At 47.6% G+C, this 72,089-nt stretch overlaps 1 protein-coding gene across 1 annotated transcript; it reads right to left on the reverse strand.

Annotated features, from left to right (window-relative positions):
• Window positions 1-4,270: 4,270 nt before the first annotated feature.
• On the reverse strand, window positions 4,271-33,209 carry HMGN5 (high mobility group nucleosome binding domain 5). Its single transcript, XM_029606545.1, has 6 exons — window positions 32,992-33,209; window positions 31,368-31,391; window positions 7,812-7,841; window positions 7,292-7,342; window positions 6,650-6,787; window positions 4,271-4,962 (listed from the first exon to the last, which is right to left on the reverse strand). Exons 1-6 carry the CDS (start codon window positions 33,004-33,006, stop codon window positions 4,915-4,917), a joined length of 306 nt encoding a protein of 101 aa, XP_029462405.1. The 5' UTR covers window positions 33,007-33,209; the 3' UTR covers window positions 4,271-4,914.
• Window positions 33,210-72,089: the final 38,880 nt, after the last annotated feature.

Below are 72,089 nucleotides of genomic sequence, written 5' to 3' on the forward strand. Positions count from 1 at the left end.
TTGATATAAAATATGGCCACTTGATTGTCCGTGTAAACCATAACCCTGTGGCCTTGGAGATGAGACACAAAGGTACGCAGGGCGTATCGGCTGGCTCTCAAGTCCAAGAGATTGTGAAGAGACTGTTCCCGTTGCGATCAGAGGCCTTGCGTCTGGAAGTTGTTGAGGTGGGCCCCCAACCCTTGTGGGAGGCATCCGTGGTAAGGACTGCATTGTGCGGTAGGAGAGTGAAAGGAGCTCCCTTGGTGAGTGTCGGTTTTCGTAACCACCATTCTAAATCTGCGATCATGGTTTTTGTCAAGGACACTTTACAATGTAGTGGCTGAGAATGTTGTTTCCACTGTCGTTTGAGACCCCATTGGAGGTGTCACATGCGAAGTCTCATGTTGGAGACCACGTGGATCGAGGCCGCCATGTGTCCCAATACATGTAAGACTTGATGCGCCGTCAGCGACATGGTCGACTTCAGGCGGCGAAAAAGGAGTCACATGTTTCGTTTTCTGTCGGCTAGCAGAAAAACTCGGTATTTGATTGTATCCAAATGAGCTCCTATAAACTGTATTTTTTGTGCAGGATGCAAGTTGGACTTCTGATAGTTGATGATCAAGCCCAACTTGTCCAGGCACTGACTTGTATGCCGGAGATGCTGCCAAAGAGTGTCTGGACTGGCAGCTACCAACAGCCAGTTGTCGAGGTAAGGAAAAATCATGATCCCCCGTTGATGGAGGAATGCCACCACCACTGCCATATACTTGGTGAACACCCTGGGGGCTGTTGCCAGGCCGAAGGGAAGGACTTTGTACTGGAAGTATTGGCCATGCACTTGGAAAGACAGGTATCGCCAGCAGGAAGGATGCATAGGAATGTGAGTGTATGCATCCTTGAGGTCTATGGAGCACATCCAGGCCTGGAGCTGGATCAAGGGTAGCAGAGATTTGAGAAAGATCATTTTGAACTTTTCCTTGACGATGAACTTGGACCTCAGAGAACTGAATGTCCAAGATTGGACGAAGGTCCCCGGATTTCTTTGGAATTAGGAAGTAGGGGGGAGTGGAATACCACGAGATGTTCTGTTGGAGGGATGCGGCGAATCGCCTGCTGTTGTAATAACGCCTTAACCTCCTGTTCCAAGCGGTTTTGGTGGGGTCTGGACCCTCCTGGCACTCAATGAGGGAGCGGGGGGGGGGGGGGGGGAGTGGAAGCGAATTCTGTACCCGTGTCGAACAATGTCTAGTACAGATTGGTCATTGGTGATTTTCTCTCATTCCCGGATGTGTGCCGTGATTCCTCCCGTTAGCACCCGTTGGGGACGATCCCGGGGCAGCAGGTTGTTGTGTTTGTGGGCGCTGGACCCGTGGTCGTCCCAGTTTGTTTGGTTTTGTTGATTCTGCGGACAGGAAGTCTGCTAATAAGCTGGGGGACGGTACGAAGCATGTGGCCGATAAGGTCGGCATTGGAAGATTTGTCTGCGATGTAGCGTGGAGTACCGGCGTGCCGCAGCGTAAGTTTGAGGGGTAGCTAGAGACTGTACGGCCACTGACTGCTCCTTTAGTTGGGCCACGGTTTCCTGGAAATGGGTCCCAAACAAATTGTCCCCTTTACACGGTAAACTGGCCAATTTTTCGTGGACGTCTTCTCTAATGGTGCTGGCCCTCAGCCTCGCCATCCGTTGTGCCACAATGGCAGCTGCTGACGCACGCAAGGTCTCAAATCCTTTGTAGACCATGCACAACAGATGGCATATGCCCTCCTCCAGGTCTTGTAAGTGGTTAGTGTCCACAATTGGCTGGACAAGGTCCGAGCTTTCTTTCATCCGTTGCACACACTCATAAAGGAATTGAATGATGTAGAATTGGTGATGGTTAATGCGGGCGGCCAGCATAGATGCCTGGAATATGCGCGTCGCAAATTCATCCAGGGAAAGAAGATCTCTGCCCTCACCATTGCCGATTCAACTACCAGGGATGCATGAGGTAGTTGTGGTGTTGAGTAATAGGGCGATTTTTGCATTTTATATATAAGATTGGTTTTCCTGGAAACCGCTGGAAGTTGGAAGGGGGTATTCCAGGAGTGTTCCAGAACAGTCTAGTACTGCATGTGGAGGTAGAGAGGTAGGCTCTGCCGGAAGATCAAAGATCTTGAGTAGATCAAAAGTTGTCGATCTTGGATCCGGTACCTTTTGAATGTTAAGGTGGAGGACTGAACCCATCTTTTCTAAGAACTTTGGATAGGTGAGGTCTTCTGGAGGAGAGTATGGTTTCGCCGGTTCGTCCCCTGGTTCCGAGGGATACCCTGTGGAGCTATCCGGTGATGTGGGTTGACGGTCCGGCGACACTGAGGTAAGTGGCCGTTGAGGTTGCTGTGCTAGTGTCAGGGCTGGAGAGGACGCCCGTGGGGATGGGGCCTTATGTCTTGTGGAGATGGACGCCACTCCAGGGGTTCCTGTAGGACGTCACCCCTGGAGTGACATTTAGAAGCTAAGGAGAAGTCCGAGAACACAGGAGCCGAGGAGGCAGAAGATACTGAAGACGTAGAGCGTCGAATTTGACCCTCGTCTCTTTCTGATCTGGACGAGGAGGCTGGTGAAGAGGGCGTTAGGTTCAATGGTGCATCCCTGGAAGCCTTTGATACAGTAGCCAGTGGTATGAAATGGGATTTCTTCCATATCCCAGTAGGTTCTGGGGTATGTGGACGAGTTTTGGCCGTTTTCTGTTTTCGGGTGTCGGTGCAGTCTCGTGCTCAGATGGCACCATGGTGTTAGTCTGCTCGCTTCGGTGCGTCGGCGCAGTTCCTTCGTGCCGCAATGGCGCCTTTCCGTGCGTCGGCTGACACACCTGCGTCGCAGTCGGCGGCGACTCTGAAGATCTTGACTGATGCGTTGGACCTTCTGTCGCCGGAGCCTTAGAAGACTGCATCGCGTACACACGGCGCTGCATCGACTGGTTGTGCGCCGATGATGTCGACGCATGGGTCGCTTCCCGGGTATGTTCCCACTACCTGCCCCGGCGCATGCGACTCCGGTCGGCGTCTGCTTTTGCCACGGGAGGGCCCTCGACTCCCGGAGGCTAGATCTTTATCTCCCATGCGATCTCTCGCAGTTGGAGGTTCCATGGAGGTGCCTCGATGCTGTGGGGGCGGGCAGTCGTAGTAGGCCCCGGGGAAGAGTGGGCTTCCGACGGTGGGGCGTAGATCTGGTCCTCGATGTTTGAAGGCGTTCCATCTTCTCCCTCCTCTGGCGGCGTGCCCTCGGTGACATCCGACCACGAGGGCACGACGCAAGCGGGTAGTCTGGTCCCAGACAACGATAGCAGCGGTCATGTCCATCTGTGATGGACATGACCTTCCCGCAGGGGCAGGGTTTGAACCCCAAGGGTAGGGGAGCGTCCTTCTTGCCATGGTCCTTCATTTTTCGCTTTTTCCTTTTCAAATTTTTAGAATTGTCTGAGGTTCCGCATGCGATCCCGTGCGTCGAAAAACAGACTGAGGAGAGTCATTATCAGCGCGGGAAACCACACGCAGCCTCAGAGCAAAGCTCCGATATCACTTAGGAACCTCCGCCTCCCGGGCCTGACAGTTCCCATGACAGTATGGCTAATTCAGCCCTGCTATCGACGGGAAACCCAAAATATTTTATTATATAAAAATATTAGTTACTATTGCATGAAATGTTCCCAAAAAGAAAATCTAAATTTACATGTACTATCTGCCTTCTGAAAAGAAATTCATGTTTAATCATTAAAATACAATACAACTTGAAGTAATTAATATATTTCTTAAATATTAAAACATTCACTGAATTTATTACCGTCTGAAGATGAAGCCTAAGTCACCTTATGTGTAAAAAAAAAAAAAAGTCTAGTTTAGAGTACATGTATTTTATCTTTACAACGGGAGGTGGGGGCTGTCTTTTTCCATACATTGCATGCAGTGAAGCACAGAATTCTGTTATCAAAAAGAATTCCTACTCTGTTTTGACCTTGGAAGGAAGTGTATATACATTCAAAATAGCTGTCTTTTGTAGATTATATTAAAAGGCTGCTTTCAAGCTCTCATCTATAATGGGAGAGAGTGTCAGATTTGTTTATAATGCAAACTTATGTTGTACAGCAATTAGGAGCATACACCTGAAGGGGCCTATATAGTTTCCAAAGCTCATGTACTACAACATCTCTGTTGCTGGCCCTTTAAAAAGGTATCACAGTTTACAAAGACTCAGACTTTCTCCAGAACCAAAAACTACTAGAACACCAACACATGCAACAAATCACAATCAGCTTTTGAGGAGTCTTTTTATTAAGATAAATCCAGTAAAATTCCTAACAGTGGGTACATACAACCAATTTGCCCCCTTTTTTTTTAAACAAATGTTTGTATTTCATTTAAAAACATGATTCACACTTTTTTTCTCTTTTTTTTTTTAAACTGGTAAAATAATAAAATAACATTTGGGAAACAAATTTCCAGCTCATAGGATTTCATGAAAATATTCACCTTCTTTATAAAAACAACCCACAGAATCACTGGAATGTTTGACAGTTTTTTCGTTTTGAGATCTCCCCACTTTAAGAAACCATACAATACATACAAGGGTAAAATTAAAATCCAACATCTGTAAGCATGACTTACACAAGAAGGGACACACCGACAGAAGTCAAAAGCTACCACCACTTATTCTTTCCAGGTACCATACAAACTAGTACAATCACAAAATTTATAAACAATGATTTTTTTCTTGTTGGGGGAGGGGGCAGGGATACTTCCTTCCCAAGTAACCGAGATGTAGATGTTCCATAATTAAATTCATGCTAAAAAAACCTGCTTTTATAAAATAGTTGATAAAAATATTCCTCTCTGTTAACAATACAGCATGGAGGTACGGAGACCAAATGATGGAGATATAGGGCAGAGCTGACATTACTCGGACTTGGTTTCTTTCTCTTCAGATGCTTCAGCAGCTGGCGCCTAGATAGCAAGGAAAAAAAAAGGATGGAGAAAGGACACAGGGAAGTCACAAGAGTAAACTTTCAGCTTAACTGACCACTCAAGTGAAAAAAAATCATAATTTCATCATCAAGACAATGCAACAAGTCTTTAGCAGCATAATATACCAGACTGAAGAGATGGCTCTGTCGCGCAAGACACCTGTCAGTAACATCTGTGTAGACGTGCTTTTCACAGGCTCAAATTGCGGCTTGGCAGCCTGAGCCATTCATGCCTTCCAAGGTAGATAAATGACAACCAATTATAACTAGGTAACAATAATTGAGCTCTACATATCGTATGTTAATAAAGTGCTTTAAGCGAAGCGAAAGTCAACCAAACACTATTCACTTTCACAATTCAAAGAAAAAGAATCTTCAGTAATTCAGTTACATCCAGTGATGTGCTGTAGATTATCTCGAGGTACAGAAAATGGCAAATCAGACTTAGCTTGAGCTTTAGTTTAGCCATCAGTCCACTGATGGATACATGCTAAGCAGGAGCAAATATTCTGTCAATTCTTTAACAATTGTGGCTGCAAGAAAAAGCATTATTGCAGAAGATCGAGTGCAGCTTACAACATTTGTACCAAAACAAGGACAATGTTTATGTAGAATCAGCTGTCCGTGCCCACCTGGCTAGACAGTATGTTCCAGATGGAAATGTTCATCAATGAGCTTCCCTTGAATGTAAGGTCTATTGCTGCTACAAGAATCCAGTCTGCATAAAACAACACTAAAAGCAGTTGGTGATATCCAGTCCTTCCTGCAGCAACAGGAGCCTCACATTCAAGACAAGATTAATGAAGAACTACCTGTGAATACAAAATACAATCTATCGTTCTAAAGGGTTTCTCCCCCATTTTGAGTCAATAGGAAAAATGTTTAGTTAAGCAGGCCTTAATATCTCATCAAGTGGGCACTTTCATGTATCTAGCTAATCAGCCCTTTTTCTGCATGGGAATTGTCCTTTAAAAGTGGGTCCTGGTTATAAAAGCACTCATTTAGTAAAAATTAGGTCTTCACAATGTCTATATTAGGTTGGGCTGCATCTGTTCAGATTACTAGGTAAGAATTACTGTTTTCAGTGTTACTGCAGAGTAAAACTATATCTGGTTTTAGGGCTATTCTTCCTGTCGGCTGTTAATGTCAGTTCCTGGACTAGAGTCATCATGAGCTATGCATTCTGTTCCAGTTGCATTTTTCAGCGGAGGACCATACTAAGTTTTGAGAAAGCTGCAATCACAGAATATTTGCTGTGTTTTTCTAAATCAAAACTGATTTCTTGGCTTACTGAAAAATTACTACCATTCATTAGCAAGGCCATGTGGCCCCACACACCGTATTACCAAATTGTGCTTTCCCACCCAAGAACCTGAGTACAACTGTTGACAGCATGTTAGCTTCCATTTTTGCAATTTACACCACGTCCTCCCTACAAATCTGTAAGTGCCAGTGTATTTTTGGTGCAATTTTATGACTCTGTGGCATTTATACATAAAGCTTAGATTCTGTAGGAAATGAAATACAGAAATAATATTGAGGAAATGTGAGTTTACTGTATGTTAAAGCCACTGGTACAGCTGGTTCCTTTACTTATGAACAGCTCAAGGCCTCATGTAGGGCTAAGAAAAATGTGTGCATTTTATCCCAAAACTTGTAAATGGTACCTCATTAGTTTTGGTATCCCCATTTTCAGAGTGGTTTTCTTCGTTAGCATCTTGCTTATTTTCATCTTTACCTTTGGCTCCCTTCTTCCCCTTTGCTGTTTTCTTGTCGTCCTTTTTATCATTTGATGCTTTTTCTTTCTGTTAGGTAAGAATTTATAACAACAAAAATTTATAAAACACCACATTCATGTTTCCAGCATAGTACTGTAATCAAGGTTTCTATTGCAGAAACAGTTCTAATTACTCAGCTATTAGATTTAAGACATGTCTATGAAATACACACGCAAGCATATTTGTTTCTGATCATTCTAATAAAAAAAAAAAAAGTCAGTTTGAGATGTTTTGCTAGATTTTAAAGCAATTCAAACATTGCCAAAAAAATCTGGGCTAAAAGAAACTCCTCGCCTGCACATGTATGAAGCTACCAGCTACACATCCTAAGGTGCTACACCTTTAGAAATAGTATCCTGCTGAGGACTGTTTCTGAACCAGACCTCTCTTTCTCTGGTACTCACTGGGTCCAATCACTGTCAGTATTACATATTTATGTGATTCGATCCTTCAGGCATCAGTCAGCAGTCCTGAACACAGAAATCAAAAGGGAAGCTATTTTGCCTATTTTTATTTTTTTTTAAGACTTACCTTAGCGGCTGCCTTTTTGGGTTTGGGCTCTGGCTTTGGAGGAGCTGGTTTCTATAATTAAATCACAAAATAAGATAAGAATAGTGAAACCAGACAGGACAGCTTAGAAAAAAAGTGTTTTATGTACGAAGAGATTGTAATGCTCATGTAAAGTTACTGCTAAGATGTACATGGTTTTAGGTTATGAAACAGCAGTGGTTTACATACCTAACCCAGTTAAGGTAGAACAGCCCTCACTTTAACTTTCAGCAGTAATAACTGGATAGTTTAGAAGTTATTTTTAAAACTGATGCATGTGATACTTTGTATAAAGAGGATGCACATATACAGAACACCTGCATAGTCCTACAACTGCTAATAGAAGGGCCCAACACATTTCAGAGGTCCAAGTAAAACCACTTAACATGCTATTTATAATCAAATCCTTCACGAACCATATTGCCACTATTATATGAAATTGTGCCACCACCCATAAATATGTAATATAAATCACCACAACTTAACATTTTCAAATACTTACAGCAGACAATCTAGCCGACCTCCTCTTTGGCTATACCAACAAAGGAAACAGAGAGCAAAGAGGAAAAAAAGATAACATTACTATAATGCCATATGTAATCACTTGGGGCCTGAATTACTAAACATTTTTCCCCATTCTGTGCTGAATACACAGAGTATGTAAAAGTCTCAGCACTTTACCTTTAAAAGGTACTTTGAGTCTGTTATGGGTTGCTATAATTAGCAAGCAAGAAAGGAAATAGACAAAAGGAGAATAAATTTTGTGAGAGAGTAAGCCATCCATGCAAAGCACGGACAAAAAACAGACTGAGGAGAATCTGAGACAACGCCTGCACATACTCAGCAGAGCTTAAAGCTCTACTACAGCGGTTCTCAACCTGTGGGTCGCGACCAAAACACAGGGGTCGCCTGTGTTTTGGTCGAACGACCTGTGTTTTGGTCGTTCGACCAAAACACAGGTCGTTCGACCAAAACTGATCTGCGGACCGACCCCAACGGCCTGGTCCGCAGACCAGTACCGGGCCGTTGGGGTTTTTTGCCAGTCTGTGGCGCCGCGGCTGCTGCGGGGAGGCGGGGCGAAGCTGGAGACCTGCCTCCTCCAACCCCAAAAGGGAGCGCGTCGCGGTGCTCCTCCTACTTACTTCCTGCCCGCCCTGCCCCGGAAGACAAATGTTGCCGGAGCCGCACGGGCAGGAAGGAGGAGGCGCGTCAGCCACGTGCAGAAGAGGAGCAGCGGGGCCAGGAAGACTAGGGCCGCTGCAGAGCCCATCCTGTGGTAACCCGTAAAGAAGAGGCCCAGAGGTGAGAGAGAGGTGTGTGCGAGTATGAGATGAGTTGAGAGATTGTGTGTGAGAGTGAATTGAGAGACTGTGTGTGTTTGCAGAGACAGCATGTGAGAGCCTCTGTGTGTGTGTGAAAGAGACAGCATGAGACAGTGAGAGCCTGTGCTTGAGCAAGGCAGCATGTGGGGGTGTGAGAGCCTGTGTGTGAGACTCAGACAGCCTGTGCCAGTGAGAGACTGTGTGTATGAATGATTGCATGACAGAAAGAGCATGTGACAGTGAGATCCTGTGTGTGTATGTGTGTTTGAGAGAGAAATGCATGTGAGAATGAGAACCTGACTGTGTGTTTGAGGGAAGACGACAGGTGGAGAGAAAAGAAACAGAAAAAAAGGCAATAACAGTAAAAAAAAATAAATTACTTTTTACTGATTGGCACATGTAATCTTTGGGAATGTGCAAGAGTAGCACTTTCTCTATGGCGGATCTCACAATGTACGAGATCAACATGGAGGAAGTGGAAACCCAGGGGGCCTGCACAGAGGAGGCAGCAGAATGGGCTTCAGTGCCAATAGCAGCAATCAGCGCCTCCCCAATAGCCACGTGGCAGCAGTGGCAGTAATCAGATTAATTGTTTGACTCAGCTGGAGGTGACAAAGTATGAAGTGGGATGTGAAATCACCTTGATCTGGTGGAGAATTAGGATTGCTGTTACACATGAACTGTATTTGGCAAACATAAAGGGAGCCAGGATAATCAATTGAAGCCTGCAGCTGAGGACTGATTCATTATGACTCATGTAGAAATTAGTGCATTTTCCAGATTAGTCTGCATAACACAATTCTCAACATTCAGCATTATTTCTGCTGCATAGAGTTTTATCTGAGAGGCTCTGAGGTTGTGAGGGAGCCAGTAAGAGTGAGAGCATGAGTGTGTATGAGAAAATCCAGGGGAGTAAGAGTGTGTGTGAGTGGGGGGGGGGGGGGGGGGGGGGGGGGGAGAGAGTGTATCAGTGTCTGTGAGAGCGAGAGGTTATGGTGGGTATAAGAGCATGAATGTGTATGTATGTGACAGTGTATGTGTGAGAGAGAATGGACATGTGAGAGTATGTGTGAGAGAGAGAGGATAACCTCCTAATCCTCGACAATATCAGGGTGACTGGAAATCAAGAGCTCCCATGTATGGACAGCAGGGGCTTTTTAAAATCCTTATTAGTTTTAATTATTGTGTGTTATTTGATATATGTGCTGTTTTGAAATATTTTATTGTGTTTGGGAAATTATAAAAATGTATATGATTTTAATTAATAGAAATTCTATTTATCAGTAATTTTAAAATATTCTTTTATTAGTATGGTTTTACTATTATAACTGATGCTTTATGTTTCTTAATTTTATTGTTTTATGAGGAATGGTGGTTCTGTTTATAAATGTCATAATAAATAAGTATGCACTAAAATCCAACCCCATCCATAACCCCGCCCCATATGACCAAAGCCCTGCCCTCGCAAGGGTGGGGCGAGGGGTCACCGCAACATGAGGAACTGTATTACGGGGTCACGGCATTAGAAAGGTTGAGAACCACTGCTCTACTAGGTTGGAGAGGGAGTTCCATTCAGTGTCACCAGATGACATCACCACAAATAATGGCTAATTTAAACTTGTTTATAGACAGGAAAAGGGCCATCCTTGGGGTGAGGGGAGGAGGCCAAATGGGGCAACTACTCTCGGCCCTCAATACTATAATTTCCTGTCAGCCTGGAGATGGACTCATACATGTCAGCATTCCAGGGCTCCACCGTGGTTGATTTGCCCTGGGCTCTGCACCCTCCTAAAGTCAACCGGGATAGGGAAAAAAGCTTAGCAAACCAGACCCTTAATAGTCTATATTTATTTATTTATTTTAAGGTAGACTGTTTTATGAAAGTCAATAACTTAAGATTAACCACATTCCATATGTGAGGATGTAGTCCTCACATATGGGTGACGTCACTGGATGGAGCCCTATCATGAAAAACGTTTCTGTCAAAGTTTCTAGAACTTTCGACTGGCATACTGAGCATGCCCAGCATGCCATGATCCCTGTAGCCACAGGGGTCTCCCTTCAGTCTCGTTTGTAGCAAAAGGTGCGAGCGAAAAATAAAATAAAACGTTTCGGACCCAATTCCGCGGGGTGGCGGGTGGGTTCCGTGAGGACTGCATCCTGCTATCCTGTGAGATCACCTGTTACAGGTAAGCAACTCTGCGTTCTCCCAGGACAAGCAGGGTGGTAGTCCTCACATATGGGTGATTAGCAAGCTGCAGGCTGAGTCATATTTAATTTGGACCAACAGCGAACAACTTGTGCATCAGGCACAACAACTGGTGTACTCTTGGTAAAAATGAGGCAGCCTGAAAATCACAGCAGGTGGATGTGGAAGGAGCTGGGATTATACTGGAAATAAGTTCTTCAAGACGGATTGGCCAAAAGGCAGTCTTGACGTCCTTTCTTGTCCAGGCGGTAATATGCTGCAAATCTGTGAAGAGGGCTCCATGTTGCACCTTTGCAGATGTCAGCAATCGGTACTGAACGATAGTGTGCTACTGAGGTTGGCATGGCTCTTACTGAGTGTGCCTTCACTCGTCCCTGAAGAGGAAGGCCTGCTTTTACATAGCAGAATTCGATACAATCTGCTAGCCAGTTGGAGAGAGTTTGTTTGCCCACTGCAACTCCTAGTCTGTTTTCATCAAAAGAAACAAAACGTTGGGTGGATTTCCTATGGATTGCTGTGCGGTCTAGGTAAAATGCAAGTGCACGTTTACAAACTCTCTCAACTTGGTGAGAGTGAGGCCTTGGGAAAAAGGTGGGCAAGACTATAGACTGATTCAAGTGGAAGGAAGTAACCACGGGTGAGTACGTAGGACCACTTGGTCATGTAGGAACCTGGTATAGGGTGAGTATGTAACAAGTGCTTGTAACTCACTAACCCTTCGAGCAGATGTAATGGCTACTAGGAAGAGAACTTTCCATGTAAGAAATTTAATATCGCAGGAGTGCAAAGGCTCAAACGGGGAGAGCATGAGCCTTGTAAATACTACATTTAGGTCCCATTCAGTAACTGGGGGCCGTAGAGGGGGCTTGAGTTGCAATAGGCCCCTCATAAATCTACTCAAGGGGTTGCGCTGTTACCGGGGCACCCCCAACTCCTTTGTGGTATGCTGAGATAGCACTCAGGTGTACCCTCAACTGAGAAAGTCTGGAGACCAGAGTCTGAAAGGTGCAAGAGATAGTCTAATAGAGATGGCGTGGGGCAGGAAAAAGGGTCGATACCTTTTTGTGTGCACCATGTGGTGAATCTTTTCCACTTAGAACGATAGGATTTTCGTGTGGAAGGCTTTTGTGAGGCTACAAGCACTTGAGAGACATCAGTTGAAAGGTTGAGTAGTTGGAGGATCAAGCTTTCAACATCCAGGCTGTGAGGGATACGGTCTGAAGGTTCGGGTGGCGTAACATGCCTTGGTTCTGAGTTATGAGAGTGGGCGCTGTGCCCAGGCGAATGGGTTCTCTGATCGAGAGGTCGAGAAGCATGGGAAACCATACTTGTCGAGGCCAATACGGGGCGATGAGTATCATTGACCCTTTGTCCTGTTGTAGCTTCACGAGAGTTTTGGCTATCAGCGGTATCGGGGGATACGCATATAGGAGGCCTGTGCTCCAGGGGTGAGCGAAGGCGTCCATGGCTAATGTGTTGTGTTGCCTGTGCAGGGAGCAGAATCTGTCCACTTTGTGATTCAGTTCAGATGCAAAGACGTCTATTGTTGGTTGACCCTAGCGTTGGAAGATTCTGGTCGTTACCACAAGATCCAGAGACCACTCATGAGGATGGAACTGTCGGCTGAGGCGATCTGCTACTACGTTCTGCATGCCTGCCAGATAAGTGGCCCGTAGATACATGGAGTATGCAAGGGCCCAGTCCCAGATCTGCACGGCTTCTTGGAAGAGAAGATAAGAGCCTGTGCAGCCCTGCTTGTTCAAGTACCACATTGCAACTGTGTTGTCTGTTTGTATGAGAACAGTCTTGTATGAAAGGCAGTCCTTGAACGCATATAGAGCATAATGTATAGCTCGAAGTTCTAGGAAGATGATCTGAAACGTTGCTTCGAAATGTGTCCAAATACCTTGGGTTTGAAGATTGTTCACATGAGCTCCCCAACCCAAGGTGGATGTGTCTGTAGTCAAAGTTATCTGTGGAACTGGTTGCTGAAAGGGTAGACCTGTTAGCAAAGTTGACTTTGTTCATCCACCAGAGAAGGGATGAACGTAACTGGTGGGTTACTTGAACCTGGGATGACAGTGGTTGAATGGCTTAGAGCCATTGAGATTTCAAAGTCCATTGAGTTATTCTCACTGCCAGTCTGGCCATAGGAATGACGTGGACTGTGGAAGCCATATGTCCCAGCAACTTTAAGAATTGATGGGTTGAGGCTGTTTTCTTTGTGCGCAGAGATACAGCTAGTCTGGAGAGTGTGTTTGCACGGTCATTGGGCAGGAAGGCCTTTGCCACTGTGGTGACCAAATCTGCTCCGATGAAAGTCAGAAGGTGAGATGGAGTCAGTTGGGATTTTTGGTAGTTGATGAGAAATCCCAGAGAGTATAGCAGATTGATAGTGAGCTCGAGAGCGTTGAGAGCTTCTTGCTTGAATTGGCTCTTGATGAGCCAGTCATCCAGGTAAGGAAAGACGTGTATGCTTTTCTTGCGTAGATGGGCCGCAGCCACTGCTAGGCACTTTGTAAATACACAGGGTGCCAAGGCAAGTCCAAAAGGCAGGACCCGGTACTGAAAGTGGTGATCTCCTACAAGGAAACACAGGTTCTTGCGGTGAGGAATATTGGAATGTGAGCGTTAAGCGTCTTGAAGATCCAGAGAACAGAGCCAATCTCCTTTTTGTAGAAAGGGAAGCATGGTGCCCAAGGACACCATTCTGAATTTTTCTTTTCGTAGAAATTTGTTGACATTGCGGAGGTCTAAGATGGGTCGGAGGCTGCCTAATTTCTTTGGAATGAGAAAATAGCGAAAGTAGAACCCTCTGCGCTGCTGTGCTCGGGGAACAGGTTCCATGGCCCTGGCGCCCAGAAGGGTGGACAGTTCTGACTCTAGAAGACCTTTGTGATCTTCTTGCATCCACAGAGGATTTGGTGGTAAGTCCAGGGGTACCATGAGAAAGTTTAGGTGGTAGCCCTGGGTTATGATGGATATAACCCATTGGTCTGTGGTTATGTTGAGCCGGTTGATCATGAAGTGGCGAATTCGACCTCCTACTGACAAATCTGGTTTTGGATTTATGGAGGGACTGTTGTTCTCTGGATATGCCTCAAAATCCAGAAGCCTGGCCTGTTTGCGGTGGTGGCTGAGGCCTGGATGTCTTGGGCTGTCAAGGATGTGTTTTCTGAGACGGTCTAGTTGGCCTCATGTGAGATGCAGGTGGATAGTATCTGCATGGGCGATAAAATTGTTTTCTAGGGTCCCTTCTAGTGGATCTTCATGCAGAAGGGGCCTCGGTAGTCACTGTGGATAATTGCCGCAGGGTCTCATTATGATCTTTTAATTGAGCCACTGCATCTCGTCTCCGAATAGGTTTTCACCGGTACATGACAAATTGGCAAGTTTGTCTTGGACTTCAGGTCTCAAGTCAGAGGCTTTTAGCCTGGCCCACCTCCTGGCACTGATTCCTGTCGATGAAATGCGAGAAGCTGTTTCAAATGAGTCGTACGCAGCACAAACCTCATGTTTGCCAGCCTCAAGGCCTTTATGTAATATGGCGTTGAGACTATCTTGTTGGGGAAGAGAGTTGGCTATTCCCTGAACCTGCTTCCAGAGATTTCTTCGATACTGTGTCATGTAAAATTGGTACAAAAAAAACAAATTGGAAACTGATCCAATATTGCAGTAGCGACCAAAGAAAATGGGATCAGTGAACAGCTAGTGTTCACTGATCCCATTTTCTTTGGTTGCTAACATAAAGTTGGTATGCAGCTATGCGTGACACTACCATAGAACCTTGAAACATTTTGCGACCTAAGATATCAAGGAATTTTTGGTCCTTGCCAGGAGGTGCTGAAGAGTGTGGTCACAGTCTTCTGGCCTTCTTTTGTACAGATTCAACTACCACCGACTGATGGGGCAGATCTACTAACACTTCGTGTACTGGTATAGCCATCACTTCTTTTGGTGCATCCATAAATTGGAGAATCTCTAATGTTTTGTGGCGTGTGTCCTCTTCTGTAGTAAGTTCAAAGGGAATTGTCCTAATAAAACTGGCAAAGGAGAGATCCTCTGGGGGAGATTTTCTCCTTTCTTCTGGAGATGGTTCTGATAAGATATCCTCCGTGGATGTGTCGGTGTCAACATCTTCCCATGGGTCAGAAAAGGTCTTGTCGAGATCCTGAAGGAAGGAAGAAGACTGGTAAGGTAGGACGGGTTGGCACCGATGGATCCTTCGATGGCCTTGATGTGGGCTTCGGCGGCACCAGAGGCAACGATAGAAAACGAGGGCCTCTCGGTCCCAAGAGCCCTGATGGACCAGGCATTGGTTCTGGCATCGGTGACAGAGGACTGGAATCAGTACCTTCGTCATCTGAGGACCCCGGAATGGGAATTGGGAATTTCAGAGGCTTTGCAGGTCGCTTTGGCATCGGTGGCCCGGGTTGTGTTGGAAGGGCACCGATGAGTTTAGCAATGGTGCAAATATCGATGGCTCCGGTGTCAGTATGGGGCCAGCATCAATTGCTGTAGGTCTCTGAGAGCCTCGAGCACTGCCTGGCGGATGAAACCATCTAGTTCCTCCCTGAAAGCTGTTGCAGATATCGCAGCTACAGGGGGTGGCAGGCTAGGCGCTACTGGCACCTCCACAGGGATCTGTGGGGGCTCAGTACCCGGCACCGATATCGGTGGGGATCGCCTTGATTTATGGGTGGAGAGGGTGTTAGATGCTCCTCTACCCATGTCTTCCTCACAAGCGGCTCGATAGCCATTGAAGCAGATGTGGAAGCGGTGCTGGCACCGGGAGTCGACTCGCGTCGGTGCTTCCCTCAGTGCTCGGTCTGGTCTTTCCCCAGCACAGAGGTAGATGATGTGGATGCCTTAAACGGAGTCGGTGACGGACGGTCACCACTGCCTTGGTACTCCCGGCAAGGTTTTATGATGGTCTTGCTGGTGACGATTGGGTGGACATCGATGGAGTCAACTTGATTTTGAACAGAGTCTCCATCTTGTCGAGGCAAGCCCATCTACCCTTCGGAGTCATCTGGGCACAACTTGGGCAGTTAGACACGTCGTGTGATGAGCCGAGGCACAGCACACAGACATCATGTGGGTCGGTAATCGACATGGTTCGGGGGTACTCCGGACATTTTCGGAAACCTGTTGCCATAATGGCAGAGGTTGAGGCCCAAAAATGGTCAATGATCTGCAGACACCGAAAAAAGGTGGTAGCAGGAATCGACCAGGAATAGTGAAGTTATTCACTGAACAATGGAAAAACACTATCCCGATGGGAGACCCCTATGAGGGAATTTTTTTAAGTAAAATACTAATTTTTTCTATGAGGAAAATTGTGAGAGAAATTCTCACAGAGCTCCTAACGGCGAGGCAAACTGCATCGTGGAAAAAGAGACTGAAGGGAGACCCCTGTGGCTGCAAGGATCATGGCATGCTGGGCATGCTCAGTGTGCCAGTCAAAAGTTCTAGAAACTTTGACAAAGGTTTTCCGTGATAGGGCTCCGTCCAGTGACGTCACCCATAAGTGAGGACTACCATCCTGCTTGTCCTGGGAGAAAACTTAAGTTCTTTGCATCTTCCTTCAGAAGGTATGAAGAGATATGTACTCTTCTTTCCCAATAACATGGGAGTAGCCCCTGGTAGCAACATCTCATAGACCGTTCAAAAACCTTCGCTCCTGCATGCCTGTGCGGTGCCTTACCGCGCGACTCTCTCTCCTCAATTGATTAGATAGCAAGGTAAACAGAGCAGGAAGAAGGCTAGAAACTGACTAGGGAGGTGGGTGGGGACGCATGGCTATTTCATCCTGCTATCTACGGAAAACACCGTTTACAGTAAGAAAACTTGCTCCCCCCCCCAGTTAAGCAGGCTGAATTAACTATGCTGTCTGGGATTCCCCAGCCAAGGAACCATGAAGCACAGGCTTATCTGTGCTTCGTGTCCCTGTGAGATGTGGGGCTGTCTCGTGAGTACTCTTAGGAATTCGTAGCATAATATAGAATCTCCTGCCCCGTGGAAGCATCAGAAGTGGCATGCTGGAGGAGGCAGTAGTGAAACATGAAAGTAATCAGTGAAGACCATATAGCAGCCTTACACATGTCCTGAATTGGCATATGCCAAAAGGTGGACGATAAAGGTAGCCACTGATCTCAGCAGATGTGTCTTAACCCTTATGTCAAGCATTGTGGCTTGGTAGAATAGCAGAAATGGATGCATTGAGTCAGCCAGTTTGCAAGTGTCTGTTCTGTGACTGGCAATCCTAGGGCTTTTCGACTAAAGGAAAGAAAAAGTTGCAAATGCCTATTTGGTGCACTACTTCTTTGTTTATAATAAGGTAACACTCTCCTGCAATCCAGCGTGTGTAAACAGGGCCTCTCAGCTGGATGTGTGTGGTTTAGGAAAGAAAGTCGGCAACGTTATGGTTTGATTAAGGTGAAAAGCTGACAGAACCTTCGGAAGAAAGGATGGATGGGTCTGTAGAGTGACTATCATGGAAGAATTGCAGATAAAGTGAATAATGAACCAGCGCTTGAAGCTCACAGATATTATTGCCACTAGAAATAGAACATTCAGGTGAGAGATATAGTTGCAATGGAGAAGCTATAGAGAAGGGCAACCAAAATGATAAAGGGGATGGAACAGCTCCTCTATGAGGAAAGGCTGAAGAGGTTAGGGCTGTTCATCTTGGAGAAGAGACAGCTGAGGGGGGGGGGGGGGATATGATAGAGGTTTTTAAGATCATGAACAAGTAGCTGTGAATCAGTTATTTACATTTTCGGATAATAGAAGGACTAAGGGGCATTCCATGAAGTTAGCAAGTAGCACATTTAAGACTAATCAGAGAAAATTCTTTCACTCGACGCACAATTAAGCTCTGGAATTTGTTGCCAGAGGATGTGGTTAGTGAAGTTAGTGTAGCTGGCTTCAAAAAAGGTTTGGATAAGTTCTTGGAGGAGAAGTCCATTAACTGCTATTAATCAAGTTGACTTAGTGTAATAGCCACTGCTATTAATTGCATCAGTAGCATGGGATCTTCTTGGTGTTTGGGTACTTGCCAGGTTCTTGTAGCCTGTTTTGGCCTCTGTTGGAAACAGGATGCTGGGCTTGATGGACCCTTGATCTGACCCAGCATGGTAATTTCTTATGTTCTTATGCATCGGCTCATAAGGCGGAAGCATCAATTTCTTTAGAATGAACGAAGTTCATGTCCCAAGGTACAGCTGGGCGTGAGATCGGAGGTCGTAGTCTCAGAGCACCTCGCATGAAACAGGATATGAGTTGGTGTACGGATATGGAAGTACCCTGAATTGTCAGGTGGTAGGCTGATATGGCGCTGAGGTGTACCTGGATGGATGACACTGCCAGCCCAGAGATGTACAAGTGTAAGTATTCCAATAGTTGCTCTTGCGATGAGTGAAAAGGGCCTAAAGATACCAATGACGGTACTGTGCCACTTAGCTGCATAGTTTTCTCTCATAAACAGTCTTCTTGAAGAAATAAGTATATCCTGAACCTCCATTGTGATAGGGAGGTAGCTTAGTACTTCCCTTTCAAACTCCATAGCATTAGATGGAGGGAATCCTGCATGGGGTGAGGTAGCGACCCCGTTTCCTGCATCAGGTGGTCTACTCTGTTTGGGAGAAGGACCTGTCGTTAAACTGAGAAGTGTATGAGGTAGGCGTACCAGGGTTGCCTGGGCCATGCCTGCGCTATGAGTATGAGATTCGACTTGTCCACCATACATTTTTGGATCACCCAAGCTATCAGTGGAATGGTAAGGGGGGGACGGGGGGGACGGACGGACGTGTAGATCAGGCTCCCCATCCAGTTCAGCAGAAAGACATCTTGAGCTATCCTGCGATTGCTGGGGTACAGAAAGCAAAACTGTGGAAGCTTCGTGTTGCATTCGGTGGCAAAGAGATCTATGCGCGGCATTGATGGAGCTCCTATTCATAGGGGTGAAAACTTTTGCTGAGCCGGTCGGCCTCTGTTTCTTATTCCTGGCAGGTAGGTGGCCTGGAGGTCATATGGAGTTGGCTAATGCCCATTCCAGTGTGAGTACAACCTCCTTGCACAATATCTTTGAACTAGACCCACGTTCCTTGTTTATGTAGAACATGGCTACTTGAGTGTCTGTGTATACCATGATGGTTTTGTGCTGAAGGAGGTGTGAAAAAACACGAATGGCATAATGTATGGCCCGTAGTTCCAATGAGTTGATTTGAAATGTTCTCTCGCAGAGGGACCAAAGACCATGAGTCTTGAAATGCAAGATATGTGCACCCCACTGCAACACTCCGGGTTGTAGCCACCAGTACACGTCCCATAACATTAGTTGGATCACTTTCAGTATTGGCGACATGGGATGAAAGCATTGAGATCACTGGGATTTCAGACCCCACTGCATGCGCGCATGTGAAGACATGCATGAGGGACAACATACATTGCCACCACCATGTGACCCAGATAGTAAGCATCTGTCGAGCCGTGGGGTGCTGGTTGTGCTGTAACTATAAGGCAAGATCTTGAAATGTTGAATCCTTTCTTCTGGGAGAAAAGCCTTGCAAAGGTGTGTGTTTATGATTGCCCCTATGAACTGCAGAGTTTGAGATTGGTTGAGGTGGGATTTTTCATAATTTATGATGAAGCCTAGGCTTTCCAGGCAAGTTATCGTTCGAATCTGGTGGGTACGGAGTAAATGTGGACTCCGCACCACAAGGAGCCAGTCGTCCAGGTAAGGGAATAGTTTTATTCCCTGTCTTCAAAGATGGGCCACAGCTATTGCTAGACATTTTGTGAATACTCGTGGCACCAACAATAGGCTAAGTAGTAGGACTTTGTATTGGTAATGCCGGTTGCTGACCTGAAAACAAAAGGAAGCACCAGGAAGACAGGTGCATTGGAATGTAAGCATAGGCATCTTTGAGGTTCAGTGAGAAAATCCAGTTGTTTGGGTTGCAAAAATGGCAAAATGGTCTTCAGAGAAGTCATCTTGAATGTTTCCTGTTGAAAAGAAAAAGATTCAGGCCTCAATCCTCTGCATTTTTTGGGAAGGAGGAAGTACTGGGAATAAAATCCGCAAAGTTGCCAATGTTGAGGCACCTCTTGGATCGCTTGCTGGTAAAGTAGCGATTAGATTTCCTGATGGAGGAGAGGAAGGTCCATCTCCCATTTCACAGGTGGAGAAAGGTGTGGCAATGTCGGAAATGTAAGAAAATTTAGGCGGTAGCCTTCCCGGATGATGCTAAGTACCCAGCGATCAGATGTAATCTGACTTCACTCCTTGACAAAGGAAGCAAGGCGGCTTCCTACCATCTTTGGTAGCTGTGGCTCGTCTATCTTCAAAAAGGCAGTTGGGACTTCTGAGCTGGAGCTGGTTTCGATGTGCGCTGGGCCCATCCACGACCGCGAGTTTGAGTTTGCTGTAATTGTGGCCTTTATGATTTGTACAAAGGCTATCTGTAGCTAGTGAATGGCCTGTAAGATTGTCACGGATAAAAGGGCTTCCGGTAGGTAGTGTAGTAATGCTTCCTGGGCATATGTTCCGAAGGCGATGTAAGGGAGGACACTGCAACACTCTATTCTTTGAGTTGGGACACCGTTTCCCTGAGCTTGTTGCCAAACATGTTATCTCCTCGGCATGGAAGGTCCGTGAGCTTTTCATGGACGTCCTCCTGAATTGCGCTCGCACTAAGCCAGGCCATTCTTCTGACAGCTATAGCTGCTGCTGAAGTTCAAGTGGACGTGTCAAAGCCCTCATAGATCATCCGAAGCAAACTATCAGTGATAGTTTGGCGCTGTGGTCTTTCCGCTTGGTCACAGACAGGCTTTATGGATCGTAGGCACTCATACAGATATTGGGTTATGTAAAATTGGTGGTGTTGGATCTTAGCGTTATGCATAGACCCCTGAAACACCTTTTTTCCAAAGTCGTCTAAATAGCGGCCATCCTTACCGGTAGGGGTGTCTGAATACAATCTGGTCTTTCTGGCCCGCTTCATCGCAGATCTGACCAATACCGATGTGTGCAGCAATTGGACTGGGCCAAAGGGGGCTGACTTCCACATCCTGAATTTCAAGCAGTTTTCCTAGAGATGCCAGATGTAGAAAATGGTGACTCCCACATCCGACTATAAGCCCATCAAGTACTGAGTGGGAAAGTAGGGCCGTCAACTCTGGTGGGACATCGAAGCTTTTTACTAGCCATGGACCTCAGATCTAGAGTCTGGTAATTTCTTGGTTTCAAGGTTCCGTACGGCTCCTACATTTTCTATGAACTTCGAATATGAAAAGAAAATTATTTCTTACCTGCTAATTTTCGTTCCTGTAGTACTAAGGATCAGTCCAGACGGTGGGTTATGTCCCCCGTCCAGCAGATGGAGTCAGAGCAAACTTCTGAGGGTGCTGGCATATAAGCTGGTGCAACCCTCCTAGTCCTCAGTATCGAGAATATCAAAGCCAAGTCAGAAAAAACTGAACAGACCGAGGAGGATGGATCAAGCATATCTACAAAGTCAAACTGTAAAAACTGTGAACCAGAACAACTTGCCAAGAGAACTGACAACTGAAACAAATACACTCCGACAATTAGCCCCAAAGAAGAAGGCTAAGCAATAGGACAGGAGAGAGCGATTTCGAGCAGGTATACCCCCAGATCCAATCACGACCAGGGCGGGCGTCTGGACTGATCCTTAGTACTACAGGAACGAAAATTAGTAGGTAAGAAATAATTTTCTTTTCCCTGTACATACTAGGATCAGTCCAGATGGTGGGATGTACCAAAGCTTCCCTAAACCGGGTGGGTCCCTGAGAACCCTGCTCGGATAACCCTGTCCCCGAAGGAGCCTGATTCCGCTGCCGGCAAATGGAGCCGGTAGTGTCTGGAAAACGTGTGTAAAGATTTCCAGGTCGCTGCCCTACAGATTTCCTGAACGGAGACGTGCTGCGACTCCGCATAGGAAGTGGCCTGGGCTCTCAGAGAATGAGCCTTGATTCCTATCGGAGGATCCTTTCCGGAGCCGATGTACGCCGAAGCCACCACTTCCTTGAGCCAGCGCGCAATGGTGGTCTTCGTCGCTTGTTGGCCCTTTCTATTCCCGGACCAGAGAACAAAAAGATGATCGGAGACTCGAAATTCATTCGTCACTTCCAAATAACGTAATAGAACTCGCTTCACGTCTAGGCGCCTGTGAGATTTAGGGGCGTCCGGTGGGAAGGACGGAAGTTCTACCACCTGGTTCAAGTGAAACGCCGAGACCACCTTGGGCAGGAACGAAGGAACTGTCCGGATGAAGACTCCCGAATCCGAGAACCGAAGGAAAGGTTCTCTGCATGAGAGAGCTTGGAGCTCCGAGATGCGCCTCGCCGAGGCTATGGCCACCAAGAAAATCGTCTTCAGAGTGATATCCTTGAGAGAGAACTGATGCAGGGGCTCGAAAGGAGATTCCGCGAGAGCCCGCAACACCAGATTGAGGTTCCAGGAAGGACAAAGCTGACGCACCGGCGGCCGCAGATGCTTGACTCCCTTCAGGAGCCGTGAGATATCCGGATGAGACGAGGGATCAGGCCTTCCCGAGGAGCGAGCCAAGGAGGCCAGCGCAGACACCTGCACTCGCAGGGAATTGTAGGAGAGACCCTTCTCCAGCCCCTCTTGAAGGAACGCCAGGATCTGCTGTCGCGAGGCCGCTGTTGCGTGGGCACCCCGTGCAGAACACCATACTTCGAAGACCTTCCACACCCGTACATAAGTGACCGAGGTCGAGGTCTTTCGCGCTCTGAGGAGAGTGTCTACCACGGAGACTGCGTAGCCCTCACGCAGGAGACTCCTCCTTTCAAAAGCCTGATCCGAAAATACCGGACCCTGGTGAAGAAGACGAGGCAGGTGTGAGAGCCGAAGAGGACCGTCTATCGCAATGTTGAGTAGATCTGCTAACCACGGCAGACGCGGCCATTCCGGAGCTACTAGGATTACAGATCCGTGATGCAACTCTATCCTTCTTAGCACCTTGCCCACCAGGGGCCAAGGGGGAAAGACATAGAGGAGAAGTCGGGACGGCCAAGGAAGAACTAGGGCGTCCACCCCTTCCGCGCCGCGCTCCCTTCTGCGGCTGAAGAACCGTGGGGCTTTGGCGTTGGGAGGCGGTTGCCATGAGATCCATTGAGGGTGTCCCCCAGCGCCGCACGATGAGGGCCATCGCATCGTCGGAGAGAGCCCACTCTCTGGGGTCCAGGGCCTGACGACTCAAGTAATCCGCTTGAATGTTGTCCACCCCGGAAATGTGCGAAGCCGCCAGACGGACGAGGAACCGTTCCGCCCATGACAACAGACGAGCGGCTTCGAGGGCTACCTGACGACTCCTGGTGCCCCCTTGCCGATTGATGTAAGCCACCGTAGTCGCATTGTCCAAGAGGACGCGAACCGACTGACCCCTGATTAAGGGCAGGAAATGCATGAGCGCCAGACGCACCGCTCTGGTCTCCAGGCGGTTGATCGGCCAGGTAGTCTGTTCCTTTGTCCACTGACCCTGAGCCGAGCTCTTGAGGCAGACTGCCCCCCAACCGGACAGGCTGGCATCGGTAGTGACCACTATCCAGTCCGGAGTCTCCAGCGGGCAACCCTGGGCCAAGTGTTTGGGGTCCAACCACCACCTCAAGCTGTACCTGGCGGTTGGAGAGAGAGGGATGATCGCCTGATAATCCCGAGACACTGGCTTCCACCTCGATAGCAGAGACATTTGCAGAGGTCTCAGGTGTGCAAAAGACCAGGGCACGAGATTTATCGCAAATGCCATTGAGCCCAGAATTTGGAGGTAGTCCCGCGCAGTGTGCACCGGAAGAGAGGCAAATTGAACGATCTGATCTCGCAAGGATTGCGCCTTGTCTGGACGAAGGAAGACTTTGCCCTGTACTGTGTCGAAGCGTGCTCCCAGAAAATCCAATTGCTGGGAGGGCAGCAGGCTGCTCTTGCTGAAGTTCACCACCCAGCCGAGAGACTGAAGGAAGGACACCACTCTGTCGACCGCCGACCGACCCTGCGGAAGAGTCAGTCGTCCAATTAAGGATGGACCAGGATTCCTTCCCTCCTGAGCGCGGCTGCCACCACTACCATAACCTTGGTAAAAGTCCTGGGCGCGGTCGCCAATCCGAAGGGTAGGGCCTGGAACTGAAAATGTTGACTTAAAATCTTGAAGCGAAGAAAATGCCAATGGGCCGGCTGGATCGGAATATGCAGATAGGCCTCTGTTAGATCGACAGAGGCTAGGAACTCTCCCTGATGCACCGCTGCGATAACCGAGCGGAGTGTTTCCATGCGGAACCTGGAGACCCGGAGCACCTTGTTGACTTCCTTGAGATCTAGGATGGGACGGAAGGAGCCGTCCTTCTTGGGGACCACGAAGTAAATGGAATAATGCCCCGAGCCCACCTCTCCAGAGGGAACGGGCGAAATGGCCCCCAGTCCAGAAGCCTGTCTAGCGTGCGCTGGATTCCCAGGCGCTTGGAGCTTGACCCGCAGGGAGAGAAGATGAACCTGTCCCTGGGAAACCGGACAAATTCCAATGCGTAGCCGTGTCTTAGAATGTCCAGGACCCACTGGTCCGTGATGATGTTGGTCCACTCCTCGTAAAACAGAGCGATGCGACCTCCAATCCGGGGTAGCGAGGAGTGGACTGGCCTGGCATCATTGGGAAGGCTTACCAGAGGCTCCCTGAGCCGAGGAGTCCCTGGTGGGTCTGCGACCCCGAAAGGGCCGGGTCCAAGACTGAGACCTCCCGGAGGGCGTCCTGGGTCCTTGTTGCCTAGTACCCCTATAATGCAGCTGTGGGCGGGCGCGGTTCCTGGAGCTCGATGGAGATGGACGATAGGACCTCTGGCGGTCTTCGGGCAACCGATGGACCGAATTTTCACCTAGAGATTTGATAATCTGATCGAGGTCCTCGCCGAAAAGAAATCTACCCTTGAAAGGTAGCGCCCCCAGGCTAGATTTGGAGGAAGGGTCCGCTGCCCAGTTTCGCAGCCACAGAAGTCGTCTGGCGGAGACTGCTGACACCATGGTCCTCGCAAGAACCCTCAATAAGTCATGTAAAGCATCCGCTCCATAGGCTATGACGGCCTCCAGGCGGTCTGCCTGCGCCGCCTCCTCCGGCGGCAACTGCTGCGAGGTGAGGAGCTGTTGGACCCATCGAAGACCGGCTCTCTGAGTTAGGGAACCACAGATGGCTGCTCGGACCCCCACTGCCGAGACCTCAAAGATCTTCTTGAGGGCGACCTCCAGCTTCCTGTCCTGTAGGTCTCGAAGAGCTGTACCCCCTGTGTCCAGGATCGTGGTTCTCTTCGTGACAGCGGACACCGCTGAGTCAACTTTAGGGACCTTAAGGAGATCCAGAAAGTCTCCAGGGAGAGGATAGAGCTTGTCCATAGCCCTGCCAACCCGGAGGGACACCTCCGGGGTGTCCCATTCTCGCACTAGCAGCTGGAGAAACGAATCATGAATAGGAAAGGTCCTAGCCAGGGGACGCAGGCCCGCCAGCACTGGATCCCCTTTCTTTGTGGCGGAAGCTACAGAGGGAGCCGGGGGCTCAACAGGGGGGTCGAGGTCCAACTCCTGAAGAACATGGGGAATAAGCTCCGCCAATTCCTCCTTACGAAAGATTCGGAGCACCCGAGGGTCATCACATTCCAGGTGGACTGCCGAAGTCGTTTCATCATCCCCCTGAGATGCCGGGTCCCCCCCTGGGTCCGACAGAGGAGACGTCCCTCCCAGGGACAACGGAAGGCCCAGTGGCACTCTGGGACACCCCCCCCCCCCCGCACCCCCCGGTACCGCAGCCGCAGTTCCTGTGATCCTTGGGGACTTGGCCGGCGGGGGAACTGCCGCTGACCCCCCCCCCCCCCCGGAGGGTGTAGGCTTTGAAGATAGGCCTGGTGCATGAGCACCACAAAGTCAGCCGAAAAACCTGGAGGCCCCGGGGGAGGGGAAGATAGAGGGTCCCTGGGGAGTCCGCTGGTGGAGGGGAGCGGGCCCGGGATCGGCGGTACCAGCGACGAAAATTCCTCCTGAGTCTCCTCAGGGTCGGATCCCACGCTGCTCTCCAGCTCCAAGATGGCCGCCGCTCCCGCCAAAGGAGGGGGCGGGGCGGCAAAATCGTCGGGGGAGCGGCGCTTATCTCCCCCCCGGGGAGACACCTGCCACACGGACCTTCCCGCGAGCCGCCCTGTCCCGGGCCGCCGCAGGACGGGCAGCAAGCGGGCTGCATCGCGTCGGGCCCGGGCGGGAATGAGGTGCTGGAGTGACGTCGAGAGTCGTGCCGCGGGAGGAGCAGGCCTGCCTCGCCCTACTCGTAGTCCTCCCCCCAGGAGCGGCAGGGGAAAGAGACCTCCCTGCCGCTGCGACCTCGGGGAATTGGTGCGTCGCGGGGCCGCGAAGGGGGGGGGGGGGAAACCGCGACTCAGGGTAGGGGAGAGGCTGGCCCCACCAGCATCCACCTCCGTACGGCTTGCGATGCTGCAAAGAAAAAAGACAAAAAACTTACCAAACTTTCCCCCAAAACGGCTGTGGAAGTGAAGGGAAAGCACAAGGGAGAGAGAGTGAGAGGAGAAATGAAGAAAATTAAAGAAGAGGCAGTCCAGATAGCAAGAGTTAGGGCGGCAAGCCCAAGCCTCCTCACTACCCAAAATAAAATCTCCTATTATTATATAACTTTTTTTTTTTTTTTTTTTACTGCTTGATCCAACCTGAGAAGGAAATATGAAAGAGAAAAGTGTGGAACAGAGCCACTAGCTAGGGGAAGCAACGGGTTCCCCTCCTCACATCTGCTGGAGTCAGAGAGATACTGAGGACTAGGAGGGTTGCACCAACTTATATGCCAGCACCCTCAGAAGTTTGCTCTGACTCCATCTGCTGGACGGGGGACATAACCCACCGTCTGGACTGATCCTAGTACGTACAGGGAAAGAACCTCCAGGTGCAATGAGGGTTCTGGGGGATCTTTGGGTATGACCGTGGAAGACTCTGGCGAGGATGGAGGAGAGTAAACCAGTTCTCGGCATGGTCTAGAGGCCGGCGAACGTAACTCTACTCCCAGTTCCTCCTCCTCAAATGCTATCCACACCGGTGAACGCGCTGCGGAATCTGAATCCGCTGCTGAAGGACTTGAGGGCAGTTCAGAATGTTGAGTGGACACTAACATGTCAAAAAAAGATTGAAGTTATTGTGGTCCGCTCCAGAGAATATTGTTGTGGCGCTCTCTCTTACTTGCTCAGAAGTCTTTGCGAGGCAGAGGAGGAAGAGCATGCAGAGATTCTTGGAACAACTACATCAGAAGCTTCAGAACCCCTTCATATCCGAGAGAGTAAGGGTTGCTGACCTACTCCAGGGATGGTGGAAAGGTCCCAACGTTGAATCCTGTGATGGATGACGCTTATGTAAAGGATATGGAGATGGCACATTATGAATCTTCATCTTTGAATGTGCTGACATGTATCAGCTTCGGCTGCGTCAATGGCATCAGAGCGTGGACTGGTGCAGGATGTGGAGTTCAGTCCTTCTGCGGCGAGTGTGTGGATCAACGCGCTGCATCGATACAGTCACTGTGATTGTGTCCCTGCATCATGTTCAACGCTCCGACACTGCGTCGGCTATTTTTTGACAATGGTGCGGATGATGCATATGGTGCTGGGCCATCCCGTTTCAGATTTGCCGATGCAATCGATGACGCTGGGGCATGCCTGGGCTCCACGCAATCTGCCCGCTCTACCAGCTGCTTTGGGGGCCTTGGCCCTTTAGGCTTACTAGTCGAAGGCTCCAGAGAAGGTGACCTCTTTCCATCCAGCCACCTGGGCTCCTGGTCCAGGGAAGAATGGGTTGAGTGCTGAGTGGGGGCATAAGAGCCTGTTGGGACCCCCCTCAGATTCCCGGAGCCTCGCAATCCTCGCTGCACGCTGCCGCTGGGCCCTGGGTCACATCCTACCACAGTCCCAGCAGGATGCCTGGTTGCGGTTGGGCCCTAAGCATAAATAATCAATAATTATGTCCATCAGTGATGGACACAATTTTTCCCACATTGGCAGAAATTTGAACCCAGGCGCCTTTGGGGCCATGGGAGCATCGAAAAGTGCTGTTTTGGAGCTCACAAAGTGAGTTGGAGTAGAGAAAAAAAGAAAAAAAAAACAGGAGAGAAAAATACCCGCAACTGTTGCTGCGCAGGACAACAAAAAACTGAGAAGTCAGTCGCATGGGAAGGCACCACGCAAGCATGCTGGAGCGAAGTTTTGAAACTTCTAATAGAAGTTCCTGCACCGGGCCGTCAGACAGCATGGCTAATTCAGCCTGCTTATCTGCGGGAAAAACTTAAGTTCTCTGCATCTTTCTTCAGAAGGTATGAAGAGATATGTACTCTTCTTTCCCAATATCACATTTGCTGTGGATATTTAGGGAGAACGTATCCAAACTGTATCAATCTTGCAACTAGAATTACTTGTTTTTATTAAAAAAAACCAAAACAAAAAAAATCTTATGGCACTATGAAAAAGGATTACAATGGAAGAACATTGTGTATTTTTCAAGCTAACATGATTCACAGACTCTTAAAGGGGGCTCTACTGAATACTTTCCAAGTGTATTACACAACTATTACCATACAAGAATAACTCACACCATATTATTTGAAGCAGCACTACACACAAAAATATTTTAGAGTATTGATTGTGTTTGTCCGCACTGAATAGATTTTATTGCACACTGTATTTTTGCATTATGTATTTATTGTATATTTATTTTATATTCTGCTTTTCAGGCATTTCAAAGCAAATTGCATTCAGGTACTATAGGTATTTCCCTATCTCCAGACGGCAATGGAGGTTGAAGTGACTTGCCCAAGGTCACAAGGAATGGCAGTGGGATATAAACCCTGGCTTCCCTGGTTCACAGCTCCAAGCACTAGGCACTCCTCCATGCATTAAATTACATATTAAGAAATGTAATTTTTAAATTTATTGCAAGTTGCTTTGAGCTATTTATGCCCTTCTCTTCAGCGCCAATACCCAACTCCATGCTTGCCATCTGGCTGCAGCATGTGCTTAGAATAGACTTCCTATGCTGATACGTCATGCTCCCGCTCTCATCCCGGTTGATGTCCTCTCCCAGCCGCATTAAGTATCCACTATTCTAGAACCGCATTTGTATATTAACACTGCAATTGAATCTACACCATGTAAATATGTATTTAAGTTTTATCAAAGAAGCAACCATTCCTGCTGATCAACTCTTCTTTATGTTTAGAATTGTAATTATCTATCCTTTTCTTCCAACAACCATGTTTGATTTCCCTGTTTTAATGTAACTTTTTCACTTCATATGTTAACTGGTTTCCCCTTGTTTATTGTAAACCGGTACGATAAGGCCTTGTCTTGAGCATCGGTATATTAAAAGAACTTAAATAAATAAATAAATCTTGTTTAAATCCCATCTAAAAACCCACTTTTGAGGTTGCTTTTAAATCCAATTGTGCGCTCATTAACTAATTTTAACCACTGTCTTACTATATGAAACTCCAAGTCTCTTGACATGTATTATTTGTCATGATTAGTATAAGCTCTACTTAGAGATGGTCTGTTATGTGTTGTCTGTACAGCACTGTGTATGCAAATGTAGCACATTAGAAATATTAAGTAGTAGTTTGATAAGATGAAGTATGATAATAGAGCAGTATTTCCCAACTGGTGTGCTGCGGCATACTAGTGTGCTATGGCTAGTGTGCAAGTGTGCTGCAGCTGCAGTCTCATTTCCTGTTTCCCTCCTGGCCTGCAGAATGTTCTCCTGCCACCAGGGGGAGTTGGAGAGCAGCACTTATCTGCTATTGCTCCTGCTTTCCCCTCTGCATGATCTCCTGTACAACAAACTGCATGGGGCTCTGTAGGCTTGAGAGACTTGCTGGCCGCCCAGTTCAGATTGCAGAGGAAGGCTGGCAAAGGAGGAAGAAGCAGCACTTGGTAAGCCTGCTCCCAGACATTTGCTGTTCAGGGATTGGGGTGCAGTGGGAAAAGGAACAGATGAATGTGGCAGTGTGTAGGGAATTGGGAAGGTGATAATGCTGGGAGATAGGGGGCAGGGAAGTTGATGAATCCAGGGTTGGGGGAGAAGAAAGATGATGATAATTCTAGGGGATGGGGAGGAAAGGTGGAAGGAGAGGGAAAGTGATAATGAGGCCAGGGAGTGAGGTTGAGGTAAGGTGATGCTGGGGTGTGGGAAAAACGGAAGATTGATGATTATGTCAGTGGAGCAGAGAGAGGGAAGATGATGATGCCAGGAAGTGAGGGAGAGGGCAAGTGATGCCAGGGTTGAAGGGAAAGAGAAAAGAAGATGATTGGCATGGGGAATGGAGGGAGAGGGAAAAGAAAGCAATGATGCCAGGGGATGGAGAGAGGGAAATTGATGATGCCAGGGGATGAGGAACAGGGGTGGAGGTGGAGGGAAGGAGATGATATCATGTCGGTGGGGGGGGGGGGGGGAGGAAAGGTGATGCCTAGGGATGGAGGCAGAGGGAAGGTGAAAATAATGCGAGGGGGTGGGGAAGATGTGGTGATGATGCTGAGGGGTGGGGGAAAGAGATGGAAGGTGATTATGATGACACCAGAGGTGGAGGAGGAGGACGGAGAGATAAGATGATGATGGTAGGGGTAGAAGCAAAGGGAAAGCAGTGATAATAGTGTCAGGGGTGAGGAGCTGGAGAGAGAAGGTGATGATGCCAGGGGATGCAGGAAAGTAGTGGAAAGAGAGGGAATGTGATGATGATGCAAGGGTGGGGAAAAAGGTGGTAAGAGAGAAGGTGGTGATTATGGTAGTGGGAGAGGGGAGATGATGCCAGGGAGAGGGGAAGAGAAGAAAAGGAATAGAAGGGAAAATGGCGATGATGATACCAGGGATGAAGTGGTGGAGAGACGTGATGTTGATGCCAGAGAGTGAGGGAAGATGATGATAATACGGAGGGATGGGGAAGAGATAGAGGGAGAAGGAAGGTGATAATGGAGGGGGGAAGGGAAGAAGATGATGATGATGATGCCAGGGATGATTATGATGCTGAGGGAAGAGGAAAGGTGATGATGCCAAGGGGTAGGGGGGAGAGAGAAGATAAGAGGAGAGTGGTGTTGATGGGGAAGTGGGTGGTCTGTCACAATGAAGTGACCCCTGTGCCACAAAACAAAAAATTAAAATAAAAAGGAGTAGGAACCACTGCAATAGAGCATAGCTATTTATTCTGATTATTACTATATTCCTAATGAGAGACGTTAATTTTATAATGTTCCCGCTACATTCCCCACATCAAATCAGGGTGCTTCTGTGCTGATCTGTATCAGAATCTCGAAGAAGGAAACTGACACAATAGAACAGGTAACTGAAGAATGTTTTAAAAACTTCTTTCCCTGAAGCCAGTGTGTGGTCATCTTAGTGTCAGGTGTACACATTTTGGAAACAGAAAAGTATCAAGTTGTGATTCTTTGGGGGGTGGGGGGGGGAATGACTTACCTCCTCTTTTATTTCACCTTCAGCCTACAGAAATAAAACAAAAGTGCTCAATCTCAGTAATTTGGTAAACTCATTTCAGAAATAGTGGTAAAAGTGTTAAAACCTTTATATGTATTTAAACATTTTAACACAAGGTATATGCTGTATACATACATACATACATACATATATATATATATATATATATAGACACATACTGGCAAGGCCCCTGAGATGGAAGCTCTGGAGGCATTAAGGAAGGTCATATTGTTCTTCCACACCCAACTTGAACACAAGTGCCGACAGTACTTTGGCTTCCATTTTCTCAATTCACTCAACATGTCCTCCCTGCGAGTCCACAATTTTCCGTTCCATTTTTTTTTTTTTAATCACAGACTCTATACAGGAAAGTTTAGACATTTTTAAGTGAAATACCGAAAGAACGTGAATGAAATGTGTTTTTATTGCACACGTAAACCAGTTACAATGTTAAGTTCCTTTGCTTAAGCCACGGTTGCTGAGGTGAGGAAAGACTACAGCTCCCACCAGCTGTCAGGCATAAAACGTGCGCGCACCAACGTATTACGTCATCAGCAATATTTAAAACGTTCCCGCCAAGTATATCAAATTGTGGTGGTCGGTTTTAAATATCCCCCCCCAGCTAAAACTTCCGTGACAAACTATCATCGGTGATAACGATAAAGGACAGAAAGCTAAGGGGAACATTTAGGAAACCATCTTTATAGGGCCGAGAAAGCAGCAACCTTTCGGAAGTCTTCCCTGAACACAGATTCTGGTTGCGATTTGTATCTCCTATCCCCCGCAAGGTTTCCTTAAATCGGGTGTCACTGGTAAGTTTCCGAGGGTCTGAGGTTAGCTGGCAATAATGTTACCCGATTGGCAGCCGCGGGGAACAAACGCAATGGAAATGGCCGAACTGTGTAATGTCACAGCATGTGGTACTTTTCATAAAAACGTTCAGCAAGAACGATCCGCATCCAAACCCACAAGAAGAATGCAGCACCATTTTAGCCTCTCAAAACAGCACAGGAACTACTTTCAAGAGAGAGAGACTGCCAAGCAGCGGAGGCGGGAACCCCCCCTCCCAAGTTAAGAATTCTGCCGCCTGACTCTTCTTTTCCCTCTCCCAAGGACAATAGAGGCTGCGCCACCTATCGGTCGGGGAGCGCCACTACATAGCCATCTGGCACAAGAAGGGGGGAAAAAAAGGGACTGAGGGTTTCACCAGAACAAAAGGTCAAAAAAATTACATAGAAATACCACTACCCCTAAAAAATATGGCAGGACCGTAGACACCTCCTGGACAGCGCGGCTCGGAGACCACCGTTCACTGGCAAGCCTCCTCCTCCCCCCTCCCTTTCCATCTTCCAACGAGCTTACTGGGTGACAAGCCAGCATGGAGACCGCGCGCGCCTGCAGTAAACAGCCCTAAAGTGAACTCGGAGCGCGGCATCCGAGTACTGCAGAACCGGAGGTGACAAGGGCATAATGCACGGCCCAACCCCACGCCACTTGAACTGCACAAACGAAATATCTTTAACTCATAATTTCGCATAGAAGCAGGCAAATCATTTAGACACAGGTCCTCCTCCTCTCCCCTTAGTTACATTTCGACGTTACTTACCTTTCTTTTGGGCATAGTTGCGTGTAAATAGACTGTTTAATAAAATAAAAAATAGAAGTTAATAATGTTTTTCTTTTTTAATACCAAATAAGAGTTTTAAATTTTAGCGAACTGTAGGTGAAAATCCTTTTATTGCAAACAGTAAAATACACCAACACGCAACCAAACTGCATGAATGGGAAGCGCGAGTCGGACCCAATCTGACCAGATTGACGTTTTGTGTAACCAATCCTGAGCTCGGATTACTGGCGGAGGTGGTGTCTTCGGAGCAACGACTCGCTTAACAACTGGCCTATCAGAAAGCAGCAGAGGTGGAGTCTTTCTTGAGTGCGAGCCATTAGCAGTTGGGTATATACCCACTCGGAGTTTTGCATACATAGGAAAAAGAAATCCCTCTACCGCTATGCTTCTGTTCACCAGCCGGTCTCCCATCACCCCCCCCCATCCCGACCCCGGTTCTCATTTGGGTTGGCTGTTGTGCGGCCAGGGAGATAGCAGGGCGTATTGCTGTGGAGCAGTCGTCGTAAACGCCTCTCTGAATAATACGCTCCAAAGCAGGTTAGGTTGGAAGAGAGAGCGCCAAAATGGTGACCTCCCACTTTTGTTCGCCTTATCTGAAAGATATAATGTGGCGGAGGAGACCAACTTGTTCCTCTCGTATATACCAAGCGTTCCCTTTTATCTAGGTCCCACTTTTGTGCTTGGATGATTTGAAAAGTTGCAGCTTCTTACAGGCAACCCTCCTCCCCCATGGTATTAAAGTTGAAAAATAAAGGAAAATAAGAGTGATTCTTTTCTTCCAATATGGCGCCCCCAACCCCACTTGACATTCCTGAGTAAAACCAAGTGGAGACATCGGTAGCCGGAAGGATTATACGTTCTCTATTAAAACAAAGACGTATTAAAAATGGAAAGTACATATTTAAAATCGCTCATTGGAAAAAATTACGCCGCTTAGTCTTTTTCTATCCAAAAAATAGTACTTCTCCCAGGTGTTTTTTTTTTTTTTTTTTTGGCAAGGGGTTGTTGAAGACCGTGTCCACGTAATGAGCTAATGTCGGACGCATCAGTTTGTGTTTCCATCTCTACCTGATAAATTCACGTATTTTTTTCCCCCGTGGTTTTCACTGGTATGTTGGTAGACTCCCTGGGACACATAGTTGGGACGTGGGCAGTGGTGAACTTAGGGGCATATGGCTCGACGGCGGGACTTTTGCTCGTCTCTGCATGGCGCCGACGATCTCGCACTTAACCGACGTGTCTTCACAGTCCGAAAGCCTCCGCCCCTCTCACCCTCATCCTGTCGGCTCTTTTGTTTTCGAGCGGCGTATTTATTATTCAGATGGTGAATTGTATTTGCTTTGAGGCAGTTACGCAGATAGACACAACAGATACGGTCGAGTTCAACTCACCAACATGTACACAGTCTTTGGGACCCCGTACAAAGATGGCCATTATCGGATGGCAAGCACCCTTTCTAGGGGTAGTAGCGAAGTTATTTACATTTAGAGACTAACTTGTAACACGCTTTGCGCTCAGGAAAACCCTAAAATAAATGATGATGATAAGTTTAGCCTATTAACCTTTCAAGCCCCCTTGCAATTTTTAAGGCGTAGGTAGTGTGGGGATTATGAAGTATTTGAAGGTGAAAGATAGAAAAATATTAAATGTGCGAGGCGGCAAGAAAAAAAGCTATGACCAAAAATGTCCATGTTCCTACTGTCTCAAATTTTACTGTTATATATTTGAATATGATATTAAGGCATTTTTTTTCACCAAATGAAGCATAGGACAGAAAGGGTATTACAGATGTGGGAAAGGCAGCTGGTTCTACCAGAATAAAGTGGTGTGGGGAAAGTAATAAAAGGAGAGGGTGCAAAATGGTGGTTAGGAGGCGTTTGAAGCAGAAGAACCTTGGTGTTGGAAAGTGTACATGAGAGTGAATGGTTTATCATTTAAAAACTAATGCTAAGACAACACAAAGGGTTTATTGCTATAATTAAACAGTTTAAAACCGTTTCCCCTGTTTTATTTTTTATCCTACTTTCTTATGGGGAAACTGGCCTTATAAGAATTGCCTAATAACTTTTGAACCATTCATCCAATTTCATTCAAATTTGTGGCACAAATAATAATTGAGGGTTCACACTTCTTATATATCCTCAGTCAGGGTTGGATTTAAGGTCTGTCTTATAGGCAATATGTCATGACAGTCCCCCTTTGAGACACAGCCATAGAGCAAGCAGAAACAGAATCCTCTTTGGCTTGAATATTTTGCACTTTCAAAATTTGGTGCCTTAGGCAGTTGCCTATATTGCCTACACTTAAATCCAGACCACTCAGGCAATCATTCAACAGACAAAAAGGATTCAAGATGGCAATAATCTGTACAATCACGGATTTTAACTAAATCAAATGATTCCCACTAAATTGTGGCAGAGGGTAAAACTAATCAAAGCAAGCAGACAATTTTGTATTTTTCTGCTGGAAGAATTATGCAAAAGACTCACAAGTAATAGAAGTGTGGAAAACTTGTGTGGTGGGAGGCGATGGCAGAGGTTTAATAATCCTAAACAATTTATCTGACAAATTCCCATCTTTACTAATTCGAACAGTATAATACTCTTTCTTTTTTTTTTTTTTTTACACATCTATATTATGCCAATATTGATCTAGAGACAAACATATATGCTCTTAAATTATCAGAAGACTTAAGCTGTCGCCATTTTTGCTCAGCTCGACTTAGAACTTTTTTGGCAAGTTGTAGCCAGGTTGAGAATCAGAGTGACAGCTTATCTAAAGCAGAATTTATTTCAGAATGCCATTCAGAAATGGCAACTTCAACTATAGAGGACCCAATATTTTTTCTCTTAGAAAGAATATGCTGCATAAGGAATCTTGATTAACATATCCTCTTTTTACCACTGGTGGATACTTGTGAAGGGTGGCATAAGTGTGAGCCCTTTGTGATGTAGTGTAGTTGATGCAGCCTCGTAGGTGAATGTACAAGGCATACACCAGCAGCTGGTGAACATGCCCTGTAGTGAGACAGACTGGAGCTTCACTTATACCAGTCGCTTTCCCCATAGGTTGAGCCCTTGGGTTCTGGCGGCCGGCAGGTCTTAGGCAGGTCTCTAGGGTGGTGGCTAGAGCAAGAGTCCAATGGCTTGCTGAGGTCAGGGAAGGCAGCAGGCTAACAGAGTCAGAGACAGGCCAAAGTTAGGGCAGGCGGCAGATAAGAGTGGTCAAGTCCAGGCAAGATGTCAAGTCCAGGTGGCAGGTAAGAGGTCAGGTCTGGGTGGCAGGCAATCATGGTCAGGTCCTGGCAAGGAAGTCAGATTTGTAAGGCCAAAGGGGGACGAGGACACATGGAAAGACACTGGACGAGGCAAGGCAGGACGAAGAATCAGGAACACAGGGACTGATGCAATAAGCCAAGCACACTGTTATCGAGCGGGTAGATGCATGAAAAATAGGCACTAATCAATCCCCTAATGCAATAAGGGGATTAGCGCCTATTTAATGCGCGTCTAATGTGGAGTGAATGAGAGAGTGCTTATCACATGCAAAGAGAGCTATGCGCTGACTGCAGGACATGTCTGGCCACATCAGCGGTGAGGGAGTCAGCTCACCTCTCTCCAAAGCCCTCTCACCAGTCTTAAGAACATAAGAACATGCCATACTGGGTCAGACCAAGGGTCCATCAAGCCCAGCATCCTGCTTCCAACAGTGGCCAATCCAGGCCATAAGAACCTGGCAAGTACCCAAAAACTACATGTTACCATTGCTAATGGCAGTGGCTATTCTCTAAGTGAACTTAATAGCAGGTAATGGACTTCTCCTCCAAGAACTTAATCAAATCTTTTTTTAAACACAGCTATACTAACTGCACTAACCACATCCTCTGGCAACAAATTCCAGAATTTAATTGTGCGTTGAGTAAAAAAGAACTTTCTCCGATTTTTAAATGTGCCACATGCTACTTCATGGAGTGCCCCCTAGTCTTTCTATTATCCGAAAGAGTAAATAACCGATTCACATCTACCCATTCTAGACCTCTCATGATTTTAAACACCTCTGTCATATCCCCCCTCAGCCGTCTCTTTTCCAAGCTGAAAAGTCCTAACCTCTTTAGTCTTTCCTCATAAGGGAGCTGTTCCATTCCCCTTAACATTTTGGTAGCCCTACTCTGTACCTTCTCCATCGCAATTATATCTTTTTTGAGATGCGGCGACCAGAATTGTACACAGTATTCAAGGTGTGGTCTCACCATGCAGCGATACAGAGGCCTGACATTTTCCGTTTTATTCACCATTCCCTTTCTAATAATTCCCAACATTCTGTTTACTTTTTTGACTGCCGCAGCACACTGAACCGACGATTTCAATGTGTTATCCACTATGACGCCTAGATCTCTTTCTTGGGTTGTAGCACCTAATATGGAACCTAACATTGTGTAACTATAGCATGGGTTATTTTTCCCTATGTGCATCACCTTGCACTTATCCACATTAAATTTCATCTGCCATTTTGATGCCCAATTTTCCAGTCTCACAAGGTCTTCCAGCAATTTATCACAATCTGCTTGTGATTTAACTACTCTGAACAATTTTGTATCATCTGCAAATTTGATTATCTCACTTGTCGTAATTCTTTCCAGATCATTTATAAATATATTGAAAAGTAAGGGTCCCAATACAGATCCCTGAGGCACTCCACTGCCCACTCCCTTCCACTGAGAAAATTGTCCATTTAATCCTACTCTCTGTTTCCTGTCTTTTAGCCAGTTTGCAATCCACGAAAGGACATCGCCACCTATCCCATGACTTTTTACTTTTCCTAGAAGCCTCTCATGAGGAACTTTGTCAAACGCCTTCTGAAAATCCAAGTACATTACATCTACCGGTTCACCTTTATCCACAATTTTATTAACTCCTTCAAAAAAGTGAAGCAGATTTGTGAGGCAACGCTTGCCTTGGGTAAAGCCATGCTGACTTTGTTCCATTAAACCATGTCTTTCTATATGTTCTGTGATTTTGATGTTTAGAACACTTTCCACTATTTTTCCTGGCACTGAAGTCACGCTAACCGGTCTGTAGTTTCCCGGATCGCCCCTGGAGCCCTTTTTAAATATTGGGGTTACATTTGCTATCCTCCAGTCTTCAGGTAAAATGGATGATTTTAATGATAGGTTACAAATTTTTACTAATAGGGCTGAAATTTCATTTTTTAGTTCCTTCAGAACTCTGGGGTGTATACCATCCGGTCCAGGTGATTTACTACTCTTCAGTTTGTCAATCAAGTCTACCACGTCTTCTAAGTTCACTGTGATTTGATTCAGTCCCATGAAAACCTTCTCCAGTACGGGTACCTCCCCAACATCCTCTTCAGTAAACATCGAAGCAAAGAAATCATTTAATCTTTCCGCGATGGCCTTATCTTCTCTAAGTGCCCCTTTAACCCCTTGATCATCTAACGGTCCAACTGACTCCCTCATAGGCTTTCTGCTTTGGATTTATTTTAAAAAGTTTTTACTGTGAGTTTTTGCCTCTGCTGCCAACTTCTTTTCAAATTCTCTCTTAGCCTGTCTTATCAATGTCTTACATTTAACTTGCCAACGTTTATGCATTATCTTATTTTCTTCTGTTGGATCCTTCTTCCAATTTTTGAATGAAGAACTTTTGGCTAAAATAGCTTCTTTCACCTCCCCTTTTAACCATGCCGGTAATTGTTTTGCCTTCTTTCCACCTTTCTTAATGTGGGGAATACATCTGGACTGTACTTCTAGAATGGTATTTTTTAACAATGACCACGTCTTCTGGGCTTGGGTTTCCTGGGGAATCTCCGGTGGAACTAACGTACTAGCTGGGGTTTTGGGGGTTGGAGGTTAGAGGCTGGCTCCCAAGTATTCTCTGGCCCATAGTTCTTCAATGAGATCAGATACTGTGACTGATTTCGGTCCTGTGGGGAATCCCAGATCTCCTGGACTTCGAATTGGGTGTTTTCACGTAGATAAGCAGCTGAATTAGCCATGCTGTCTGGATATGTCTTCCGTGCCACTAGGTGGTGGAGCTCTCTAAGTCTAGTAAAGTCTTTCAGCTAGGTGCTCCCTCCTTCATCCTGTCAGGATTGCCTCAGGATCCTCTGTCAGCTTTTTTCCACGCGACAGTTAGCCACGCGGAGCTCTTCTCTCCAGAGAAATACTAAATTCTGTGAGGAAAAAAGTCAGAAAATGTTTTAAAAAAAACAAAACAGTATTAAGCAAGGGGCTGATACAATGCCACGTCCAGGATTCAAATTTTGTTCCTGTGGCAAAATAATGTCGGCCACTGATGGCCACATTTCCTGTTACTTATGCCTCGGACCCCTGCATGACCAGAAAAATTGTGCGGACTGCGGACGCATGTCCCCACAAGCCCAGCGACAACGGACTACTAAGATTCAAGAGCTGAAATCCAGGGCTTCGGGCTCTTATGCCCCTTCCGAAGCTTCTGTTCAATCTTCTCCAGGCCCAAAATGGAGAAAAAAGCCTCCTTCATCGAGGAGGGCCTCCTCAGTTGATCCCCCCCCCCCCCCAGGTCTGAACACCAACTGAAGAACGGCGCGGTGGATGCATCGGTGGCATCGCAGCCGCATTTTTCACTGACTAAATCGACGCTCTGAGGACAGAAGCGTTGACGCACCGACGCAAGGATGGTGCTGTGTCGAAGAGTCACCAGCCCGGAGCATCATTGACATCGATGCAGGGAAGACGCTGCAACGCAGCCTAGCCCGGTTGACACACCGACAACGCAACTGGCCTGTGTCGATGCACCCGTTCCTGTCTCGATGCAGAAACAACCAAAAAAGCACCACTCGAGACACAAGAGACACAGAGAGGTATCGCCGCCCTTACTTATTCAATCTGAGCCGGAATTCTCACCACCATGTCTATCAGGCACGTCTCCATCACCTGGGGCATCATCATCTATTTCCCTAACCTCAATGGGTACACATGCCCCGGGCCAAACACAAGCGGATGTACTACTGTCCATTCTCCCGCCGATTCCAGAACCACCACCTGCCACACCTACGTCGTGGCTAGCAACTCAGGCTATATCTCAGATTACTACTATTCTGACTCAATTTTTGTAGTCAGTTGAAAAATCTAATTTACCATCCCCATTGCCTCCACCAATACCACAGTTAGTTCTGGAGGAACCAGTATTACCTGGTTCAGCACCAAAAGTCCTCCCAGCTTCACCTTCACATCTCATAAAGGAAATTTCTGATTCCAATTCTTCGTCAAATTCCTCAACCGGTTACCCGTCTGACCCAGCGGGGATGCCTCCAGAGCCTTCTTCAATTCTTGAAGATCTGACATACTCGCAATTTATAGAAAAGGTCGGGCAAATGCTAAATGTAGAAACCCAGACATTCCAGATCCACATCACGAGATGTTGGGCATACTAAAAATCTTTGACGCGCTCAATGAACCGGTAGCCCTACCACAGCACCCTGTTTTGACAACATTAAAGTAAAAGTCGTGGGATACTCCTTTGTCCATTCCTCCAACGTCTCGAAAAATAGATCTAAAATATAGAATGAAGGATTCTTCTTTTCATTCTACGGTTCAGCTTCCACATCATTCGATCGTAGTTGAGTCAGCAATACAAAAGGCTCCCAAGTCGAGAATTCATTCTAACACGCCGCCGACTAAAGATAATAAGTCACTAGATGACTTTGCAAAAACGTCTTTTCAATCAGCGATGCACAATGCCCGCATTAAAACCACCAGTTTTACATCGCGCAATATCTGTTTGAAAATTTGCAGGCATTAAAACCACAGCTTCAGCTCCAGATGCTACCTTACCTCCTCAGTACTATAACCTAAAGGAAGGTTTGAGATACCTACTACGATCAATCTATGAGAGCTTTGATGTCTCTTCTAAATCCTTAGCAAATGCCTTGGCAGCTTGACATAAGAACATAAGAAATTGCCATGCTGGGTCAGACCAAGGTCAGACCAAGGTCAGACCAAGGGTCCATCAAGCCCAGCATCCTGTTTCCAACAGAGGCCAAAACCAGGCCACAAGAACCTGGCAATTACCCAAACACTAAGAAGAACCCATGCTACTGATGCAATTAATAGCAGTGGCTATTCCCTAAGTAAAATTGATTAATAGCCATTAATGGACTTCTCCTCCAAGAACTTATCCAAACCTTTTTTGAACCCAGCTACACTAACTGCACTAACCACATCCTCTGGCAACAAATTCCAGAGCTTTATTGTGCATTGAGTGAAAAATAAATTTCTCCGATTAGTCTTAAATGTGCTACTTGCTAACTTCATGGAATGCCCCCTAGTCCTTCTATTATTCGAAAGTGTAAATAACCGAGTCACATCTACTCTTTCAAGACCTCTCATGATCTTAAAGATCTCTATCATATCCCCCCTCAGCCGTCTCTTCTCCAAGCTGAACAGCCCTAATCTCTTCAGCCTTTCCTCATAGGGAAGCTGTTCCATCCCCTTTATCATTTTTGTTGCCCTTCTCTGTACCTTCTCCATCGCAACTATATCTTTTTTGAGATGCGGCGACCAGAATTGTACACAGTACTCAAGGTGTGGTCTCACCATGGAGCGATATAGAGGCATTATGACATTATGACATTTTCCGTTCTATTAACCATTTCCTTCCTAATAATTCCTAACATTCTATTCGCTTTTTTGACTGCTGCAGCACACTGAGCTGACGATTTTAAAGTATTATCCACTATGAAGCCTAGATCTTTTTCCTGGGTGGTAGCTCCTAATATGGAACCTAACATCGTGTAACTACAGCATCTGGCATGGTTACGTTTCAGCGCCATAAGAGATGATGGTCACGACAAACTTGCAAACTTACCATATTGGCCAGAAAATTTGTTCAGGGATCAGTTCACTGACACAGTAACCAAACTCAAAGAACAAAAAACAGCAGTTCTTTTGTTAACATCCCCTCAGCATACATCCACATCACGGCGTCACTATTGAGCTTCTGCTCTGTACAGAAGGTCAACTTTTAAAGCCTTCAATCCTTACTCTTACTACAAGCCTCAATCATATCAGCCATCGAGGCAACAGCCTTATCAACAGCAAGCACCATGCCAGCGTGCGAGGACCCCGCGTCAGCCACGACAACAGGCTGTCCTCAGCCGACAAAACCCCAAACAGGTTTTTAAAAATTGTCATGCCACTGTCACTTCCCATAGGAGGAAGATTGTCCAATTATCTCCCAGCCTGGATTCAAATTACATCGGATCAATGGGACTTAACAATAATAAAACAGGGTTATTCTCTACATTTTTCATCCCTCCCCACCTTCCACACTGGGTTCCTCAAAAACCTTTCACATCTCACAAGACGCATCTTCTGCAAGAAATCAAAATTCTCCTACAGAACATATATATTCAGAAAATACCTTGCCCGGAAGTCCATCAAGGGTTTTATTCCCAATACTTCCTAATTCCCAAGAAATCAGGAGGTCTACGACCAATCTTGGACCTCCGTTCACTCAACAAACACCTCCAGAAAGAGAAATTCAAAATGACTTCTCTCAAACCCTTTCTTCCATTTCTTCAACCCGGGGATTGGATGTGTTCACTGGACCTGAAAGGTGCATATGCTCACATTCCAATGCATCCCAATTCCTGGTGTTTCCTTTGTTTCCAGGCGGACAACCAGCACTTCCAATACAAAGTTCTCCCATTTGGCCTTTCCTCTGCCCCAAGAGTATTCACCAAATGCCTGGCAGTAGCGGTGGCACACCTTCAGCATCAGGGGATGCAAATATTTCCTTATCTGGACGACTGGCTCCAATCAAGCACTGCTACAGGACAATCTTCTTCGAACAATTTCTTGCCTAGAATATCTGGGCCTTCTCATCAAATACAAAAAGTCAAATCTGGAACCCACTCAAACCTTACAATTCATAGGAGCCTACATCGACACAATTCAAGACAAGGCGTTCCTTCCTCACCCGAGAGCATTAGCCCTCTCCACACTGTCTACAACTCTCCTTCTCAGTACAACGGTACCAGCTCGCCAAGTCCTCACTGTCCTAGGGCACATGGCAGCATCCATTTACGCCTACAATGGGGTCTGAAACATAAATGGACCCAATTTCTCCATCTGTTGTCCACTCACATTTCCTTGACCAGCAGCATGAAAAATGACCTGAAGTGGTGGCTACTTCCATTGACACTACTGACGGATTCACCCCTACGCTCCCTGCGACATCAAATCATGCTAACCACGGACGCATCCCCCAAAGGATGGGGAGCTCACCTGGGCCAGTTACAGACACAGGGTCTATGGACTTCACACAAACAAGCACTGCACATAAACATTCTGGAATTAAAAGCAGTAGGATATGCCCTTCGGGCCTTCAAGGACTCTCTCCGGGGAAAATAGTAATGATTCACATGGACAATCAAGTTACAATGTTTTACATAAAGAAGGAGGGTCCAGTTCATGGGACCTCTGCGAAGAAGCAGTTCAGATACTGGAATGGGCCCACCAAAGATCCATCTCTCTCCAAGCGACTTACCTGCCCGGGATTCAGAATTCCAGAGCAGACAAACTCAGCAGAATTTTTCATCCCCACAAATGGGAACTGAATCCAGAAGTGACTCAGCACATATTCTCTGTTTGGGGTCTCCCTTCAGTCGACCTCTTCGCAACAGAGAGCAACAAGAAACTAGAGAAATTTTGTTCAGTTTACCTGAGCCCACACAGACTTGCTCCAGACACCTTTTTAATAAGTTGGTCTCACAGTCTAATGTATGCGTTCCCTCCAATACCACTCATCTCTCTCACAATACAGAGATGCATCGAAGACCAAGCGGATCTAATACTAATCGCACCAGCATGGCCAAAACAGCCATGGTACAGCTACCTGCTACGCCTATCAATTCACAACCCAATGTCCCTGGGAGACAGCGCTCACCTTCTTACCCAGGCAACGGAACACTATTACATCCCCTTCACTCTTTCCTGCACCTCACGGCATGGAGGTTGAAAGGCTTGCATACCAGCACTTAAACATTACTCCTACTCTTCAGGACATATTGCTCTCCTCGAGAAAACTATCAACCAGACTCAATTACCAAAGAAAATGGTTCCGCCTCACTTCCTGGTGTTCATCAACGGGTAATGACCCATTAACTTGTTCACCTGAACAACTTCTCTCCTACCTTCATCTTTTTTTACAGTGAAGGCCTCGCTCCTTCCTCGCTCCAAATGCATTTAAGCGCTGTAGCAGCATACCACATTCCTTTTAATGGAGAACCTATTTCATGTCATTCCTTAGTATCCAGATTCATGAAGGGAGTGTTACGCCTACGTCCACCTTTACAGAAACCGCTGGTGCAGTGGGACATTAATATAGTCATCGAACAACTAATGCTTCCACCATTTGAACCTTTAGACACTTGTCACCTTCGCTACCTCTCATGGAAGGTGCTTTTCCTGGTTGAATTAACTTCAGCAAGACGAGTAAGTGAACTACAAGCCTTGGTTCACTATCCTCCTTATCTTCAATTTTACCATTATAAAATAACCTTACGCACTCAACCGAAATTTCTACAAAAGGTGATTTCCAGTTTTCATATTAACCAGACTTATCACCTTACCCATATTTTATCCAAAGCCTCTTCACAATGACAATGACAGAAAACTGCACACTCTAGACTGCAAGCGTGTGCTAGCCTACTACAAACAGCGCACACATTTCCCCAATAGACCTTCCAACTATTTCTTTCATTCAATCTGAACTCACAGGGTCGTCCAGTGACGAAGAGAACTTTATTCACATGGATATCCAACTGTATCCAGTTTTGCTATCAACAAAAGATCGCAAGCGCTTTCTACAACACCAACGGCACATCAGGTGCACGCAATGGCAGCATCGATGGCCAGTCTTCATGAAGTACCTCTTATAGACATCTGTAAAGCGGCGACATGGTCCTCGCTGCACACTTTCACATCCCACTATTGTTTGGACAGACAGCGGATGATTCACTAATGGGACAGACTATCCTACAGAAGAGCACGCGTTCCACACCAACCACGCCTTCATAGCCTTAATGGCTATTAATCAATTTTACTTAGGGAATAACCACTGCTATTAATTGCATCAGTAGCATGGGATCTTCTTAGTGTTTGGGTAATTGCCAGGTTCTTGTGGCCTGGTTTTGGCCTCTGTTGGAAACAGGATGCTGGGCTTGATGGACCCTTGGTCTGACCCAGCATGGCAATTTCTTATGTTCTTATGTTCTTATAGGAACTGTCCGCCACTACCTCTCGTATTGAGCATGACAAACAAACTTGGCATAACACAACTGCTCAATACGTCAGCTGGGGACTCCCAGACAGCATGGCTAATTCAGCTGCTTATCTACGTGAAAAGAGCAAGTTTGCTTACCGTAAACAGTGTTTTCCGTAGATAGCAGATGAATTAGCCATGCTGACCCACCCGCCTCCCCGGACAGTTCTAACATAACCTACTACTTGCTTTGATACTGACTGAGGAGCCTGACGCAATCCTGACAGGATGCAGGAGGGAGCACCAAGCTGAAAGACTTTACTAGACTTAGGGAGCTTTGCCACCTAGTAGCACGGAAAACAAACCCAGACAACATGGCTAATTCATCTGCTATCTACGGAAAACACTGTTTACACTAAGCAAACTTGCTCTTCTCTTCTATAGAGACTTTGGTCACCTTGAGAGGTGGTCGGCCCGGCCAAGAGAGAATTGCAGGTTTCAACAGAGATATGTGGCAGACATCATGGATGTGCAGAGTGAGGTAATTTGAGTTTGTATGCTACTGGACCAATTTGTCATTCAATAGAGAATGGACCCATGAATCATGGAGCAAATTTCAATAAAGGCATTTTCAGCCACAGATTTTTAGTGCTGAGCCAAACTAAGATTTCTGGGTGAAGTTAAGGTGCTGCTTCTTGTCTGCTTGTTTTTAAACCCCTGTGCTGCTTGCTTGAGGAGGCAATGTGCCTTCTGCTAAAGTTCTTGGATTTCGTGTCACATTAGTTTGGCTGCAGAGTAAGTGACTGAAATCGGAACATGTCTTGGTGTACAGGGATGACGTCCAAATACTATATAAAAGGGCAATCAGCCAGTGGAACTATTTAGGCGGTTATTATGGCAGAATTTGGCCCATGGGAGAATGGAGGCTCAATGATCCTGCCCTTGGTTCACAAAAGCTCATAGAAAGGCTTTGAAACTCTGATTTACTCACTCAGTTTGTCCATTGCTCTGAGGGTGGAAAACTGAAGTGAAATCTAACATAATTCCAAACGTTTTGCACAAGCCTTTCTAGTCTGAGAGAATGTGTGAGAGGGAGTTCATGCAAGCAGAAGAAATGCTAGACAAAGAGTTTAGCTAGTTCTGGTGCTGATGGGAGGCCCAGAAGGGGCATGAAAAGCACCATCTTAGAAAATCTATCCACTCACCCATATGGTGGTGCTGCTGTCAGAGTGGGGAAGGTCAGTGATGAAGTCAGTGGCCAAGTGGGTCCAGGGTTCTTTGGGGGATATGTTCCTTGCTGGAGGTTCAGCTTCTGCACCTATGCTAGGTGATTTAGTTTTTTGGGGTCCATATAGATGATTCCTGTGACTTAACTCATTCCAACAGGTGTCACCATTCCTAAGGCTAGCTTGAGCACTAGCAACTCACGATCACTAATGGTGAAGTTCTTCTCTGCAGGAGATAATTTTTCGAGAAATAGGAGCAGGTCACTAGAGTACCATTGTGGTTATGCTGCAGGAGGATAGTTTCTACCCCGAGGGTAAATGCATCCTCCTCTAGAATGAATGGCTTGGACGGGTCTAGGTGGTGTAGACATGGATAAAGTGTGAACTCCTCTTTGAGGTGCTCAAAAGCTTGCGTAGCGTGTGTGGTCCAGTTTTTAGTTTCCGCATCCTTCTTGGTTAGGGCTGTTAGTGGAGCCGCTAAGGAGGAATAATGAAAAAATTGTCTATTGTAATTTGCAAAACCCAGAAAGCGCTGCAGTGCCTTGAGGCCCATGGGCTGGGGCCATTCCAGGATGGCCTTTAATTTGTCTGGCTCCATACGTAGGCCTTGTTGGGAGATAATATATCCCAAGAAGGGAAGTTCCCTGTATGTACCCAGATCAGTCCAGACTCCCAGGGTTATGCCTCCCTTCCAGCAGATGGAAACAGGAAGTTTCACTGACACTGGCATATAAACTGATATCCACACAAATTATAAGAGAAAAGCATACAACTTTATTATCACAAATTTCAAAGACAATTTAGGAAATGTGTCCTAAAATATAAACCTACACACCCATTCACACTTTAAAAACATCCATCAAATACACAATGGTAGTCAGCCATGGGACCCCAAAGGTCTATACAGTAGTGTATGTCATGTTTTAATACAATGTTTTACACATTAACTTCCCTGTGGATATACCCACTTACAGTCTATACCCGGCTTTCGCCCATATCTATTTTATAGTTCACAAAAACATAAAACATGATTGTGCAATACTATACATCACTGTTGCTTGCCCTCAATGGCTCTTTATTTGGCTGACTTCCTTGTATAAATCTCTTTTCTTTGAAATGACCGTTCCCTGTACGTACCAGGATCAGTCCAGACGGTGGGTTATGTCCCCCGTCCAGCAGATGGAGTCAGACCAGAGCTTGAGGGCGTCACTACATATACCAGTTCACCCTCTGCTGGAGCTCAGTATCTTTCTGACTCCAGCAGATGAGAGTAGGGGGACCCAGTAGCTCCCCCAGGGTGACAGGGGTTTTCAATCTCTTGATTCCTTTCTCCTATTTGGTCCTGTCATTTTCTTCTTTGAACATTTTGGATCAGTAAAGTTTAATTAAAAAAAAAAAAAAAACTCCAAATTTTGAGGAGGCGTTTCTCACTTGTGCTGCCTCTTGCTGCTTTTCCTTTCTCACTCGTTCTTGGCTGTAAGTGTCAGTTATCCTTTTTTTCTCTTCGCAGGCTTTTCCTCTTCGGAAGTTCGAGGGGTCCCGTGGATGCCGGTGGTGCCGGCCTCTCCACGCAGTTGTTGAGAGTCCCGCGGCCCGGCAGCTGTTTCGCGGGCTTGCTCCGGGGGCAGGGGGCTCCCTCCCCCGACAACTAGGGACCTCCTCCGGGGGGTCGTGTAGGCCTTTTAGGCCCCCCCCGTGGCACCCCTCCGCCCCTTCACCCCAGTCTCCCCTCCTCCCGGAGCAAGGCTGCTTTTCGCGCCCTGCTCCGGGAGGAGGGGAGAAGTGACAGCGGCGAAGCGACTTACTTTTTGCTTTTGCTTTTGTTTTTTTTCGCTTTTTTTTTTTTTTGCTTCGCCGCTGTCAGTCTCCCCTCCTCCCGGAGCAAGGCTGCTTTTCACGCCCTGCTTCGGGAGGAGGGGAGGGGGGATTGGCAGTCCCGACTTCCTGGTATCTGTCATTTGAAATGACAGATACCAGCGTGGCGTGAAGCGTTAGGCCCGCGCACCCAGGATACTGTATAGGCGCTCTATCCAGTAAAATGGGTTGCGCGGGCCTAAGGCTTCACGGGCCCTTCTTAGACGCGGTTTACATTTACATAAAATTAGTGTTCAGGATCGAGCGGTAGGTGTGCTGCACTGTGCGTGCGGCAACCGCGGGTGCCGCAGGCACTAACGCAGCTCTTCCTACCGCTCGGTACTGGATAGACCTGTTAGTAAATATAGATGCTCCATGCAAGCAATCGAATAGTTCCGAGATCAACGGCTGTTAGTGTTTGAGATAGTTGTGGGTCATCTGCCGGTGGCAGATGACCACGCCTCCGGGGGAAGATCCCGAGAGGAACCACCGGTCAGGCTCAGAGTTTGGAGACGGACACACACTAGTTCTTTTATTAAACAGTATATTGAACCACCAGAGGTGGCAGTAGTGAGCTGGAAGCTCCCGGCTGGGCTGTAGTCCCTCAGATACTGGAACAGCGATCCTGGATAACTGAGCTGTAGAGAAACTGAATATAGTGAGTAGGCAGGGTATGCAGAGTTCAGGAACAGAACCTTGATGGTAACACTCACACAATAGTCTCTTAGAAGCAGCCCAGGAGCTGGAAATGAATTAGGCCCTCGAGGAGCGAGTACCTGGTTCCAGGGAACACTTTGAGAGAGAGATGGTAACTCACTGGTGTTGTAGGCAGCGAAGACTTCCTGGCAGAAGTGGTATTCAGTAGCAAGTCCGGGAACGTGGGCCCTCGAGGAGCGAGTACCGGTTCCAGACTGCGACCTGAAAAACAAGAGAGTGAGGCCCCCGAGGAACGGGTACCTCTGGTAAAGTCCGAGGAGACAGAGTAGCAAGGTATGCGGAGAGCAAATCTCATCCGCAGCGATACCTGGAGGAAGCTAGGAATCCTTTCCGATCCTTTGCTAACTCGATTAGTTAGCGAATTCAGAGGCCTTAAGTATCCGGTGAGGATGACGTCATCTCAGGGGGACGCCCTTGAGATTCCTCGCCACTGCTGGTACTTGAGTCAGGGCCACGCCGCGCGCGTGCCGTTACGCTTCTGGGAAACATGGAGTGCAGTGCCTAGCCAGTCTGGGGACGCTGAAGGAGGTCGGCAAGATGATGCCGTGGCTGCCAATCTTCTATCAAGCAAAGAGGGAGTCACCAAAGAGGTAAGGTGGGCGTAGTGGAGACGTCGGGCAGCAATGGTCACAACAGTACCCCCCTTCAAAGGGAGATTTCCTCTTTGGGTACCAGGCTTGGTTTTTGAAGGATGCGCGATGTGGAATTGACGAAGCATCTCTTTGTCCAGGATATTGGTCTGAGGCTCCCAAGATTTTTCTTCGGGGCCGAACCTTCCCACTTTAGAAGGTATTCAAAAGTATTGCCTCTTTTACGAACATGCAAGATCTCTTCGACTTTGAATTCTAAGTCGTCTTCTGCATTGATGACAGGTGGGTCTTGAGATTTGGAAGAAAACTTGCTGAGTATGAGCGGTTTCAGAAGTGAAACGTGGAAAGCATTATGAATATCAGCAGCAGTGGTATGAGCTGCTGAGGACGTCACTGAGAGCTTCAGTGGAAGTGGTGATGTTGGGGAACATCCAAAACCCACTTGAAATGGTGACTCATTAGTGGATCTTTCAATTTGATGAGGGGGATCCTCAAGTATTCCACTAAACGTCTGAGAATGAAGTTGCCTCCTGCCCCTGAATTCACCAGGGCTGGAGTCTGAATCGTGACTGGTCCATAGGTCAAGGAGACTGGGAGAGAGAGCGGAGGAGAGGGCACATTATGGCCTAAGTACAGTCCTCCTGCAGGACTTAGGCCCGTCCGTTTTCCAGACGAATGGAGCATGTAGAGACATCATGGCCGGGCTGACCACAGTACATGCAAAGGCCACGCTTTTCCCGAAGTCTTCTCTCTTTGGAAGTCAAACGTCCATGACCAAGTTGCATCGGTTCATCTTTATCAGCAGCAGGGATTACTGAAACCATCCGAGTTGCAGATATAGCACTAGTCTGTTTCAACCCAGGTAACACCTTAGGCCGGAGTTCCTTCACCTTGTCCCGGAGGCCGGTGATCAGTCCAAGTGGCCAAGGCTACTAATTTGTCCAGCAAGTCAGGTGTTTCGCGAGCAGCCAGCTCGTCCTTTAAATGGGTATCCAGGCCTCTGCAAAAGAGAGTCTTGAGACATTTGGGGTCCCAGCGGAGTTCCGCCACAAGAGTTTTGAACTCTATGTCAAATTCAGCCAATGATCTGTTGCCTTGACAGAAGGGTGCATCATACCATAGGACAGAGCCTGTCCCTTGTTGTAGTCATGTTAAACCCCTTTCAGCCATATGATTTTGATGTGAATTGGAAAATGGAGAAATTACTTACCTGATAATTTCGTTTTCCTTAGTGTAGACAGATGGACTCAGGACCAATGGGTATAGTGTACTCCTGTTAGCAGTTGGAGACGGATCAGATTTCAATCTGACATTAGCCCCTAGTACATATACCCCTGCAGGAAGTGCAGCTCCTCAGTATTCTTCCTTGCAAAGCATTGTGGATATATGTGTGACTGACTGATTGATTAACTTAATATGATTAACTTAGATAACTTATGTTAGAATGTTAAAAACTTGATTAACTTGAACTGGTTGGTTGACTATAGCTGGAGACCGCCAGTGTGCCCAACCGGAAAGCATCGACACCCAGCAGGGTGGATGCCCTAGGGAAATGAAAGCATGGCTTACCCTTGAATCGTTGAAGGACCATGTATAGCGGCAGCCGAGGGTGGGCTGCCGAGTCCATCTGTCTACACTAAGGAAAACAAAATTATCAGGTAAGTAATTTCTCCATTTCCTAGCGTGTAGCAGATGGACTCAGGACCAATGGGATGTATAAAAGCTACTCCCGAACTGGGTGGGAGGCTGCCCGTGGTCCATTTAGGATTGCTCTTGCAAATGCTGTGTCCTCCCGAGCCTGAACATCCAGACGGTAGAATCTGGAGAAGGTATGGATGGAGGACCACGTTGCCGCCCTGCAGATCTCGGCAGGTGACAGCATTCTAGTTTCTGCCCAGGAAACTGCCTGGGCTCTGGTGGAATGGGCCTTGACCTGTAGAGGTGGTGGTTTTCCCGCTTCTACGTAGGCCGCCTTGATGACTTCCTTGATCCAGCAGGCAATGGTTGCCCGCGAGGCCGCTTCCCCTTGCCTTTTCCCGCTGTGAAGGAAGAAAAGGTGGTCCGTCTTTCGTACTGGTTCCAACATTTCCAGATATCTGGATAGGAGTTTGCCGATGTCGAGATGGCGCAGACTACGGGCTTCTTCCGACTTCTTCAAGCCGTCCATCGTAGGTAGTGAGATGGTTTGGTTAAGGTGGAAGTGTGAGACCACTTTGGGGAGGAAGGAGGGAACCGTGCGTAGCTGAATGGTCCCTGGGGTGAGTCTGAGGAATGGCTCACGGCAGGACAGGGCCTGTAGTTCTGAGATGCGGCGGGCCGAGCACACGGCCCGCAAGAACACCGTCTTCAAGGTTAACAGATGGAGGGACAGGCCTCGGAGGGGTCTGAAGGCGGATCCCGCTAGGAATTCCAAGACGAGGTTGAAGTTCCACAGGGGCACTGGCCACTTTAGTGGTGGGTGAATGTGTTTGACTCCTTTCAGGAAGCGTGATACATCTGGGTGCGAGGCTATGCTGTCGTCCTCGCTCCTGGAGCCGTAGCATGACAATGCGGCCACCTGTACCTTGATGGAGTTGAGGGACAGACCCTTCTGTAGTCCATTCTGTAAGAATTCCAGGATCACGGGAACTTTAGAGGAACGTGGTTTGACATTGTGGTCTTCGCACCAGGCCTCAAAGACTCTCCAGATCCTTATGTACGTTAGAGAGGTGGAGAAATTGCGTGCTCGGAGGAGAGTATCTATTACTGCCCCGAGTATCCCCTCTTTCTCAGGCGGGCCCTCTTAATGGCCAGACCGTAAGAGAGAATTGAGCTGGGTCCTCGTGGAGGATGGGACCTTGCTGTAGCAGGTCTCTGTGTGGAGGCAGGGGTAGTGGATTCCCTGCCAGTAGTCTTCTCATGTCTGCGTACCAGGGTCTTTTTGGCCAGTCCGGGGCCACCAGAAGAACTAGCCCCCTGTGCAGCTTAATCTTTTGTGAAAGGAGACGGATCGTGCTGTTGTCTCTGATACACAAGGTATTACCTCAAAAATCTTTTATGCGGATAGTCCTGTCCATATTGATGTTGCTGGTTGATGATTCTTGTCATTTAATTTTATGCAATGATATGCGGAGTTTTTCACCCCTGAGGCAGCCGCCGCTGGTGGTGAAACTCGGCCAGAGTCGGGCACTTGTATATGATACTTTACGTCTCCTGCAATAAAATTTGAGAAAGACCTCCTGTGGCATCCACCACTTTGTTACCTCCACACGGCTTTACTGGATCGCCTACCCTGTTGCTTTTTGGGTCCAGGCCTGTACCAGGGCATCGATCCCCTGGGACTACGGATCCCGCCTGCGGCTGAAGTATCTGGGTACTTGAGCGTTGGATCTGTTTGCTAGAAGATCCATGTCTGGAGTCCCCCACTATCATCTTGAAGGTTGTGGGTGACAGCTTCCATTCTCCTGGATTTAGACTTTCCCTGCTGAGGAAGTCTGCCGTGGTGTTGTCCTTCCTGGCGATGTGGACAGCGGAGATGTCCTGGAGATTTGCTTCCGCCCAAGCCATCAGAGGGTCTATTTCTAAGGACACCTGTTGGCTTCTGGTTCCACCCTGCTAGTTGATGTAGGCCACCGTCGTGGCGTTGTCCGACATCACTCTGACCGCTTTGTCTCGAAGTCTGTGGGAAACCACAGGCAGGCTAATCTGACCGCCCGTGCTTCTAGGCGGTTGATGTTCCACCCCGCCTCTTCTTCGTTCCACTGCCCTTGGGCGGTTAACTCTTCGCAGTGTGCTCCCCACCCGTGTAGGCTGGCATCTGTGGTGAGCAGGGTCCAGGTTGGGGAGGATAGTCTTGATCCACGGCTCATGTGGCTGGTCTATAGCCACCACCTTAGCTGGGTCCGGACTCTGCCCGGTAGTGGTAGACGTACGGTGTAGTTCTGGGATCGTGGGCTCCACCGTGATAGGAGTGAGCGTTGCAGGGGCCTCATGTGGGCCCGTGCCCATGGCACCACTTCCAGTGTGGATGCCATTAGTCCGAGGACTTGCAGGTAATCCCATGCTGTGGGACGAGGGGCGCTCAGCAAGGTCTGGAGCCGGTCCCACAGCTTTGATCTCCTCGTGGGGGTCAGGCTGACCTTGTCTTCCTTGGTGTCGAATCGGACTCCTAGGTATTCCAGTGACTGCGAGGGCTGTAGGGAGCTCTTGTTTGTGTTGACTACCCATCCCAGGTTTTCCAGTAGAGCTATGACTCTGCTGGTTGCTTGGTGGCTTTCCTCCGGTGATTTTGCTCTGATCAGCCAATCGTCCAGGTAAGGATGAACGAGGATTCCTTCCTTCCTGAGTGTTGCCGCCACCATTACTATTACCTTGGTGAACGTCCGGGGTGCAGTGGCTAACCCGAAGGGTAGGGCCCGGAACTGGTAGTGACGATTCAGGACCTTGAAGCGTAGGTAGCGCTGGTGTTCCTGATGAATTGGGATGTGTAAGTAGGCCTCCGACAGGTCCAGGGATGTGAGGAACTCTCCTGGCTGTACTGCACGTATGACTGATCGTAGGGTTTCTATGCGGAAGTGTGGGATCCTTAGGTGTCGGTTGACCGACTTGAGGTCCAGGATGGGCCTGAATGTACCCTCTTTCTTGGGTACGATAAAGTAAATGGAGTAATGTCCAGTATTTGTTTCCCGTGTAGGTACCGGGGTTATGGCCTCGAGGGCCAGAAGTCTGGTCAGTGTAGCTTCCACTGCCGCCCTCTTGCGGGGGTCGTGGCAGGGAGATTCCACGAACTTGTCCGGAGGGGTTCGAAGGAAGTCCAGGTAGTACCCTTCTCGGATGATGGCTAGGACCCACTTGTCTGAAGTTATCTCGACCCATCTGCGGTAGAATAGGGTTAGCCTGCCCCCTATGGCTTCTTCCCTTGGATGGGTCGGCAGAATCTCATTGTGGGGTGCGGCTGGGGCCTGGACCCGAGCTGGTTCCCCTCTTGTTGTGTTTGTTCCGAAAGGACTGGTTCCTGCCCCTAGGGTGGGGCACTTGATAGTTGTTCTTGTAAGGGTTGAAACGCTGTGAGCTTCTGCCTCTGGTGGACCTGGGAAAAAGACGCTGGTTTTTCTTTGTCTTGTCTTCCGGCAGGTGAGGTAATGGGGAGTCGCCCCATTTGTTAGCCAGTTTCTCTAGTTCGCTGCCGAACAGGAGGGATCCTTTGAAGGGCATTCTCGTGAGGCATGTTTTGGAGGAGGCGTCAGCCGACCAATTTCGAAGCCAGAGTTGTCTCCTGGCTGCCACTGTGGATGACACTCCTCTAGCTGCTGTGCGCACTAGATCGGAAGCCGCGTCAGTGAGGAATGATAGTGCTGATTCCATGTCTTCTCCCGGGGTGTTGTTCCTGGCTTGGGATAAACAGGAACGTGTCACCACGGTGCAGCAGACCGCAATCTGCAGGGACATGGCTGCCACCTCAAATGCTTGTTTTAGTATGGCTTCCAGGCGCCGGTCGTGTGCATCCTTGAGCACCGCTCCTCCCTCCACTGGGATGGTAGTGTGCTTAGTGACTGCGCAAACTATGGCGTCCACTCTAGGGCACGCCAGAAGCTCCTTGGTTTCTGGGTCCAGGGGGTACATGGCCGATAAGGCTCGACCCCCTTTGAATGAGGACTCCGGCGCATTCCACTCCAGGTCAATTAGCTGTTGAGCCGCCTGTAAGAGAGGAAAATGGCGAGACGTCTGTTGAAGGCCCTCCAGCAGGGGGTTCATTCTAGGTTCCCCCGGGGTGCCTTGGCCCAGGATAGCGAGTTCCGATAGGCATTGGGATACAAGGTCCGGAAGCTCATCCTTTGAGAAGAAGCGTCTCATGGTTCGGTGTAGCTCTGTCCCCGAGGGAAGTTCTCCCTCCTCAAGGGGCTCGACTTCTTCTTCGGAGAAATCCGTGTCCCCGTAGGTGGGGCTTTTGGGTGGTGGGAGCCTGTGCCTAGGCCTCTAGGGTCCTGGGGCATGAGGGTCTTCTGGTGTCGCATATGGCTGGTCCGCCCGGGGTTCAGTTTGCATTTTGACAAAGGCGTGAATCCCCTTAAATAACTCTACCCAGGAGATCGATGCTGGGTCTAAATTGAGGGGCGCCGGTTCCCTGGGGGTCCCCGTCTGTGGGATGGACTCACTGGGGCCTGCTAGGTCCGGGGTGCCCCCTGAAGAGCTAGCACTGGGCCCTGGGTGGGATTGGCCCTGACCTGGATCTCCCAGGGCCTCCTCACAGTGTGCGCATAGGGCGTCTGCTTCCTTGCTCTGTGCGGCTCTGATGTGGCATGCTGGGCAGAAGTCTTGAGCTTTTATTCCTGTTTCTGGAGGTGCCATTTCTGTGGACGCATAAGCTCTTATGCGCTCCATTGCGTCTGATATGTACGCGCAGATATGCGCCTAGCCGTAGATGTGCGCCTTGTACTGTGCGCGTAACTTATGCTCGTAAGGTTTTATGTGCGCCTAAGATTATGCGCACAAATAATTTTGTGCGCTTAGCTTAATTTGTGCACTTGGATCGGACGGCAGGGCGAACAAGGCCAAGATGGCGATGGCGAGCATGCGAGCAATATGGCGACCTCCTTGGAGGGTCTCCACATGGGCAGACCCTGGAACAGCTGGGGCCTAGCCCTGCTAGGGCGGATCAACCCGGTGGCACAGATTCCGATCGCCGAACTGTGCTCCTCCTCGATCTTTGGAGACCGGATTAAGTAGAAGATTTCCACCTTACTTTGTCTTTGGCGCTTCCCGGTTTCGCCCCGGGCGGTCTCCGGCTGCGGGGGGAGAGGGCAAATACCTTCACCGCTGCGCTCGAGGGGGTGCACCCGCTGCCTCTCAGCCGCGCCCGAGATCGGGGGCTAAGTCCTCACCGCGATTCGGCCGCCGGACCGAGGCTGCCTCTACGCCGCGCCCGAGGATTCGGGGGCTAGGTCCCTGCCGCAAATCGGCCACCGGACCGAGGCTCACCTCCGAGGGACCACGGAAATCACCTCGGGAAACTCAACTGGGGGAGGGACCCGAGGGTATCACCGCAGGAATGCGGGGCTCGTCTTCAGGTGGGTTTCTTCTTTAAATTTCGGTTTTGTTCTTTAATTTGGTCTAACGCTCTGAGAGTGTGCAGATAGTCCCTAACTGCTATGGAGACGGAAAATACTGAGGAGCTGCACTTCCTGCAGGGGTATATGTACTAGGGGCTGACGTCAGATTGAAATCTGATCCGTCTCCAACTGCTAACAGGAGTACACTATACCCATTGGTCCTGAGTCCATCTGCTCACGCTAGGAAATATCCTTTTAAATTCCTGGAGGAAAGTATCCTATGTTGTGCCTGGTACTCACTCCAACAAGGTAATGGCCCAATTTAGAGCACTTCCTATGAGAAAGGTTATTACCCAGCATACCTTTTTGTTTTATCAGCATTACTCTGTGTAAAGCTTGAACTATAGATCGCACTGATGCAGGAAACTTCGATAACACCCTCTATCCCTGGTAAATCACTCTTGGGGCAATGGGTAAGGAGCTGGACAATGTTTCTTTGTTTCAGCCTCTAACTGTCAGCATTTTTGCTCATAAAGGCCGATGCAGTATTGGCACGCGTTAAACAGGCACTCATGATTAAGTGCCCGCTCCCTTAATGTGCGCTGATCCACCTCTTCTGGGCACCCAATTGGGTGCTGAGGTAAAAAGGAGGCGCTAGGGGAAATTGCATGCCACTAGTGCCTCTTTGGCAGTGGGTGCCTAGGAGAGGTGGCTGTCAGCCGGTTAAGAAAACGGATGTTCAATTTTAGAGCATCCCTTTTCCTAACCTGACCGCTACACCTTTTCCCCCCCCCCCCCCCCCCCAGGCATTCTAATTTTTTAGTTCCTCTGACTTAATATCTCTACGATATTAAGTCAAAGGAAGTACAGTAAAGCAGTATTTTCTGCTTTTCTATACACTTTTTTGGCTCCTCCAAAATGAACACCTGCGGGAGGCAGGCGTTAATTTTTTTTTTTTGCATGGAGAATAGATAATAGCTCATCAACATGCATTTGTATGTGATGAATGCTATTACCTACGCACGCAAGTGGACGCGCGTTTTGGATATGCTAACCTCAGTTTTGCATCGGGGGTTATGGACGTAAATCCAAAACACACGTCCAATCGAGAGTTGAGCCATGCTATTGCATCGGCCTGATAGTGCATGTGCATTATCTCCAGCTGCTGCAACTTCTCTTGCTATGCTTTTGTAAGTTCTTCAGATTGGATTTGGAGATTCTGTACTTGCTATGGAAGATACTGGATTTGTTGTTGCCAAGCCTCCAGTGTAGCCACTGGAAAATCATGAAGGACCAGAAAAAAAGGGAAATCCAGCTGCCTCTGAAGAGATTTTTAAAGTCTTTTCCTTGACACTCGAAAAAATATAGGAATTCCTAGTTCAGCTGGCTAAAATGGTGGTCACTCTCCAGTAGCATTACAGCTGGCTGCACAGTCAGAAAATAACCAAAAGTGGGGGGAAACACCCTAGCTCCACCGAGCTTTTACTAACTGAACTTTTTTCCCCTTTCTGACTAGATCTACAAAAATAAATTGCTGCCACAGGGAGGCAACAAAAAACCCACTCTAAGTGGATGGGTCTCTCAGGTGCACTGGTACTATCTGTCAGGGGTCCTATCAATGAAATACGCTTGAAATAAGGTTTAATGAAGAAACAGAAGAATACAACATAAATCGTCTGGCATACAGACTGCAAGGAAAACAACTAAATAACTCCAAAATGTGATTTCCCTTACTGAGGAAGCAGGAGTCCCATTTCAGCCTGAATACAGTCCAGCGCAGTACTGATTGTAGACCCAGCCCTCCAAGTTTGAAGATGTTGTGCCAGCAAGGGATTCCCTGCTGGGTGGAACCTTTTGAACAGCTGGGAAGAAAGGGTGGGTCTACCTGTTAGCCAAGGGGTGCTTGTCTGGGTGTAACCCTGCCCACAACGCTTGGGAAGCTAATAATACTATTTCCCTCAAGCCTCCATGGTTCAGATAGCTCTCTTCCTAGAACTCCAGCCTACTACCTTAAGGGTTAGCAGTTCAAACCCCAGTCACCTTAACACTAAGAGAGAGGGGTTTTTTGTTGCCACTAGATGACATCATCCATGTGCATTAGCAAATTCATCCTGCTGTCTACAGAGAATGCAGTCAGTAATCTTGCTGTCCTGCCATATCCATAATTCTAGGTGGGGTAACGCTAAAGTAGATAACAACATATCCCAAAAATTAAAAAATAAATAGCATATAGACAAATCAACAGATATATCATGCACAAACAATGTTTTTTTTAGAAGCATCATGCCATTTTCCTTTATATATATATATATATATATATATATATATATATAGGAATTGAGATAAAGAATAGTTTTTGTGTAAAAATGGTTTTTATACTTAAAGGGAATTTGAATAATACAGTTATGTATTCACAAAAGTATATGAATTTTATATATTTTTTTAATAACAAATTGGGTTTTGGTGGGGGTTATGGGGTTAGGGTGGTGGTTTAAGTATTTCGGTTAATTTAATAATGAAGTTAGTATAGAAGGATACCAAATTGTGAGCATAGTCAACAATGGACTGTGCAAGCTAATACTATCTAGTGATTTTTAAATATGTTTTTTATTAGATACAGTTCTATACTGTGATTGGAACGTTCCGGGTGTAACTGATGGTATCACTTAAAAATTAAAGTTCCCCTGAAGAAGCCACATAGGCAAAACGAGGCCTTGTTGGGATAAGCAAAACAAGTGAATCTGCCATCATCCACACAGGGAGAGACGGATAGGGATGAATCACACAATGTGACACTAAAAGATGATATGTTATGATTAGGCATAACAGCTCTCTCTTTTTTCAATTTCATTACTGCATTGTAATATTGAGGCTTTACAACTCATGTACATTTTACATTTATGTATTCATAGATGGAAATGTGTTATGCATGTACTGTTGTATTGCGCTTAAATATATAGGGTGATGCATTGTGTTAACATAAAGAGATTAGATGTGGGTTTTGTTTAAGTATAGAGGGTAATCTTAGCTAGTGAAAGCTACGCCCCTCATACCAGACGATCAAGCTACCAACAAAGCCAATGAACTGGCGAACTACTTCGAGAAAAAATTGCCACCATTGTCGCTCCCCTCAAAGGGCCCTCTCCTCACCCTAATTACTCATCCACCACCGGTTCCCAACTCTCGCACTCTACCCCCCAGCAACAAAACTTAACCCCAGCTTCTCTAGCCACCTTCGAGCTGACGTCCGCCTTAGAAATAGAAAACATCCTCAAGAAGATGAAACCTTCGTCTCATCCTTTAGACCACATCCCATCCAATCTGTTGTTCTCCATTCCTAACATCATCGCCAAACCTGTAGCAGACATCATAAACTGCTCACTATCACAAGGCCAAGTCCCTGACCAATTCAAGCTGGCAATGCTCAAGCCGCTCCTCAAAAAACCCAACTTACCACCCGCTGACCCAGCCAACTTCAGACCCATAGCTAACCTTCCAATGATCGCCAAAATCATGGAGAAGGTTGTAAACAGACAACTATCAGAATTCTTAGAAGAAAACGACATCCTCACCGCAAACCAATTCGGATTCCGAAAGTCCCTGAACACAGAATCTTTATTAGCCTCGCTCTCGGATACCATCCTTCTTAATCTGGAAAAAGGTCAACCTTCCCTTCTCGCTCTACTGGATCTCTCCTCAGCGTCTGACACAGTGAACCACTCATGCCTTCTTCAGCGTCTAGCAGACATAGGCATCAAAGGATTGGCGTTCAACTGGTTCAAATCTTTCCTTGAAAACAGGTTCTACAAGGTTAGGATCAACAACAAAGAGTCACACCCTATCAGTTCAAAGCTAGGGGTACCCCAAGGATCATCCCTTTCACCCACACATTTCAATATTTATCTCCTCCCACTCTGCCATCTTCTAACCAACCTCAAGCTAACACACTTTCTATACGCGGATGACATTCAGATCCTCATCCCTATAACTGAGTCTCTCCACAAAACGTGGTCTTATTGGAACAGCTGCCTCACAGCAATCAACAATCTACTCACCAGTCTCAATCGCGTACTAAACACCAACAAAACCGAAATCCTCCTAATATCCCCTGACAAACTGCACCCCACTCAACCCTCCAATTTCATCTCTACGCACCTTCACATCAATGGACCACTTATCGCAAGCAAGAGACCTTGGTGTGCTACTAGACAACCAACTCAACCTCAGCAAGTTCGTAAACAATACCAGCAAAGAATGCTTCTTTAAATTGCAAGTATTAAAAAAATTAAAACCACTTCTGCACTTCCGAGACTTCTACCTGGTACTACAATCCATCATCCTCCCGAAACTGGACTACTGCAACTCACTCCTTCTGGGCCTTCCCGCTAACACTATCAAACCACTTCAGATGGTCCAGAGCGCGACGGCCAGAATCCTCACAAACACCAACAACAGGGAACACATCACCCCCATCCTCCAGAACCTTCACTGGCTGCCTATTAAATTCAGGATACACTTTAAAGCCCTCATGATGATACACAAGGCCCTACACATCTCCCCCCTCAACCTTACTTTTCAACTGCAGCAGCACATTACTAAGAGACCGATCAGAAGTGCGTACAAGAACATGCTACACACCCAGCCGGCAAAAACATCTCTGAGGAAATGCGCCCTTTCCACTGCAGGCCCCCCACTCTGGAACTCGCTCCCTCCGGACCTCCGCCAAGAACCTTGCCTTTTGACATTCAAAAAGAAGCTAAAGACTTGGCTATTCACTCAAGCATTCCCTGAGAGCTAAGACACGATGAATCGATAGTCTCTATAGACTCCATCTCATCTATCCCACTGTACATATGTTTTGAGTTGTACGTTATTTTTCAGCTAATCATGTGTTAATTGTAGTCCATTTGTCTCCCTGTAAGTTCTTCTCAATATGTTCCAATGTATTCAACTTGTTCCAATGTACTCTGCCCCAGAGGCGACAGTTCTGTTCCATGTAAACCGGTGCGATATGTATTTTATACAGGAACATCTGTATATAAAAATTTAAAAAAAAAAATGTAATAAATAAATAAATAAAGCTAGAGAACAGTTAGAATTGAGAGATGTGAACAGGGGTTTTTAGGTTTAGGAACTGTACATTCCATTTAGTACATTTTTGTGTGAGGATTTAGTATTGTATACAAACAAATCATTTTTATAAAAAGAAGTTTTCAATAAATATGATTTTTTTTATTGTAAATAATTGTGGTATCAAATATTATACGTTCATACAGGTGCTTTTTTAAGGGGCTCTTTGTGGCTTATATCAAGCACTAGTAAAGTAGGTATCGCCAAATTTGTGGTTATATATATATATATATATATATACACACCATATACCTCATTACATTTTCAAATTACATGAGTTTTGCAAAAAAAAATACAAAATGCAAAGAATCACCTAGTCTTAGGCCCCACAGAGATGTATAACAGGTGTAATTTTTTTTTTCATTTTTTATTTTCAGAATTTTCCACAATTATAATACAATATGCAATTAGAACACGGTACATTAATGTATTTGTTACAATCTACAAATCAAGAAATCAGGAAGTATCTGTACCTAAATATAAGAAAATGAGGGGCAAGAGAATCATATGAGCGAATTACAAAGAAAATTATTTTATATATTATTACAGTAATAGGTAGGAAAGAGCACCAAAATCCCTTATGCCGATTTACCCCTTGGAGTACTATGCGAGTGGCCAGCCAAGAACTCCTTGAGCTGCTCCGGTTCGAAAAATATATAATTATTATTCATGAAATGAACACATTTACTTGGATATTTTAGAATGAAGCGGGCACCCATCCTTAAAACCCTACTTCTCAACCCCAGAAACTCTTTTCTTCGATCTTGGGTAGTTTTTACAATATCAGGGTATATCTAGATTTGTGCCCCATAGAATTTGGTTAGCCTGTTCCTAAAGAATAATTTCAAGACATTATTGTGGTCAGTGACGAAGGCAAAAGAAACCAACATAGGCTTTCTTTCGGTAATTTCAGATTCAATTGAAAATTCAAGCAATTCAGATATATTCATTGGATTCTCCTGGACTTCTTCTCCTGTAGAACTTCTTTGAGGCAAATAAATTTTTGTACATACAGGGAGATGAGTCTCAGGTATTTTTAGAACCTGCTTCATATAAGTTTTAAACAATTCTAACGGTGACACCGATATTATTACAGGAAAGTTAATAATTATCAGATTAAGTATCCTCATTGTGTTCTCCAACTTCTCTATTTTCTTCTCAAGTATCAGACTTAATAATACGTTTTTGGACATTTTCCAGTTGAGCAATCCTTTGTTCATGATCCTCTATCTTAGAATTAAATGATACAATCAAACAGTTATTAATCATAGTCTGTTTTTGTGTTTCCAACGTAGTTGCAGTTAATGCCTTTAATGTAGCTTCTATTCCCTTCAAAGCAGACCACACAGTACTCAATGAAATTTGTTCAGGCTGTCCCAACTGAATACTCACTGCTCCGAGTTCTGGCTGTTCTCCTCCCGCATCTCCAAGGTTTCCCAACAACTTTGTTCCCGCTTTTGTTGTTTCTTCGGTTCTCCCATGTCCCTCCAATTCTTGAAGGTCAGGGGTCTGAACCAGCCAGCTTTCTCTCCATGGCGGGGTTCCCCTCTCTTCCTCCTCTCCACACTCCAGTTGGGCCAGCTCTCCTCGGGTCAGATTATTCTGACTATTGGCCTCCATTGTTCTCGGCGGGACCGTTGGCTGTGCGGGGTGTGCCGGCTTATTTGGCTCGCTGGGGCTTAGAGTCACTTCCAGGATCAGAGGGAACTGCGTCAGCTCTCCAGCAGTCCCCTCAGCAACCAGGCCCTCCGGCATCTGTGGTGTTCCGTCGGAGAAGAAGCCCTTAATCCGTAGCTGCAAAGGGTCAATATCGGATAAACCTGATAAGGCTCTCCTAACACGTCCCTTTCGCTTAGTATGGGGCATCTTTAATTGTATTGCAGAGATTATAGGTAAAGGACGGCGAGAGCTTCTCTCCTCCGCGTCCTACCTGGCGGCCATCTTGCCCCGAATAACAGGTGTAATTTATATGAATTTAAAAACAAATACAAAAATTGTAATGTGAAGGGCAATGGGTGTGTGAGCCCTTGATATTGTGACGTAGTTGATGCAGCCTTAAGGGCAAACCCCTGAGGCCTATGCCAGCAGTTGACAAATGTGCTCTGTAGCGGGAGAGCCTAGAGCTTTACCATTACCAGCCACCTCCCCCAAAGGTTGAGCCCTTGGTGTTGTGTTGCGGTGTTTTTCGTGTGCCCAAGGGCCTCAGCCTGACCCAGACCTTCAGGGCCGAGCCAAGGTTTGACGGTGGCTCCTCGTAACTGAACAATAGTGCCCTCGGTCAGGCCGGCAAGCTCCCATGGCCAACAACCGAGGATGATGGAAGTTGAATGGTCCTCCGACCATTCCGGGCCCTTTCGGACCTGCTGCGAGCAGCATGGAGCAGCAGGCGTGGCCTGAAGTTGAGGGCAGACGGACCTTGAGACGTAGACGTGAAGATTGATGCGACGGCATCACATGGCACGAAGACTTGGGTTGATGCAACGACATCCATGGACGAAGACTTGGGTTGATGCGACGGCATCACATGGCACGAAGACTTGGGTTGATGCAATGGCATCCATGGCGAATACACATGGCTGATGCAACGGCATCCATGGCGAAGACTTGGGTTGATGCGACGGCATCACATGGCACGAAGACTCTTGACATCCACAAGGGCAACGCAAGGCATGGAAATTGGCACTGTCTCTCAGGGCGCCCTACTCAGGCCACCCGCAGGACTGAGTCATGGACCACGACGGGAGTGGGACAGCACAGGAACACACAACCGGGACTTGACGGCTCAGGAGACAGGACAACCGTCCACCAGCAGGCTAGTCCACTCAGGAGTACTGCATCTGAGGGACTCCCGGCCTACCGGACCAGAAGGCTCGAGAGCGTTGAAGGCGAGACATAGGAAGGAACATCACGGAAGGCAAGAACACCAGGACGTAGAGGATCAAGACACCTGGACGAGGACCTCAGGCACGAAGACATGACATGGCAAGAAGACAGGACGATGAGGAGCTCCACGAAACAAGAAGACCTTACACAGGCTCTGGCATGCAGGACCATGGCCAGCAGCCTGCACAGCATCTGTGCGTCAGACGCAGAGCAGGGCCTGAGGAGCAGGCCCTGACCTCGGCAGCGGCTCCAGCCGCTGCGGGGAAACCCGGGGGTGGCTCCAGCCGCCGGAGGGCACCGGGGCTTGCGGCCTAGCACCGCGAAGATGGAAGAAGTGTTGTGGGCGGTCCCAGGCCCCAAGGGGGAAGCAGAAAGTCCGCGGCTCCAGCCGCGGTGAAGAGAGCGATGCAAGGCGGCCTCCGGGCCGCAGAAGAAACTTCAGTCCGCAGCTCCGGCCGCATGGGAGGGCCGACGGCAGCGTCCTGCCGCGTTGGTGAAGAAAACAGCACGGAGTGGTGAGTCAACAGAGCCTGCTCAAAGGGGGGACCCGTGGGCAGCACGATTCATGACAGTACCCCCTCCTCAAAGCCCCCCCTTCCTCAAGCCTCCTGTCAACAGCTCGAGGATAAGGGTATCTGTCCATACCGGATGGAGATATTCAAGGGTCCCAAAAAATGGAAGCTGGTAACTCCGGGGACAGCATGAACAAAACAAGGCAAAGCAGCAGAAACATAGAAGACAAAGCACAAAAAACCAGACAAGAACAAGACAAAACAGAACACACCACACAACCACAAGAGACACGACGAGAGACCAAGCGCACGAGACCGAGAGCAGACGAGACCGAGGGAACACGGGACCGTGCGAGCAGCGACCGAGTGAGTGAACGGTGACCGCGCGACCGACAACACAAAACACAAAAGAGGGAGCAAGGGAACGGAGAGCGAGGGAGCGGAGAGCAAGGGAACAGAGAGCGAGGGAGCAGAGAGCAAGGGAACAGAGAGTGAAGGAGCAGAGAGCAAGGGAACAGAGAGCGAAGGAGCAGAGAGCAAGGGAGCGGAGAGCGAAGGAGCTCAAGGAACGAAAGAGCCAAGAGCGAGAGAGCGGAAAGCGAAGGAGCGAAGGGCAAAAGAACGAAGAGCGAGGAAGGGAAACGAGGGAACGGGAACGCGGGAACGAGGACGGGGAACACACAAGTGGAACGCAACAAGCAGGAAAGAAACAAAGGGGAACCAAACAACAAGCAACCAACACACGCAGCACAGAAAATACAAAACAGACAAACGAGCAACAAGCAAGGACCAACAAGAAGCACCCAGAAACACCAAGAAAACCTGGGGGAGGGAACCCAGGGCGGGCAAAAGAAAAACCAGCAAAACCAGTGGGGGTGCAGGCGCCTCCTGCAGGTCGTAAAACCCCAACCTGGCAGCAAGATGACAAAAAGTCTGGAGCAGGCGCCTCCTGCAGGTCGTTAAAAAAAGAATCCAGACAGCTGGCGCCTCCAGCAGGTCGTGACTATGGCAAATTGGCGCCTCCAGTAGGTCATACACATAACATCCTGAAAAAATTTTTCCGGTCCCATCACAGTCCAGGACACAAAGACAAGACTCTGGAACAAGGCGAAAATATCGGCGGGGCACCACCGTCGGGCACATGGCCTTGCATTCTGTTGTGTTCTGGTGGTTTAGTGTGCCCATGGGCCTCAGCCCAACCCAGACCTTCAGGGCCGAGCCAAGGGTCGGCAGTGGCTCCGCGTGGCTGAACAATAGTGCCCTCGGCCAGGCCGGCAACCTCCCATGGCCAACATCTGAGGATGATGGAAGTTGAATGGTCCTCCGACCATTCCGGGCCCTTTTGGACCTGCTGCGAGCAGCATGGAGCAGCAGGCCTGGCCTGAGGTTAAGGGCAGACGGACCTTGAGACGTAGACGTGAAGATTGATGCGACGGCATCACATGGCACGAAGACTTGGGTTGATGCAACGGCATCCATGACGAAGACACATGGCTGATGCAACGGCATCCATGGCGAAGACTTGGGTTGATGCGACAGCATCACATGGCACGAAGACTCTTGACATCCACAAGGGCAATGCAAGGCATGGACATTGGCACTGTCTCTCAGGACGCCCTACTCAGGCCACCCGCGGGACTGAGTCGCGGACAACCCTGTCCCAGTACGTGCCCTACACAGCCCCAAGAGGCTGGTCAAGGACCACGACGGGAGCGGGACAGCACAGGGACACACAACCGGGACTTGGCGGCTCAGGAGCACAGGACAACCGTCCACCAGCAGGCTAGTCCACTCAGGAGTACTGCATCTGAGGGACCCCCAGCCTACTGGACCAGAAGGCGCGAGAGCGTTGAAGGCGAGACATAGGAAGGAACATCACGGAAGGCAGGAACACCAGGACGTAGAGGATCAAGACACCTGGATGAGGACCTCAGGCACGAAGACATGACATGGCGAGAAGACAGGACGATGAGGAGCTCCACGAAACAAGAAGACCTTACACAGGCTCTGGCAGGCAGGAGCCTCCAGAGCGAAGACTCCACGACGATGCAAGGCCTGGAACAACAGACGGAGCAGCCCTTTATAGGGCTGAAGCAGGAAACAGTCAGCAAGGTGGGGCCAGCACACTTCCTGTGCCTGGCCCTTTAAATGAAGCAAGAAGACGCGGCCGCGCACCTAGGAAAAGGAAACAGAGGCCGTGCAGGACCATGGCCAGCGGCCTGCACAGCGTCTGTGCGTCAGACGCAGAGCAGGACCTGAGGAGCAGGCCCTGACGTCGGCAGCGGCTCCAGCCACTGCGGGGGGTACCGGGGCTTGCGGCCTAGCGCTGCGAAGATGGAAGAAGCGATGGGGGCGGTCCCAGGCCCCGAGGGGGAAGCAGAAAGTCCGCAGCTCCAGCCGCGGTGAAGAGAGCGATGCAGGGCGACCTCCAGGCCTCAGAAGAAACTTCAGTCCGCGGCTCCAGCCGCGTGGGAGGGCTGACGGCGGCGTCCTGCCACGTCGGTGAAGAAAACAGCACGGAGTGGTGAGTCAACAGAGCCTGCTCACGGGGGGACCCGCGGGCAGCGCGATTCATGACACTTGGGTTCTGGTGACCGGCAGGACTTAGGTGGATCTTTAGGGCGGTAAAAAGAACAAAAGTTCATGAGCACATCGAAGTCAGAGCAGGCAGCAGACTAAAGGAGTCAGAGACAGGCCAAAGTCGGGGTGGGCCACTACCAGGAGCGATAATGTACAGGCAAGGGGGTCAGATCCAGGCGGTAGGCAATCATAGATCCAGGCAACAGGTCAGATCCAGGCCGCAAGCAATCATAGTCAGGTCCAGGCAAGAGGTCAAGATCCAAAGAGTCAAACCAAGGGAGGATGAAGACACTGGACAAGATGAATAGGAGAAGGCAAGGTTGGACAAGGTAGGCAGGACAAGGCAAGGCTAGATGAACAAAGCTGGAAGGCAAGGCACAGGAATGCAGGAACAGAAGGCAACGTGTACTGCAAGCACGTGTGGAGCACCAGACGTCTCAGCAAGACAGAAGACCTGTTGCTGAGACGTCTGGTGCTCCACAGAAGGAACCTTTTATCTGGAGGAGCTGGTGATGTCATCAAAGTGCGCCCAGGCTGCTTTCCCACCGTGGGCCCTTTAAATATCTAGGCATCAGGCAGGCATGCACCTAAGGGGAGCTAGGAGCGAGGCAGCATGATGGCAGTAAGCATTGGTGGCGTCCAGCCGTGAAGAGCTAGCAGCAGGGTTGTTGTCAGCACCGTGGCGTCGGGGTTTAATGCTATGGCTAGTGAGGCCAAATTGAGAGCCACGAATCTTAACATGCAAATTGATTCTATCAGCGGTACAACAGTTTATTTTTTTATGATGTGTATAATGTTTTAATTTATGAATTTAGGTGCCACTATCTCCATGTAAAGGAGGATATTATAATTGAGTAAAGAACTGGCCATTAGAAGGATTGCCTTTAGGATGGTGTGACTGCACTGGGCCCCACGTATTAATGTTAATGCTGTAAAAGGGAGGATTTCGCATGAGGATTTCACAAATACCATATATGTCACAGCAACAAGCTTAAAATGAAAGAGCCAGAGATGGATACAAATATATTTAATTATTTTTATAACAGGTGGTGCTGCTGTAAGAATTTTTACCTTGAGGCAGAGTAGTATCTGCTGGAATGCAAACTGCTGAAAGCATGTTGGATTAAGGTGACTGAAAATGTTTTATCTGCTATGTGATTGCCCGAAGTTGGATACTTTGTGGTTATTTTCAAAAGGATTTATATGCTTAAAACTGGGTTTTACACATATAAATGGGCTTTTTAAAATTGCTACAAAATATGCCACTGAATTGTTAATAGGTTTTACATGTGTAAGTGCACTTTAAGAACGTAAATAATCTTTTGAAAATTGCTACAATATATGCTAATTTTGTGTACGTAAATCCTTTTGAAAATTACCCCTTCTCCTATATGTTTACTTGTGTAAATATGTTACAAAGAGGTGTATTTGTGGTTTGGTTTTATGGTTTATGTTGTTGACTGATTAGTGTTTGTTTATGTATGATATATGTGTGAAAGAGCAATAGTACCCGCCCAAAAAGCCCCCATCTCTGCCTAAGGATGATAGGTTGATGCCAAACAGGCTTTCCACAGTCCCCTCTCTTTCAGGCTTTCTTGCTATGATGTGATGTGCAGACGTGCTCCAGCAATTCACTAGAGTTATAGTGCTCCAGATCAGGTGGCAGACCAATCAAAAATCTCCAACCACCTCTGCTGCTGTATTTTTGCTATTTTCCTGAAGAGGGCACAATGTGAACAGTTTACAAACATTGTGTCATAACATTACTAAGCAATGTTTCCCAACCAGTGTGCCATCAGACCTAATCAGGTTGTGATTCAGAAAAGTCACCACTGCTTGATGCTCAGATCCAGGCCAGCACATGGACTGTGTTCTCAGCATTTTGCAACATCAAAAGATACCAGTGGTGGCTGCTAAATGGGTAGGAGCTCCTTTCTGAGAACATGTATAAACATGTATGCTTTTTCTTCCTAGCTACAGCATGAGTCCTGAAATGTGGGAATTAACAGCCTCACTTTGTGCAGCACACACATTACACACAACACCACCACCTTGTCCGCCTCCTAAGCATCTTTCTTTGAGTTATTCCATTCCCTGTTTTACCCCCAAGTTGAGTAAGACAGGGAGTATGTGTGCTGATCAGTGGATCAGCACACATACTCCCAGTGAGTGTTGGAATCAGCAGCAATAAAAGAGCTATGGCAACCACATGTGGCAGCCAACGTTAACTAGCTGAGCTGCTTACCTCACCACATTGACTTATCCCTTTTCATCTACTTGTATATAGAGCAGTGGTTCCCAACCCTGTCCTAGGGACATGCAAATGTTCTCTCATGCATATTCATTGTGGATATCCTGAAAACCTGACTGGCTGGGGGGTCCCCAGGACAGGGTTGAGAACCACTGATATAGAAGGAGCTGGTCCCTTGTGATGGGTTCATGTGTGTCTTCAACCTCTTTCCCTTTTTTTTTTTTAAACTGGAGCTTTCAGTGTTTCCTCTTCATTTGGCCATATAAGTCCTCTCCAAGTCCACACTGCCTGCTCAATGGAGTTTAGTGTACCACACCACATTTTTGTTAATGTAGGTGTGCCTTAGGCTTGAAAAAGTTGGGAAACTCTGGCCTAGCAACACTGTCATGTTCTGCTGCGAGTAAAAAAAGAAATTATGCATTCTGCTCCTGTCTATGACTATCATGGTATGTAATAAACTAGTTATGTTTCAGTAGGCAGGTCTAGTGCAAAGTCATGTAACCATGTCATAACTCATTTGCATCTGCACTGAATTATTAACTTACAAAATGGTTATGCGAGGGAAGGTGGCAGTGGCACGATAGCAGTGTTCCCTACCATGCAAAAGGTCTCTAGTTGTATCCCTAACTTGGATCTTCTACATCTCCACTCAGCTGAGGATGCTGTGAAGGTAGTGTGCACATGCCCCTGAAGGGAAGGGATTCATGGCCATTGCTTAAGAATGACACCTATTGGCCAATTCAGGGCCCATGATTGCAGGGTTTCTTTGAAGGAGCCCTGGTACATGGCTCCTAGCCCAGGACCATCACTGTACTGACCAGACTAAGTACACTCGCAGCAGGGAATAGGATGGGATATAAAATTGGGGCCCCACCCCCACGTAGTTGCATGTGAAAGTTCATGGTTCCAGGATCCCGGCCCTGGTGCTGATTAAGCTGGAGGCCTAAAAGAGCAAATTGAAACTGCTGCTTAAAAAAAAAAGGTGGTCAGAGCTGGCTCAGCTAGACAGGCTTGTGGTAGTGAGCACAGAAGATGGGAAGGTGTATATGGATGGGGTCAGACACCTATCAAGATGAGTGGTGGGAATGATTATTGATGCTGACTTGACCATGGAGCCTGTAACATTTGGCGGCTCACGGGACTGCCCTGCCTACTACCGCACTCACCCCAGCTGCTGCCCAACACTGGCAGACGTCTCCTGTCATGGCAGATTGACACTGTTGCTGTGCACCGCCAAATTCCACGGGCGCTCCCATTCCAGCCAGGCTGCCGCCTCACCTTAGGCATGCGCAAGCACAAAAGATAGGCCCCCACGGCAGTAAACACGGAGCAGCGCCTCCCAATGACATCAGTCCAACTGAGCTATTTAAGCAGAGATCGTGCAGCATTACCTTGCCTCAGCAACAGGTCTTGTGTCTAGTAGCAGTACATCTTGCTCCTGCTTTCTAGCCTTACCTTACCCAGCCTGCCTTGTCCATCCTTGCCCTACTGTCTCATCCAATGTTTCCTGTGTGTCTTTGTCCTTGGCCTGATCTCCTGGACCTGAGCATGCTTGCCTGCCTCCTGGACCTAATGTTGCGTCCGTCGCTGCTCGACACCCTCACTCCGCCCTCTTTACCTCTGTGGCGACTCCCTCCGGGTCTGATGGATGGCTGGCTGCCGCGGCGTCTCCATGCCATCTCCCTCCGGCGTCCCCAGACCGGCTCGACGTTGCAGATCTGCCATGTTTGCCTGATGACCTAGGGTGCGCGCGCGCTCTGACTGAAGTACCAGCAAGGGTGCGAACCTCAGGGGCGTCTCCCTGAGATGACGTCATCCGCTTCCAATATTTAAAGATCTCTATTTTCACTATCAGATGAGTTAGCAAGGACGGAAGGACGTTTACGGATACATTTCCTCCAAGCTACTCTGCCTCCTCGGACTTACCAGAGGTACCTGCTCCTCGGGGGCCTCGCTCTCTCTTTACCTTTCAGATTACAGATAGGAACCAGTACTCGCTCCTCGAGGACCCATGTTCCTGGATACTCTGAAGATTCTCTCCTG

This window comes from Rhinatrema bivittatum, chromosome 6 (genome assembly GCF_901001135.1).
Source record: "Rhinatrema bivittatum chromosome 6, aRhiBiv1.1, whole genome shotgun sequence".
Lineage (NCBI taxonomy): Eukaryota > Metazoa > Chordata > Amphibia > Gymnophiona > Rhinatrematidae > Rhinatrema > Rhinatrema bivittatum.

Excerpts from the sequence above, each read along its gene's own strand:
- HMGN5 (XM_029606545.1), bottom strand. Across the intron at positions 7,842-31,367 it reads AAGGTGAAATAAAAGAGGAG|CCAAAGAGGAGGTCGGCTAG; the intron begins GTAAGTCATTCC and ends TTGTTGGTATAG. Across the intron at positions 6,788-7,291 it reads CCAAAAAGGCAGCCGCTAAG|AAAGAAAAAGCATCAAATGA; the intron begins GTAAGTCTTAAA and ends CTTACCTAACAG.